The sequence below is a fragment of the Acomys russatus genome, chromosome 8 (assembly GCF_903995435.1).
Source record: "Acomys russatus chromosome 8, mAcoRus1.1, whole genome shotgun sequence".
NCBI lineage: Eukaryota > Metazoa > Chordata > Mammalia > Rodentia > Muridae > Acomys > Acomys russatus.
This window is the reverse complement of record NC_067144.1, coordinates 34,343,629-34,415,717: the sequence shown is the minus strand read 5'-3', so window position 1 is coordinate 34,415,717 and position 72,089 is coordinate 34,343,629.

Sequence of the window (72,089 nt, the reverse complement as noted above, 5' to 3'; positions counted from 1 at the left end):
GGGATTTCTTTTTTCTCTTTACAAATTGCAATTGGCCTATGAGCCAGGTCTGTCTCCTTTCTATCCAGAGGCAAATATCCCCTCCCCTTCTTCTTGTTCCTTTCTCCCTTTTCCCTAGTCCTCCATCTCCTGCCTTTGTCTCTTATTTCCTCCCCTGTGTCCCTCTGAGGCAAATAAAGCTCCTTTGTGCTGAGAGTTTGGTCTTGGGATGTCTTGTACCAACTTCGAGGTTCTTTCTCATCTATCACTAAGTTTGGTGCAGCCCTAAATAAGAATATTCAGCTAGATTAAATAGCTACTCATCAAACTAAGGCACCAGCCAAGGACAATACAGGCAGTAAACTTTAAACCCCTACCCAGATCTAGCCAATGGTCAGAACATTCTCCACAGTTGAGTGGAGAGTGGGATATGACTTTCTCACGTACTCTGGTGCCTCACATTTGACCATGTCCCCTAGAGGGGGAGACCTGGTGGCACTCAGAGGAAAGACAGCAGGTTGCCAAGAAGAGACTTGATACCCTATGAGCATATACAGGGGGAGGTAATCCCCCTCAGGAGCAGTCATAGGGGAGGGGAATAATGGGAAAATGGGAGGGAGGGAAGAATGGGAGGATACAAGGGATGGGATAAACATTGAGATGTAACAAGAATAAATTAATAAAAAAATTAAAAAAAATAGCTACTCATTCATTCGTGCTATTTAAGCAGTACTTGTGAGTGGCTTCTTGTCTTACTCCTCATTTTCTTTCTTTCTTTCTTTCTTTCTTTTTTTTTTTTTTTTTTTTTTGTTGGATGAAGCAAGATTTCAACAACTTTATTTTTCTTCTACAGCTCAGATCCCCCCAATCTTTCTTTTTTTAAAAAAGTAAACATTTTTTATTTTTACATATAGACTTATATAATTATAAACATATATAATAAACTATATATAGCAAAAAGAACCATGAAACAATCAGGAATTAAATAAATGTTATATTCTTAGTGTTTTGGCTATTCTTATTTGGCAGCCTTGAAGAAAATCTCTTTCCTATCTTGGTACATCTAAAATTCTGAATATAAATTAATATCTATCATATCTTATCATTATCAACTCAAAACATCTATCTAGACTTAAAAACATCTTAACTCCTAAACAACTAAGCTTAATTGTAAAACTAAACTATCTGGTCTTCAAGGCCATCAGAGACTTGAGAAGGAATAAAATTAATTACCTGAGTATACAGGGAGTACAGGTAAACAGCTTTCCAAATGAGAAGATGACAGAGATAGTTTGCTACCTGAGCAGTCATCCAAAACTCTCTATATGGGAGTATCATCTTCAGGTTTCTGGCCCAATATATCTGAGAGATTATATGTTAGGCAGGAAACATTGAGCACTTGTTTACCCTGTCTAGGCAGAGCTTGGCCATCAACTCTGCCTACGTTCAAGCTTGTCCATTTTTAGGCAGAATTCTGTCTGTGGTAGAAATGAGGACATTTGCCCAGTGGCTAGTTTGTCACATTTGAAGCCATCTCCATAAGGAGGTCCTCTGATGCTCATCATTCCCTATGTTTTTACTCTCTGTAGTGTTCCTACACAGCGCTAAGATCCTTATGCAAAACACAGATTGTGAGGGAAGGCAAGTGCCAAGTAAGTAGTAAGAAAGTGGAACAGATAATGTAGATATTTACATTCTTACTAAGAGTTTTACTGAGTACAATTAGGTATTAAAGATAGGCACACACTGGATATCCATTTATATAACTCATTCTAAAGGAAAATATAATATTTCCTCTCACCTTCAGTGAAATTCTTATGAACACGAACATTTTAAATACAAATTGCTTGAAATGCCTACATGTATTTCCTTTTCTTTTTATATGAAAATTTTTCTTTAAAAATTAATTTATAATGTTTTATTTAGATTACATCCAGACTATTATCCCCTCACGTGTATCTTCCCATTCCCACTCTCCTTTCCTCTTTTGCCCTATTCCTCTGCCCCACACCTCTGACAGAAGGGGACCTCCTCCACAACCATATGACCATAGCCTATCAGATCTCATCTGGATAGCCTGCTTCTGCTTCCTCTGTGTGCGGCCAGGCCTCCCCACCAAGGGAAAGTGATCAGACCATGGGCATCAGAGTTCATGTCAGAGGCAGTCTCTGCTCTCCCCACAACCATATAAAATGAGCGGTCCATTGACTAGAACTGAACAGGGGGATCTAGGTTCACTTTGTGCATTGTTCTTTGTTGGTGCAGCAGTTTGTGCACACCCCCTTGATGGTTTCCTTGTGGGGCTCCTGAACCCTCTGAGTCCTTCCATTCCCCACATTCTTCCATACCACTCTCAGTGCTTCACCCGGAGTCCAGCAGAAAATCGTAGCATCTGACTCAATCCTTCACTGGGTGGAGTCTCTCAGAGGACATCTATGTTGGGCTAATATCCACTTATAAGTGAGTATATATCGTACATGTCTTTCTGGATCTGGGTTACGTCACTCAGGGTTATCATTTCTAGTTCCATCCATTTGTCTGCAAATATTAAGATTTCCTTGTTTTTAAAAATATATTTTATTAATTTATTCATATTACATCTCAATTCTTATCCCATCTCTTGTATCCTCCCATTCCTCCCTCCCTTCCATTTTTTCCTTACTCCCTTCTCTTATGACTGTGACTGAGGGGGACCTCTTCCCCCTGTATATGCTCATAAGGTATCAAGTCTATTCTTGGTAGCCTGCTATCCTTCCTCTGATCATAATGAGTGAGTTAACCCAGACGCAGAAAGAGTCAAATGGTATATACTCACTTATATCTGGAGATTAGCCCAAGGGGCATGTCCCATGAATGTCTTCACTTATCAGGAAAGTGGGACAGAAGGGAAGACATCCTATTGGGACTCTAGGTGAGAGAAGCATGGGAGAAATGGGGAAATAGAAGGATCCAGAGGGCCCTAGAATCCTACAAGAAGAACATTATGATGTGCAGATCTGGGCCCAGAGGTCCGGCTCAAACTATGGCACCAGTGAAGGACAATACATGCAGTAAGCTTCAAACTCCTACCCATATCTACCCAATGGACAGGACATTCTTCACAGTTGAGTGGAGAGTGGGGTCTGACTTTCACCCGAACTCTGGTGCCCCATATTTGACCACATCCCCTGGATGGGGAGACCTGGTGGCACTCAGGGGAAGGATATCAGGCTACCAAGAAGAGATTTTCTTGTTTTTAATAGCTTCACAAAACCAGACACACTAAATCTATTAGAAGAAAAAGTGGGGAGAGCCTTGAACTCATTGTTATAGATGACAACTTCCTGAACAGAAGACCAAGCTCAGGTAAGATCAATAATTACTAAATGGGACCTCATGAAACTGAAAAGCTTCTGAAAATCAAAAGACACTGTCAACAGAACAAAATGATAGCTACAGACTGGGAAAAGAGCTTTATCAACCCTACAAAGGACTAATATCCAAAGTATATAAAGAACTCAGGAAATTGAACACCACCAAACCAAATAATCGAATTAAAAATTGGGATACAGAGCTAAACAGAGAAATCTCAACAGAGGGACAACCAATGGCCAAGAAACACCTAAAGAAATGCTCAAAGTCCTTAGTTATCAGGGAAATACAAATCAAAACAACTCTGAAATTCCCTCTTACATCTACCAGAATGACTAAGATAAAAAATTCAAGTGAGAGCATATGCTGGCAAGGATATGGAGAAAGGGGAACACTCCTTTATTGATGGTGGGAGTGCAAACTTGAACAACCACTTTGGAAATCAATTTGACACTTTCTCAGAAAATTGGGAACAATGCTACCTCAAGATCCAGCCATACCACTCATAGGCATGTACCTGAAAGGTGATCCACCATACAACAAGAACATTTGCTTAACTATGTTCATAGCAGCTTTATTCATAATAGCAAGAATCTGGAATCAACCTAGATATTCCTCAATTGAAGAATGGATAAAGAAACTGTTGTACATTTACACAATGTAATACTACTCAGCTCACATGTATTTTCATGGCTCATATTTACTGTGTTTCCTCTTCCTTTCCATTTGAGAAAGCAATATACATGAGTTAGGAAGTTTTAGCTCTAAATTTACAGCTTACACGTGAATCTTTCTATGTACATACATATATATGTATAATGACATATGGTACAATTTTTAGAATTTCAGAACTATGTATTTTAATATTTTTGCAAGACTATTTTACATGTGAAGAACAGGTATTTTGAAAGCAATTTATTGCTTGTAATGTATGCAAAAATAAAAATATAATACCAAACAAAATAAAACTAAAGACATTTATTTGTAAGCCACTTAAATATTACTAATATGTATTTAATCTGGGTTTTGTAGGTGTGTGTGTGTGTGTGTGTGTGTGTGTGTGTGTGTGTGTGTGTGTATGTGTGTGTGCTGACAACTGAATCCAGGAATTTTTGGATGCAAATGAGTTATTCTGATCTAAAGCTATACTATAGAGGAACAGTAATTAAAACATCATGGTACTGACATATCAATAGGCTGGTTGATCAATGGAATCAAATTGAAGACACAGAAATAAATCCACATACCTATGGACACTTGATTTTTGATAAAGAAGTCAAGTGTATACAATGGAAAAATGATAGCACCTTCAACAAATGGTGCTGGTCTAACTAGATGCCTACATGTAGAAAAATGCAAATAGATCCATATTCATCATCATGCACAAAACTCAAGTCCAAACGGATTAAAGAACTCAACATAAAACTAGAGGCACTACATTGGTTAGAAGAAAAAGTGGAGAAGAGCCTTGAGCTCATTGGCACAGGAGACAACTTCCTGAACAGAACACCAACAGCCCAGGCTTTAAGGTCAACAATTAATAAATGGGACCTCATGATGCTGAGAAGCTTCTGTAAGACAGGAAACACTGTGAACAGAACAAAGCAACAGCATATAGACTGGGAAAAGATCTTCACCAACCATACATCTGACAAAGGGCTAATATCCAAAATATATAAAGAATTCAAGAAATAATTTGTTTTTCTATTTGGCTCCTCCTTTCTTCCCTTCAATTGCCTTCCCTTGCCTGTTTCTCCATCTCCCTCTCCTCTTTTTCTCTCTTTCTTGCCTCACTTGGTGACTCCTGAGAATTAACAACAGGAGGGACTCACATGCTGGGCAAACAACACTACTATTGAGCTCCACTCCCAGATCCCTAATTATTTCTTAAATAGAATCTTGTATATTTCCCCAGGCAGTTTTTAACACAGGAGTCTTTAAAGTAATGCTTTAACCATAAAGAAACTCTGTGACACCTCTGTCCACAACCAATAAATAAACTGGTCCTATACGATGCCATTATAAATTGGCTAAAACCTGTCTGTCTGGGCACTATTAAGGATTTTCATCTTAGGTCTCTGATCTGTATTCAGCTGAGGAATGAAACCCCCAAGTTGTTCACAAGTTGTTTCTCTCTCTCTCTCTCTCTCTCTCTCTCTCTCTCTCTCTCTCTCTCTCTCTCTCTCTCTCTCTTATTTTCTATTTCTACAAAAAATACAGATCAAATCTTGTCCCAGATGGCCAATGCTGTTACTCCATATAAGGGTGGACTTTTTGGCCCTTGTGCATGTGGATTAAGTCTTGAATGAGCACGGTTGTTCTGAACTAGTGTGAAATGTATTCACTCTTTGAAATAGTCCCTTGGAGCCATTTTTTGGCCAAAGGGGACTGATATTAAGTGGGCCTCATTATTTTATATTATTAATTGCATTTTAATATGGAGTCAACCTAACTCATAGGTCTCAGGTGACCCTTCAAAAGAGCCCGCTAAGACCAAAAGTGTAAATGGATTGGTAGAATGAGGTATGAGTGCTCACTTTCCCCCTCATAGTAGCCTCTATTTTCATTCTTCTTTTCTTTATCTAAAGGTATCTGAGAAATTCATAGCTATAGCATTCTCAGCAAATCTACTTGCAATGTCCCACACATACAGCATTAAGCAGAAGACCCAGAAACCTCTCTATGAACAGAGCTGTTAATGGCTAGACACAGTGAGCAGACAAAAGCCAAATAAGATACAATAAAGACAAGGCAAAGCTCTTTTATAGAGGCTGGACAAGGCAACCCAATAGGAGAGAAAGAGTGCTAAGGGGAGGCAAGAATAAGACACACCTGCTCCCACTGTTAGGAATCCCACAAAGACACCAAGGTAACAGCCATAACATATATACAAAGGACTTGCTGTAGATCCATGTAGGCCTGGTGCTGACTGCTTCTGTCTCCATGAACCCATAAGGGCCCTGATTAGTTGATTCAGTGGGCCATGTTCTCACTGTGTGGTCTACCCTCTTTGACTCCTACAATCTCTCTTCCTTGTCTTCTGCAAGATTTTCCAATTTCAAAGGGGAGGGACCTTATGGATACCTCTAATATTCTCTCTCTCTCTCTCTCTCTCTCTCTCTCTCTCTCTCTCTCTCTCTCTCTCTCTCTCTCTCTCCATAATGATGTCTGGCTGTGGTTCTTTGATAAAACAAATTCTTATGCACTTTCTGTCAAGATGATTTATATCTTACCATCACTAATTAAAACAGAATTCATAAGTGGAGGCTGTGACACTGCAAAGATACAGTCCGTAAGTTAAAGAGAGAAATTAGCACCACTGCCCAGTGGAGACATGAGAAGCTGAATTAAAATGAGCTTTACAGTTTTCAGTGTGTCCTTATCTAATTCAATGGGCTCTTTTTATCCACTGATGACTGTCATGCTTCTGTATATAATGTGGTTATAAAAGAGGGGTTTCTTTATTTCCTATGACCAATTAATTTCTGACTTTTGACATTTCGTAGGCTAGCAGAAATTTTTAACTTCGGCTTCTCTTCAGCCTCATTGAGTCTGGACCATAGGTGTTGGTGGCTGTATTTAACCTATAGTCCCTGGATTTGGGTGCACACTGGGACCTATGTGGTGTCAGAGGTTCTGTCTGCACACATGGTTCTCTTCTGTGAGACTCCTCATTACAAGATAGTCCTGACTTCTAAAGGAGACACTCACTTCTAAAGGAGAGAGGAAGCAAGGGCTGTGGGGAACCAAGCCCAGATTAACATCTGCATATATTCCTGAGGTAGAAAGAATTCTTGTTAAGAAAAAGAAATTAGGCTATAGTGGACAGAGGAAGGAGAAAGGGATAGAGTCACCAAAAAGTTCTCCTGAATTGGTTTGCTCATCTGCCTCTTGAGAGTTACTGAAATTTTTTTCTGCCTGCTGGTGACAACAGTAATGGATAGAAATCTCATGCTGAATCTTAGAGAATAGTTCAGAATTTGTTTCTACAAATAATAGCACAAGTTTGACTTTGACTTTCTCCCTCTTTCTCTGAGACACAGTTTTTCTTTTGATGAACACTGTATTTTCTTTTAAGTTACTTCTCAATCTTCGAGGTATTTGTCCTAATGGTTTTACTCTACTGCATACCTTCTCAGGGTCTATATGATGGAAATACAATCTACTTGAATGTCAGGAAGAAAAAGGACAATGAATCTGAGGAACTTTTCAGAGTATTTTAAGTCCTGATTTATCAGTGACATTAAACACCAACAATAAGGCGTACAAGGTTTGCCATGGCTTATAACTGCTCATAGACAAACAGGATAAAACAAAACAGGAAAGAGACTAAAGAGACTGGTACCATGGAATAAACTTGTACCTAGGAGACGTTTTAAGAAGTGATTTACAAATTTAGCACTAAATGGAATCAAATTATTAGAAAGACCTCAGGCTCTACTTGTATAGAGTTATAGATTCTAATAGAACAAGATCTCAGAGGCACTTGGTTCACTGCTCATGTGATGTTTAAATGCCCTTATATCATCCAAAATAATCATAAACTCAAAGCTTTAAATTTTTCATTTGGGGCTAAGTCCACCGAATTTCTAACAGTTCTATTTCTTAGAAATAGCTTTCAAATAATTAAAAGAAAAATGTATTCTTTATAACTGAACTCATTGGCCTTTACTCTGCCCTCTAGAGCCCATACAAAGTTAAGTTAATTTCTTTGACACTGGAAGTCTTATAATTAATTATGGAGTCCTGCTTGACACTAACATATCTCTCAAAAATTGGATGCTAAGCTAGATGGCCTCCAAATGAAGAGATTTATCATAATGACTTGCTGAGTAATGCCTCATAATTAATGCTTAGGAAACTGGATGTGGTTTATTATTCTTTTTGTATATTAGTACATCAGTGTAAAATGCATTATGATGGATGTCCTGAATTATCCTTAACTTACTCCCAGGAGACAGAACAGATGCATCTGTAGCCAGAGATGTACCAGCATATTTCTACGCTGAACTTTTGAAAGCATGAACATATTTTTGTCATCTAATTAGAAGGCATATCAGTTACAGTGTGCAAAATACTGTAAGAAGAGAGAAAGTATCAGATTGTTGCATTAAAAAATATGAAAGGAAGTAGTTGGAGAGCTTCTAATGAAGGACTTTTACAGTTATGACAAACAGGGAGCAGATTCCTCATGGCACATGATGTGATCCTTACTGCTGTAATCGCACAAACACACGTTGGTCAGCTAAACAAACCCAAATAAGTTCTTGGAATGGATTCACAAGATCAATTTTGCAAGTGATCAATGGTTGTAAATGTTTGTGAAATGTTATGTGGTTCACAGATTACACCAGAGAAACTTGTGTTTAGCAACAATGAGGAATAAAGACCTCTTTACTCCTTGTGTTTTTAAACCAGATTTTAAATACATCTGTTTTGAAAATTCTGTTCCTTTGTACTTCTTCCATGATGCTTAAAGCATTTGAATGCATTAGTCATTACAATATACTTCTATTGCGACCATACACTGGAAATCTAGCATGTTGTAGAATGGAAGGAGGGGAGAAGGAGAATTGTATTTATAGTTTTTTAATTTTAGGTATTTTCAGAAAATGTGTGTAATTCAGGGTAAAATATTTTCTCTCTAAGCACACATAGGAGATCAACGAAATAACAGAATACAACTCTATTTAAGAAAGGCATTTTTCAGCATCTTACTACCTATTTGTTACAAGTTACTCCATGAATTGTTTATTATTATTATTATTATTATTATTATTATTATTATTATTATTATTAGTCTCTAATGCCTTATGTGCATTATATAAGATACTTATCTAGCCAGTGTTAGGTTCAAATCAATAAATTCTTACAATGGCATTAGTTTTTGTGTATGTGTATGAAAACTGACTCACTACTTTAATTCATCATAATATTACTCAGGTAAAAATACAATTTCTTGTCCCATAGTTAAGCAGTAGCCTGGAAAATACATTCTTATCACTATAATTAGATTGAAGCACCACTTTATCATTATTATTGTACTTAAGAAATAACTTGATCATTTTCCAGAAAGATTACTAGTCTCAATAATATCCTTTCCAAATGCCACCCTTTAGATGGTCCAGCTTATCTGTTTCTATTGATTTTATTAGGCTGTACTTCAAATGATGATATCTTGTCACTAAGCCAAATACATGATTGCATAGGCTTTCTGGAAAATCTAGTAAGAATCAACAAACTGCACCTAAAACTTAGATATTTGGTGGGAAATGCATGAAGTAAATGACATTGACAGTTAGACAAATTAGATATATCATACAACTTCCTTGAAACATCATCAAAGATTAATGCAATTATTCACCCTGAGTCCTGCAAATGAAATAGTGATAGGCAGCCTTGTACAGTTGCACATTAAACATGATCAAGCCCTTTGTGATATAGCATTTCCATCAAGTCTCACAGTACCAGTGGATGACGATGCATAGTGACTTTTTACCTTCAGATTAGAGGAGTGGCTCTTTAAGTGTGGTTTACATAGTAGCAGCATCTGCACCTCCTGGGAATGTCATGGAAATGAGATACCATGATATTATTTGCCAGGAATGCTGAGTCGATGCTGCTCAGTTTCTGTTTTTATTTTGTGTATATCAAGATGCTTTTCCTCGTCATGTGGTTTACAAATTACTTGGGGATTGGAATGGATGGACATTGCCCACTAAGTTGCAATCTCATTTATGCAAGACATTTGCTCCTCAGGACACAATGCGGCACCTTCTGACTCAGAGGTATTTCTTAGATTTAGCTAATTCATCCATTATTTAGTCCTAATGCAGTGATTGGCACATGTAAAATGCGTATGGACAAATAAACCCCAAACTGCAATAATTAATTTAAATTTAATAGTTTTGCTCCATTTTATGCTTAAGTGCACACATACCATACACAGACTATTTCTTCACATCTCTTCCTATTTTACATTAAATCTTACAGACTCTACTTTCTTTTAAGTCTAACATTTGTTTTATTTTTTGAGAATTTCATACACGACATATGGCCCTTTGCTCTCCTACTCACTATGTTCTTACTTGGCTCCTTTGCAACTGGACACCTGTCAGAATACATTAGATAGTCTCCTGCATCAAACCCATAGAATATATTTTTCTCTTTCTATAATTCTCAAATATTTTCCATTGCTCGTTCTTTTATTTCATTGAGATCTCTGCTGAAATGTTACCATAAGTATTATTTATATTGAGACATTCTTTGATAGAAGCAAATATAATGAAATTTTATTTTTTCTTTAATATTACTCTTCTCTCACCTAACTTTCACAAAGCTGGACATTACCACATAGCATACTATAGGAAGAACTTCCCAATACTATATAATTTTTTTTGTTCATTGAATGCTTCTAAATGAAAGTTTTCACTGTATTTATTTGTACTGCTATGATACATTTTATGATGTAAACATAAGCAGTAGATGTTTCTTAAGTTAATGAACAACAAATGAATGAAGTAATGCAATCTCTATAAACAATGAAGAACTCAGATGAGGAGAGGAGGAAGACAAGAGGAGGAAGAGAATGAGGAGAAAAAAGGAGGGGGAGGAGAAGAAAGATGTCTTTTTAACTTGGGCTATGATTGAAACAAAGTTGAAGTTTTACGTTTAGCAGAAACAGCACTCAGCCTTGAGCCCTCTTTGGCACTGCCCTCAGGAAAAGGTAGAGACACTCTGGCAAGTGAGAGTTTATGCTCAGAACTTGGTGTGGGCCTCCCTCCCTTTCAATATTTTATTCATCGATAATCCACTACTAAGAAGTCACTTCTGATTGAGGAAACAAGAAGGAATTTGTCTTAGTTCATTTGTGCTGATGTAGCAAAATTCTTTAAAGTAAAGCGATTATGAACAAGAGAACTATCTTTCTCATAGTTCTGCAGCTTCGAAAGTACAGGAACAAAGAAGGTCGCAGCAAATTCTCTATCTTCTGACATGCCTCCTTTTAGATTTTAGAAAGGGCTCTGGTTGAAACTTGCTACTACCCTCCTGCTTTTGTCTCTTAAGTGGCAAGATCGCAGGTGTTAGGCACCATGCAGCCCTTGGATTGCTTTGGTACTAAACCATACCTACTGAGGACCCTGTCTTCAATAATGTCTTCAAAGCTATACTTTACAATACTATCACCATTCAAGTTTTGCTTCAAAATATGAATTTTAGGGTTAATAAAAATATTTAATATATAGCAGAATTCTTTTGTTTACCTACAAAGTGAAAATTGACTCATACAATAATTATTTTTACCAATTGATTGAAAGTAATCAAATCCCAAAGAAAAATACATCTTTTGTTGTTTATGTGTATAGGGCTTAGTTATTATTGGATGATAGAATGTTTCTATGACAACCAGTGGTAAAAAGGTATTGAAAGTGTCTCTTGTGGTAATCCTAGAATGAAATCCTTTGGGGAAAAAAGCTTTCCTGAGCCAATGACTATTCGAATAGTCTAATAGTCCATTAATGGTGGTTCAAGTATGAGAAGATTCTGAGTGAAATTGATGCCTCTGAGGGTTCTGTGGAGCTCTAAATGCCTCAAAACATCTTTGACGGTCTCAAAAAATATCTGTCTTTAGATGATGCCTATTATACCAGTACAATGGAAAATGTAAAAATTCAGAAACCCTGTGATTTTCAAGTGTTACATGAAAGTTAGACTCCTTCTGTGCCCTAGCACTATGAGATTTTCTTCTTTATATCCTACTGAGGAAAACCTACCAATACCAAATTCAAATTATATACCTCCACTGGTTTTAAATATAGCTCAAAGAAACACATTCTTAGCCATTTAAAAGTCTAATGATTTTTTCACACTTCATTAAACTCTTCTCAAATTTTGCTAATCATAAATAAGATAAACCTTTTTCTATTAAAAAAACATTGAAAATTTCAAGATGCTGGACATAGACACTTTTAAGTTGCTGATTAATATTACCTAAGGAAGCAAATCTCTTGGCTGTCTATCTCCCTGAAAGTTCTCTCACCCTCCTATCATTGTCAGCAAGACTCCTCAAGTCACAGAATATGCAAACTCTTCTCTGAGACTATCTGCATATCTGTCAAATCACTTCTCAGATAACGCTTATCCAAAACTCACTATGTTCCTGTCTTCATTTTCTTGCCACTTTCTTTTTTATTAAAAAAAATCAGGTAAGATCCCATGGGTGAAGACACCACATATATTTCAGACAGGATTCAGATAAATCAAGCTGGAACCAAGCTGGAAGCCTCCACCCTGAACATTAAGTCTCACGGTATTCAAGGCTCTACACAAGATGCTTCGGAGGAAGCACAACAAACAGTCCTACTTAGCTGTAAAGCCTATCCTCCACAAACATGACCAGCCTACAAGATATCCTAAAGGGTGCAATAATGACACTTGTATATTGAGGTACCAACAGCAATCTAATTGGACTTAATGCTTATTCAATAGAAGGAAATCCATTTCTGATACTACAAACCTAGCCAATTACCCATGGTTGATTAGACCACGGAATTTAGAAAAGAACTTTCTATTGACATCTTCCTCAAGCAGTATAATTTCTAAATACTTATCCTTATGCCCACACACAACTAGTCTATTTCTTATTCCTCCTCAAATCTTATCACAGCACATTGAGGTAGCCCCAATGAATTAAAATTCAGAAAATAACTGATCTTGAAGTGTTCAACCTCAATTCATACATTTATAATGCAACCCTTATGCTTAAGTTCAGACAATATTGTGGAAGAAGGGGTGGAAAGATTGTAGGACCAAGAGCAACAGGACAGCTGCTGTGATATACCTATATATGACAGAGAAATCCCAACAATATGGTAAAATAGTCAAGATCTTCCTAATGACAACATAGACTGATGTGTCAACACCACTATGGGAAATTGCACTAGACCCTGCTACTAGCTGAAGAGTTACAGGCAATTAACCACTGCTGAAAGAAAGGGGATCAATATTCTAAAGAGGAAAGCTTCCAGACAGATATCAAGTCACAAGTAGTCATTCCTAAAATAGCATAAATACTGATTGTACTCAGCACACACACACACACACACACACATACACACACACACACACACACACACGCATGTATACACATATATTGCATATTCATATACAAAAGGAAGTCAGTAATTTGAATAGGAGTTGAGGAAACATGAAAGCAGTTGGAGACAAAGAAATAGGGGTGGAAATAATGTAAATATATTGTTCATGTCTGAAATTCTATAAAAAACCTAAATTTAGGAAGATTAAATATGTAAATAAAAATAGAATTGAGTGTATGAGAAAACACAATGAAACAAAACTTCTGCCTTGAGATCAAAGAAGTGTTAATGCCAATATTCCTCAAATTGTTTTAAAAATAGAAACAGAAGGAACATTGCCCAATTTATTTTATGAAACCATAGTTACTCTGATACCCAAACTTCATAAAGACCCAACAGAGAAAGAGAATTATAGATCAATTTCCCACATGAAAATAGATACCAAATTTCTCAATAAAATACTTACAAATTGAATCAAAAGACACATCATTATGGGTGAGATGTGTTTCTTGAATGCAGAAGAATGTTGGATTTTGTTTATGCACCCATTCAGTTAGTCTGTGTCTTTTTATTGGAGAATTGAGATCATTGACATTCTCCACAGTTGAATGGAGAGTGGGATATGACTTTCTCCCATACGCTGGTGCCTCACATTTGACCATGTCCCCTGGAGGGGGAGACCTGGTGGCACTCAGAGGAAGGACAGCAGGTTGCCAAGAAGAGACTTGATACCCTATGAGCATATACAGGGAGAGGTAATCCCCCTCAGGAACAGTCATAGGGGAGGGGAATAATGGGAAAATGGGGGAGGGGAGGGAAAAATGGGAGGATACAAGGAATGGGATAAACATTGAGATAACAAGAATAAATTAATAAAAAAAAAAGACACATCAAAAATATCGTTCACCATGGTCAAGTAGACGACTTTATACTGTAGAAGTAGGGATGGTTCAACAAACATACATCAATAATATAATCTACCATATAACAAACTGAAAAACCAAAACTACGTGATTTTCTATCTAATTAGATGCAGAAAAAGCCTTTGGTAAAATCCAACACCCTTGAAAGATTAGGGATACAAGGAGCATACCTAAACATGATAAAGGCAATTTACAGTAAGCCTGAAGGGAACATCAATTTAAATGGAGAGAGACTCACAGCAATTTCACTAAAGTCAGGAACAATACAAGTATGCCCACTCTTTCGGTACCTAGTCAACATACTACTTGAAGTCTTCACTAGAGACATAGACAACTGAAGGAGATCAAGGCAATGCAAATAAAAAGGAAAGAAGTCGGCAAAAAATGGAACAGAGATTGAGAGGATGGCAAACCTATGACTGGCTCAGCTTGAGACTCACCCAACTGGAGAGGACAGTCCATTGTCACTATTAATGATACTCTGGTATGCTTGCAGCCAGGAGTCTAGCACAACTGGTTTCTGAGAGGCTTTATCCATCAGCTGATGGAGACAGATGCAGAGAGCAAAGCCAGGAAATGGTCTGAGATTGAGGGGTGCTATGGAAGCAAATGTGCAGCTTTGTCATCATGTGGGTGCCCTAAATATAAGAGTAGGGGCTGTCTCTGAATCTGCTAGCTACTGCTGTATCACTTTCTCCCAGGCAGAAGAGGATATTCTTAGTCCTGCAGTGGTTTGAGATACCAGGGTAGATTGGTACTAATTGGGGGCCTCTCCTTCTCTGGGAGGAAGGAGAAGGAGAATGGGAAGAGGGAGGCGGGAGGGTGCGACTAGAAAGAGAGGAGGGAGTGGGCTAGGATCAGGATGTAAAGTGATTAAATAGATAAATGGAAAAAAGGGAAGAAGTCAAAGTATCTTTATTTGAAGATGATAATATACATCAGTCACTCTTAAAATGCCACAAAACTTCCACAGCTGATAAACACTTTCAGCAAATTAGCAGAATACAAAATTAATCCACAAAAATCAGTAGCCTTCTTATATACAAATGACCAAAGAACTGAGAAGGAAGTCAGGGAAACAACACCTTTAGCAATAGCCTCAAGTCATATGGAGTATCTTGGGGGTAACTCTAATGAAGCATGGGACTTTGTTTCTTGAAGTCATGTAAGGTCCTTTTTATTTTTTATTTTTTATTTATTTTTTTAAATTAATTTATTTATTTTTTATTTTTTTATTAATTTATTCTTGTTACATCTCAATGTTTATCCCATCCCTTGTATCCTCCCATTCCTCCCTCCCTCCCATTTTCCCATTATTCCCCTCCCCTATGACTGTTCCTGAGGGGGTCCTTTTTAAAAAAACTTTTCAACTTCGCTTCTCTCTCTCTCTCTCTCTCTCTCTCTCTCTCTCTCTCTCTCTCTCTCTCTCTCTCAGACCTTGCATAAATATTATAGCTTCCAGCTTTGTGATTTTTTAATAGAATTCCTGAGTTATCAAACAAGTGGATCTCTGGGTCCATACCTGTTTCTTGTGCTTTTTTTTTTTTTTTTTTTTTGGGCTCCTTCTCCCTATTTGTGGGTTTTGTCCTATTCTGAAAAGTTTATTTTTCTTATTTTATTTCATTATTATTTTTGAAGCCTGTTTGTTTTCTAGTGAGAAACAGAAAGGGAATGGGAGATGAAGTAAGGAGGAACTTGGAGGAGTAGAGAAAAACAGTAATCAGGATATGTTTTATAAAAAACAACATATTTTCAATGAAAAAAATCAGTTCCCAAATTCTTCAAACTCAGGAAATCATGGTAGTTTAATTATAGTGTAGGTTAAATTCGTAGCTGCATTAGTTCTTTTGAGTGTACGTTAAGACACTGCCTGCAAATAAGAAAGATTTGGACACTTAGACAACGCCATACAGTGAATGGAGTAGTAAGAATCTTTGAAGACCCAACTTCAATCTTCCTTCCTGTGACATGGACTGCAGTCTTTCTTCTAGTTCATGTCTGGTTGTTTGTGCCTGTGTGTGTATGTGTGTGTGTGTGTGTGTGTGTGTGTGTGTGTGTAAAGGAAACAAGGTTTCAGTTTTTATTAATTTATTCATATTACATCTAAATGGTTATCCTATCCCTTGTATCCTCCCATTCCTCCCTCCCTCCCATTTTCCCCTTACTCCTCTCTCCTATGACTGTGACTGAGGGGGACTTCCTCCCCCTGTATATGCTCATAGGGTATCAAGTCTCATTCTTTACAGCTGAGTGGAGAGTGAGGACTGACTTCCACACGTAGTCTGGTACCTCATATTTGACCCCTGGATGGGGAGTCCTAGTGGCCCCCCGAGGAAGGATAGCAGGCTACTCCTTGCAATTAATTACCAAATAAACAAGGAGAGATTAATCTTCTTTACAAAAGTAATTGCAAGGCTCTGAATGCTGTAAGGAAAAGTCAAGAAATACTTATGAAAATAAAGTAGACATTCTAGGCAAAGGAACAAGGATGCAATTTTGGCATAGGCTTGCTGCTAATAATGGTTTATGTGACTGCCAATCTATAGATTCTAATTTCAATCACTATGTCTGGCAGAAGGTGTGAGTGAGCCTACTTTATTGGGTGGGTTGATTAAAACTTGGATATGAAATTAGTATATGATGAATAAAGTTAAGATGTAAGAACCTTGTTAATATAGTATAGTGAACAAAACTCTAAAACTAGAGAAATAAGATGAGTGAAATGAATTTTTCAATAAGCAGGTGACTCAGCCATGTCTTCATTCTTAGTTCTCTCAAAAAGGGTAGCTGAAACTTTTCCTTACTGAAGAGAGATACTGACGAGTGCCCTTCCATAGATATAAATGCACTAATCGAAGCTCTATAATGTCTGTTCTCTGTAGAACAATGGGGAAATTGGAAATGGTGATATTTAACCAGACTAGCTGATATTAACAGGGATACAGAATCTCTGGGTGACATAGGCAAAGTAGACACACTTAATGAAAAGTTATGTCTGTAATAGTTACTTTAGTAGACAACAGAGCATGGTGGCTATAGACCTGATTGGTCTGAAATTAGTTTTTGGCGATGATTAATTGATTCTGAATTCTTTTTGAAGTGGGAAAGATGAGAACTTTATGAATTTCCTAGTTGGTCTGTTTTATCATAGGGAGACAGATTCATCTACTTTAGGAATGTCAGGATAGACTCCTTTGCAAGTAGAGATATTGTACAAAAGTATAGTCTATAGGTTTTGTAATAAGGATGAAATTATTAAATTAAATCAATAGAGTCTCAGAGAGAAGGTTACAAGATGGATGACTAGACTTTTGGAAGAGATTCTTAGTATCTTGTAATGGTCCCCAAGAGTATTTTTTTAATGTCCCTGTAAATGATCACTCTAAGGGAGTTTTTTTTCTCACAGAAATGATTAATCAATGCTTTCTTCTTTTGAGCAGAGACACATGATATGAACTGTGGATATCAGTCTCCTTCAACTATTCTACCATAAGGTAACTGGACTCAGCTGAAAAACAAATGGCCGCAAGAACAGGAATGAAATCTTTCTTCTCACTGAAGGTTGTATGTGGCTGTTAGCATACTAGTGTGTTGCAAAAGAATGGTGAATCCTGGCGTAACATGGAATCATATAGATCTAACTGGGCCATACAAGGGCAGTTGAATTAATCATTATGTAAGTAGAAAAAAATTTATCTTGGATTTTAGTTCTCTTGTATATGAATGCAGCTATGAATGGATCTATTGACTATCATGCATTTCAGCAAATGGTTGTGTATGAATAACTCACATTTACCCAAATCTAACAAGCCGTCTCCTCATTTAACATGTAATCACGATCTCATAGCTAGAGTGGATGTCAGCTGAGAGAAGCATAAGCATTGGAAAGTGCCTGCTAAGAACTGTAACTTTGCTTAACAGAGCTTGGCGTGTGCAACATTAAAAATGCTATAGTGGTACTAACAGAAGATGTCAATTTTTATCTCAGAGATGAAACAGCAAAGTTTGGGCTAGTGACATGGCTCATCAAGTAAAGGCAGTTTGTCACTAAATGTAATGATTTGAGTTTAATGCCTGGGAAGGACCCACCTGATGAGAGGAAAGAACTAACTTTTGCAAGCTATCTTCTCTCTCTCTCTCTCTCTCTCTCTCTCTCTCTCTCTCTCTCTCTCTCCCTCTCTCTCTCTCTCTCTCTCTCTCTGTCTCTCTCTCTCTCTCTCTCACACACACACACCATGAGATAAAATGGGAAATGCTTAATTTTTTACTCATGATATTTGACATTTCATATTGTCTTGTATACATCATGGATATTTGAATATTCTGGCATATTGAAAAATCAGCACACTAGACATTGCCTTTAAGATCTCACTGGAGAATCTCTGTAGCTGCAAGTGACACCCTTTAGTTTTTCTAACAGTGCATTTATTGTACTAGTTCCACAGTCCGTAGGTAAGCCTAAAATCATGAAGGGCAGTCCTGTAAGGAGCAAGCAGCTCAGGACAAACTTTTTCTCAAGTGACTGGAAAACTCATTTTCCTTGCTTTTCTAAGGATTTTCTTGGGGGAAAGGCTTGTTCCATTATTCCTCCTTTCTTCCATTTAGTTCTAGCCCCATTGCCTTGGGCAGGCATGCCAAGGATAATAACTCCAATGTGGATCTGTGGTCTTACTCAGTAAAGACAAAGGAAAACTTTCTATTGGGAAAAGTTCAAGGGATTTTGGAAGCTGATTCCATAATGTACTTTGTTGAATGATGAAGAACATTACATACAATTTAATTCTATTTTATCTTTTCTGAAGTTTTCCAAGAATGATGAATTAGAAGATGTGGCAATAGAGCGACTTGGAGGAAAATGTGGCCTCCATCATCTCCTTAGTTAGAAAAGGGGATATTAGAGCCTGGCTTTGTAAATTGCGTTGTGAAATGCTACCCAGGCCACCCCAGTTATTTCAAAGGGCTGGGATCTCTTTTCTTCCATCTGACAGCCAGATGGACAGGATGTGTTGTGCCGACGACATGGTAAATGTGAGCTGGTTTATGGTCTGTTTCCTGGGGTGCAGGGGCAATGATGAAATCCTAAAGGATATGATGTTTTTGCGGGCTGACAGCATTTTTCAGAAACATGACAACCTTTATTTACTAACAGTGTGGGTGTTTAAAAAATCCTTCAGTGTCATACTTTAGTTGGTGAGTTCACTCGCATTTTTTGAGGTGTTATGTGTAAAGCACAGTGATTACATGTGTTGCTGCAGATTGATGCAGAAGTTCTGATGAACTTCACCAAATCTAAGAACTTAAAAAAGCCTCCAAAGATGATTGGTTATAATAAGAGAGCAATCTTTACTGAATAAGTGGAACAAAACCAGATGTCTGCTTCCATGACTAAGAAAAAATGCATAGGAAGACAAAGCTAAATAAATGGCTATTTCCAGTGAATCATATGATTTCTCAACAAATCCTGAGAACAATGGCTTACCAATGCTAAAGTAGTTATTATTATTATTATTATTTTTATGAATATGTTCACCAAATGGAATAATGATGCTCCAAGGCCACTCATGACTGTCACATGCTTTTTGGACTGATATTATCTCATCTGAAAAACTTAGATTGCTTCTGTTTTATTAACGCTTGCTTACAACAATCTTGCAAAACTGGAGAACATATTCTAATCTTCTAGTTTAAGACACAGAATTCAAACCAGAAGAAATGGTGTAACATGCTCGAGGTCACGAAAGCAACATCTAAACTCTAAAAGAATTGAGACCTATCTTTCCTCCCAGGAATCTTGCCTACATCATGTTGTCTATGCAATTCTCTGTTACTTAGGTTACAAATAAGATGAACTAATGCTAGATCATATATAATTATGCTAACTAGGTAAAACTTCACAATAGTGTGATATCTGTCCCTCTGGGGATGAGGAGGAGGTGCTATTATCTCTTTAGCAAATTAGTAAGCAGCAACTCCAAATGAATCTAATGCTGAGTGGCATATTTTGAAGTGAATACTTTCAATTCCGTAGAACACTTTTCATTTCTCACTCCCAAATGATAACTGACAAGCGAGTAAAAATAGTTGCCAAAAACGCAGCTTGTGAGTGAATGAAAACTATTGTTCTACTGAAAACAAAGCTTCAAGTGAAAATCGCAGAAACCGAGCCTAATACTCCAACCGATAAGTAAAAAGGACTTTTAATTAGCGCTTTTATCAGTATAGCCAGAATAAATACCATAGTCTACATGACGTTATAAAATTAATTCTTTCCTAGATTTTGAATTGCTTTTGCATAAGTTGCTTATTGCATAAGGAAGGCAAAATGTATTTGATTCTTCACTTATGTTAAGCCCACATGAATAAGCACAGTGAGGAGCCTCCCATGCCTTGGAGATTCCTAATCATCCACACACATCCTATAATGTCTGTGAACACATTTGGATAAATCATAACTTTTCAGTAATTTGTAATTACACAGCCAGATGAATTACAATGAGGAGACATGGAGTCACACCATTTTGTGATAACTTGAGTTCAAAGACAAAAGCCATTAAATTTGTAGTAATGGATAATGACCTACTCAGAAAAGAAATACTTGCCATCACAAATGTAAAGTTCAGCCTACAGTTCATGTCAGATATATAATGGTTTGTAAATAACTATTTTACAATCATAAAATGAATTAAATACTAAGAGTGTATAAGTGCTTTTAGAGTGTCAAAGCCATCTCCAGGCCTATATAACTGTATCTACATTAATAAAACTTAAGCTTATCTCAAGGAAGCTTAAATGAATTTGATTTATACACACATGAAAAAATTTACATTATAAACATTGTCTTTCTCATTAATTAATTAGTTTACTTTACATATCCTCCCTTCTTTCCTGCCAGTCTCACCCTCCCACTCCTCCCCCCCCCCCCCGACTACCCGCTCCTCTTCTCTGAAGAGGCCTCTGATAGGCCCAACCTGCCGTGGCATATGAAGTCTCAGCAGGACTAAGGACATCGTCTCCCATTGAGGCCAGACAAGACAGCCCAGATAGGGGAAAGGGATCCAAAAGAAGGCAACAAAGTCAGAGACAGCTCCTCCTCTAATTTTAGGAGGCTCACATGAAGTCCAAGGTGCACATCTGGTACATATGTGTAGGGAACCCAGGTCCAGCCCATGCATGTTCATTAGTTGGTGGTTCAATCTCTGTGAGCCCCCATGGGCTCTTCCAAAAGACTCTCCGGACCACATTTAATGTTTGGCTGTGAGTATATGCATCTATTTCCATCAGCTGCTGTATGAAGCCTCTCAGAAGACAGTTATTCTGGGATCCTGTCTGTAAACGTAACAGAGTATCATTAGTAGTGACAAGGAGTGTCTTTCTCCAATGGAGTGGGTCTCAAGTTGGTACAGTTATTGGTTGGTGATTCCCTAAATTTCTGCTCCATCTTTATGCCTGCGTATCTTGTAGGCAAGATAAATTCTGGGTGGAAGGTTTTTGGGATGGTTGGTGTCCAATTCAGACTTCATATTTCCAGCAGCTAGGAGTCTAAGATAGGGTCACCCTCATACACTCCCCAGAGTCTCCTCTATCCCAGGTATCTAGTTTGTCCCAGAGATGCCACTCACCAATGTCCATTCTTTCTCCAAGCCCACCACTCTCCTCTGCACACCTGATACCATCTGCCACTTAAACCCAGTTCCATCTCCTCATCCATCTCCAACGTATATTTTATTTCCCTTTCTGAGTGAGATTCAAGCATCCTCCCTTAGGCCTTCCTTGATACTCTGCTTGCTTGGGTAGGTGGAATGTACCATGGTGATCCTGTACTTTATGACTAATATCCACTGATAAGTGAGTACATATAATGTGTGGGTTTTTTTTTATCTGCATTGCCATGGTCAGAATATTTTCCAGTTCCATACATTTGCCTTAAAAATCTCACAATGTCTTGTTTTTAAAAGCTGAGTAGTATTCCATTGTGTGAATGTACCAGTTTCTTTATACGTTCTTTAGTTGAGGAACGTCTAGGTTGTTTCTATTTTTTGGCTATTACAAATAAGGCTGCTATGAACATAGTTGAACCAGTATCCTTGTGGTATGGTGAAGCATCTTTTGGGTATACACCCAAGAGTAGCATAGCAGAATTGAGGTAGAACTGTTCCCCCTTATCTGAGAAACTACCACATTGATTTCAAAAGCAGTTGTACAAGTTTGGACTCCCACCCACGATGGAGGGATGTTTCTCTTGCTCCACATCCTCACCAGCATGTGCTGTCACTTGGCTTTTTTTTTTTTAATCTCAGCCATTCTGATAGGTGTAAGATCTAATCTCAGAGTTGTTTTGATTAACATTCCTTATTAACTATGGACTTCTAACATTTCTTCAAGTGCTTTTTCAATCATTAGAGAGTCCTCTTTTGGGAATTCTGCTTAGCTCTGTATCCCATCTGACATATTCTTCACATTATTTCTTCAGAGACCTGAAGTTCTCCTCATACAAGTTTTTCACTTGCTGGTTAGAGTTACACCAAGATACTTTATATATTATTTGTGGCTATTATGGAGGGTGTTGTTTCTCTCATTTCTTTCTCAGCCTATTTATTGTTTCTATAAAGGAACAATTGTTTTTTGTTTTGAGTTAATTTTGTATCCAGCCACTCTGCTGAAGGTGTTTATCAGCTCTAGGAGTTCTCTATAAGAATTTGTGGGGTCACTAATATGTAACTTCATATAATCTGTGAATAGTGATACTTTGACTTCTTCCTTTCCAATTTGTATTCCCTGATCTTCTTTGGTTGTCTTATTGTTCCAGCTACAGCTTCAAATACTACATTAAATAGGGATGATGAGTATGAAGTGTCCTTCCCTGTCTCTTTTGATTAATTTTGGTTGAAAGTCTATTTTATTAGATATTAGAATGGCTACTCCAGTTTGTTTCTTAAGCCCGTTTGTTTGGAAAGCCTTTTCCCTTAACTCTGAGGTAGTGTCTATCTTTGTTGCTCAGGTGTGCTCTTGTATGCAGCAGAAGAATACATTCTGTTTTTGCATTCATTCTGTTAGCCTGTGTCATTGGAGGGTGGGGAATTGAGTCTATTGATGTTAAGATATATTAATGACAAATGGTTAATTACTGTTACTTTAATGTTTGTGGTAGTAGTGTGTGTGTGTATGTGTGTGCATGTATGTGCATGTGCACACTTGTATGTGTATATGTGTATTTACCCTCTTTTGTTTTTGCTGATGTGCTGTTATTTATGTCCTGTGTTTTCTTGGGTATGGTTAACATCCTTGGGTTGGAGTTTTCCTTTTAGTATTTTTTGGTATGTGTGGACTTATGGATAGATATTGTTTAAATGTTGTCTTCAAATATCTTGTTTTTAATCTTTTTATTGAGAATTTTTCTGGGTATAGTAGTCTGAGCTGACATGTGTGGTTGTCAAGACATCTGCCCAGGTCCTTCTGGCTTTTAGAGTCTCTGTTGAGAAGTTGGATGTAATTCTGCCTTTATATGTTAATTGGCCTTCCCCCCCCATAGCTTTTAATATTCTTTTGTGTTTTATACGTTTAGTGTTTTGATTATTATGTGTTGGAAGGATTTTCTTTTCTCATCCAATCTATTTCGTGTTCTGTAAGCTTCTTGAATATTAATAGACATGTTTTTCTATGGATTGGGCTAATTTTCTTATATGATTTTGTTGAAAATATTTTCTAGGACTTGTAACTGATAATTTTCTTCTTCTATTTCTATTATTCTTAGGTTTAGTATTTTCATAATATTCAGATTTCTTCAACTTTTTTGTCATAAAACTTTTAGATTTAACAATATCTTTTACTAATGTGTTGATTTTTTTTTAAATTTTTTTTTATTAATTTATTCTTGTTACATCTCAATGTTTATCCCATTCCTTGCATCCTCTCATTCCTCCCCCCCCCCCATTTTCCCATTATTCCCCTCCCCTATGACTGTTCCTGAGGGGGATTACGTCCCCCTCTATATTCTCATAGGGTATCAAGTCTCTTCTTGGCTACCTACTGTCCTTCCTCTGAGTGCCACCAGGTCTCCCCCTCCAGGGAACATGGTCAAATGTGAGGCACCATAGTACATGAGAAAGTCATATCACACTCTCCACTCAACTGTGGAGAATATTCTGACCATTGGCTGGATCAGGGAAGGGGTTTAAAGTTTACCTCCTGTATTGTCCTTGGCTGGTGCCTTAGTTTGAGCGGGACCCCTGGGCCCAAATCTGAGATTCTCTATTTCATCTCTTGTATTCTGTTAGTTATTCATGCATTTGTAGTTCTTGTTCTCTTCCTTAGATTTTACATCTCTAGGATTTCCTTAGTTTGTGTTTTTTTTTTATTGCTTAGTTTCCATTTTCAGGTATTGAACACATTTATTCATTTCCTTCACTTGTTTGATTGTATTTTCATATATTTCTTTAAGGGATTTTAAAATTTCCTCTTTAAAGGCTTCCATTCTGTTAGCCTTATCATCTTTATAAGATTGGATTTAAGGTCGTTGTCTTGTGCTTCGGTTGTTTTAGGATATCCAGGGCCTGTTGTAGTAGGATAGCTGGGCTCTGGTGGTGCCGTAGTGCCCTGGCTCTTGTTGACTGTGAATATATGCTGGCCTTTAGCCATCTTGTTGTCCCTGGTGTTGGTTTGATGCTGCTCACTTCTAATGGCTGTGCCCCAGGTGGAACCAAATGTTCTTGTGGCGCTACATGCCTCCTTGGGAAGGTAGGTAGAACCCTGGGTTTGATGATGTAGCTCAGGCGACAGAGTGCAGGTCACCTCTGCTGGCTGTGCTTCAGGTGGGCCCAGGAGGTGGGGGATTGGACTGGGGGGTTGAATTTGGATGGTGCTGGGGCCTGGCAGCCTCTTTGGGAAGGAAGACAAAGCAGCGGTCCAAACAATGGATCTCTGGTTGCTGTCTTTTTAATGGTAGCAGGATTTATGCCAGGTATCATAAAGAGGTTGAGAAAATAGAGAAACAGTAAATGCAAAGTACTGTTTAGTTGAGATTTTAATTATTCTCATGTTTTTCTCATCTATAAAATGGTGATAAGCACTATGTCAGAACTGCAAAATTAATAAATACATAAAACTATGCAAATGCAAAATATAATTATAGTAATAAAACTCACTGGTACCAATTCATATATTAACATGTAGTAAGCATAATTATATGTTAATGTTTGCTCATTCTTTCTTTGTGTTACAATTTCTTTGAATGAACTATTTTCATATAAATGCTCCAGATGAGGGAAATATTTGTAGTAATTGATACATTTATATCTATATATTGCAAAACACATTGTGTAAAATATAGATAGTACATTAGTTATGTGCCCTCATTTATAGTTTCGATATGTTAATGTTATTGTGGAACTGCAATGTAGTAAGAGATTAACAAACACAGGTCCGAGTGTTTGCCTGGCATGAATGAGACCATGGCTCCTTTTGTAACATTGTGCATGACAGTGTGCATCTGTAATCCCAGCACCAGGGAGGTGGAATCAGCTGGATCAAGTAGCAAGGATTGGGATTAGAGATATGGCTCACCATAAAGAGCACAAGTGCTCTTCCAGAGAACATAGGCAATTTTTCCAATGACTTACAACTGTTTTATAACTACAGCTCCAGGGGATCTGATGCTCTCTTCTGGCTTTCATAGGCATCAGGAACATAAGTATCCACAGATATACACAAAAAATAATTTTTTTTAAAATTTAAACTAAAACTAAAATTATTCTTGGCTACATAGAGAGTTTTAACCCAGACTCAGATGAATAAGGGCATTTATCAAAAAATAAAAGAGTAAAACGCAGAATCCTTGCTTTCACAGACCAGAACATTTGAAGGGGTTCATGTCATTTAACATTGTGTAGTGCAAGCATGTAGCATGCCCACAACGTTCTGCATAGCAAATGTCATTTTGAGATCATATGTAATACTTATCATGATGTAACTAAATAAGGACTAGCAGTTATTCTATTTGATATGGGGATAATGATAGTTATATATGCCCATTTACCTTCATAACAGACAGCCCTTTCCTTGTACTGAAAATTTGCAGTCCATCATCTGGCACGTAGTTCCTAATATCATGGAATACACAAAATGTCAATACATGCTAATGATATGACAAATGTTTGGATGCTTCTTGATAGACTCAGACTAGAGGCTATCCTTATGTCAAGGGGGCACCTAACATGATTAGAGAATTAAAGCTTTCAACCTACCCTCTACCTCTGTGAAGGGAAGAACAGATACAAGTTACATTAGTCCCCGATGTACAATGATTTAGCCAGCCATGTCTGTGTAACGGAAGCACCATGCAGTCACCAAATAGCAGCAGGAGTAGCATGTCTCAAAAAGATGCGCTGGCTTTCCCTCTGTTCTCTTTACAGTGCCCTGTGTATCTGTGATCAGGCTGCTCCTGAAGTATCCTTTATGACAAATGGGTACAGAAAGCAAAGTGTTTGTCTAAGGTCTATAGTCCACTCCAGTAAGACAGTGTAGTAGAGGAGGGGATTGTGGGAACTTCACAGATTTAGTCAGTGTGGATGCAAGTGGAGAGTAACTCAGGAGCCTAGTTCATGCAACAGGCGTGTGGTGTAGGACAGGCCTCTGATGTGGAGCTTTTCACCCATGGGCTCAGAAATAATTCAGCGCTTTAGTATCAGGCTGAATTAAATTGCGGACACAGGTAAAACACAAGAATTTTTTCTTTTCTTTTTGCCTTTCTTTTTCTCCCGAAACAGAATTTCTCCAGGTAGCCTTGCTTGTCCTGGACTCACACTGTTGACCAGGTTGGTCTCGAGCTCACAGAGATCTGCCTGTCTTGGCCTCTCTGAATCTTGGGATTACAGGTGTGCTCCATTGTGCCTGGACCAAGAGTTTCCTGATGTGGAAAGTTCTACACATAATGGTGACTAAAAAAAAAAAAAAATAAGATCATTACAGTTTTTTTTTCTTGTCTGTGTAGGGATAGGGGGATGTTGCTATAGCCACAGTTTGCTAGCAAACTACTGCTTCTCTATGCAGTTAAAATCACCAAGATGCAGGAAGACTTGCATTCCCTTACCTGCCATAGTCTAGTGCTGTGGGAATCTGGCTCTGATGTTTAGTAAATTGCTCACAATAAGTGTTTTTAAATTTTCAAATTAGAAATAAGAGTTTCTGATTGATGAAGCAAGGGTATGCAGTCATATGATTTATGGATCATGTCACATATTTATATATCTGAGAGTGACTGATTTATTCATCTACAGAGTTGCTTCCAAGTCATACAACTGCTTTGTGAACATGACTGATTTAGCCTCTCGGGAGAGGAAGAATGGCTCATGCACTTGATTTATAAGATGCATTACCGACTTATAATTCCTCCAGTGGAGCCAAGAGCCAGTGCTTTATACCTGGGGGCATAAATATCCATTTTATTAATAAAATAAGATTGATTTATTCTGCTTGTTTGTGTACCTAGAGTTTAGGTTTAAGCTGTAGCCATCTCCCTGGTTCCCAAATGGATTCCCTCTCAGAGGTGTAGATTATGTGATTACAGATTAGTTTAGGAAGACTTCTATTGAATACTGTAATGTGCTCTCTGATTGAGATAAATTATTTTCTTACTTCATTTTCCTTTTAGGGTGGAATACTTAAGGTTTTGCTTGTCATACCTATCACTTCGTATTTAATATTTTCATCTTTTTTTTTGTCCTGATTATTTCTTTCTCATGATCACAGCTACTGAGTTAGGCCTTTAGTTGCTGCTTTGTGGCCAAATATTTAGCCTCAGTGTGGCTTTGTGAATGTTGTTGATAGATGCAGAGACGTCTTGGGGAATCTGGCACCACTCATCAAAGGCAGTGGGTTGCTTGAAACTGCTCTCTTACAGTGTTTTAGAATAATGTCTAATCTTGGAAACAGGGCAAAATATCATTTCCTTTCAAGCCTTTGACTGCCTTAAAACATCTCCGTCCTCGTGTGTTGTTGATTTCTGCATTTTATTGGTGACTCCTATTGTGCGGTTCATGTTGGAAGGAATCTGTGTGGCTTTTCAGGGGCACTCGTGATCCACAGAGCTGTCCTCTAGACCTCTGAGCTCATCTCATTCTGACAGTAGAGATGATTATGTTGTCTTCTAGTGCATTTTCCCACTATGTTCTCTTTTCTCTGGGCCCAGAACTGTGGCAAGGAGAGCTTCACAAGTCATGGGTCAAGAAAACCCTGTGAAGGCTGCAGACAATGTAGAAGGTTTCAATTCTTCCACGTGTAAGGAAGACCTCTTCTGCTCAGATCTTCCACAAGCCCCAGGTTTCAAGTTTGGTGAACTCTTGCTAACAAAGAAATAAATATGAGAGGAGAATTTATAGGATTTCTCTAGGTCTGAGTTCTGTTCTGAGAATTTCATCAAAGCTATTTAATGAACACAAAATGAATAGAACTGATATTTCTGAAATGCTTTCTAAAATTTTTATGTATTCCAACCATATGTAAACATTCATTTTATCAGATCCCATTTTATTATATGAGGTAGTAATGCAAAATGGAGCACAAAGTTGAAAATGAATACTTACTTAAAACATGAAATACAATCCTTAGTAGAAATATTTAATGTAAATATTAAAAACTTTATATTAAAACTGAAAAGTGTATTACCAGAAAGAAAGAAATCTCCTCACAATACTTAGTATGAGAGTTTATATATCATTATTCTTTCTGGCCCCAAGTTAAAAGTAATCAAATGACCATGAATAAATTATGGAGGGTCTCCACAATGCAACTGCATCAGGAGTAAAAGAAATCAAAGTATGATTCACCTAACATGGATAAATTGCACTTTTATGCTTAGTCAAAAAGGCAGAAAGGAAATATATGTAATGCTGCAGTACTCGTGTGAACTTCCAGAAGGGCCAGAGATCCTGTAGGGTGACACAGTTGTTCATTCACTGTCTGGGATTTTAAGCTAGAACTCTTAAAAGGAGCAGAGAGATTTCTCTGAGTGGTGAAACTACATATAATGAACCCATTTGTCACAACTCACAAAACATTGTACTTACAAAAAGAGACAATTATATATTCACTACAGTGAAATTCTAAATGGAAGAAACAACAGGATGACAGAAAGAATGGTGCCAGCCCTCTGTTTAAAATTTCAATACTTGGAGTCATAAGAGAATTACAGAGGAGCAAATGCTAAGTTGGTGCTAGACAGGATTGTGGTAAAAACAGCAAGCAAGTTTAACAGGGACTGTGTTTCAATGGCTTGTGACCCATGCTCTAGGACACAGGCTGTTTATTTAGTAACACAAAGAATGATTTTTTTTTACAGTGTGATTATTTCCCTGTAGTATTGTCTATTTCTATCTAAAACGTGTTGTATTAAAAGCATGAATGCAAGTGCTCCCCATACACTTCACATTTTCCAAGAACTTTTGTCTCCACAACCTAAGGGTCACCTTTCCTGGGAATGATATGATTTTACCACTATCTTCACTTTATTAAAGGCCATTTCAAGCACCCTGAAGTTCAAGACCACCACTCATACTTTCTTACTGTAGGGCATTTTGAAGTGTAATGCTTTTGAAGATTTGCTTTAACTGTGACTCTCATTTCCCTGTGAAAAATCTGCCCATTCACAATATATCCCAGAAACGCTCCATTAGCCCTTGCAGATGCTTGCTTTGTTCTTTTTGTCATTCCTAGACCAGAAGAGAGGGAGGCCTCACAGGAAGTTGTGTGGCTGATTTATTTCATGCTTGTTCAGTGCAACTTTTACAACATGAGGAAGATGGGTTTCTTTGCTGCATATTATGAGTTTGCTTCACAGTCCCTCACTTTTTTCTGATCAATAATTTCATTCTACAAATCATGCTGCAGCTCAATAAATCCTGGGTCACTAGAGCTTCCCGGTATTTGGACACCTTTCTTCCAAAAGTGCAAGCCAAAGAATACATTTCTCACACAGTACATACTCCTCTGGTCCCATTTTTATATACAGCATTAGAAGTCAATTTCTCCGCATGTGGTCTCCTGTTGCACATATTTCTGAAATTTTAAGATTTCTTAAGATGATATTTATTCCCTTGGTAGTGTAATAGAAAATTTTAAGTGTTTTGTAACTTTTTAAATGCATGAGATATATGAAACACTTATTAAAAGACCAAAGAGTAAGTATTTTAAGCCTTTTGGCCAAATGATCTCTTCTGCAACTCCCTCACCATACCAAAAATATCAACCATCAATAAGCTTAAATGAGTGATTATAACTAGGTTCTAGCAAGCTTTTTTCATAGAAAGAAGTGTTTGCATCTCAGATTATATTTGCTTGCCACCTAGTTAGATAATATATTAAATTTCCCTAATGTTTAATGTTTTGATTATACTATAATAAAACAAAATATTCTACAAAATTGACTGTGATTTGAATAACAAATAAGTTCTATAGCCGGAATCTGGAGTCAGCCTCCTTTTAAACAACAGATATTTACACTTTAGATTATTTTACACACACACATATACGCACACATATACACATGCACATATGCGCGCGCGCGCGCGCACACACACACACACACACACACACATATCCTCCCTAGGCCTGCACATTTTCAGGAAATATATTTTATATATTTCTTTAGAATTAAGAATTGATATATCAGATTAAATAAGTCTGAAGTGCAAAGCATATTTGAAGACTCTTATCAAAAGCCGTGTATTATTCTGAAGGTAAGATGCCATCATGAGTAATTTATGAAACATGAATTTAATCCTCCAGAATGCCAAATTTAGGCCAGAACTTACTTGACATTGTCACACACAGAAGTGACCTGTCTGGGGTGGTATTTCCTTGATAAAGTATTATGAAAATATATTCTATTCTTTGTAAAATGCAAATTCATTTCAAAGCACATTAAACATGAATAAATAAATCTTTAATGAAACAGAGGGTTGTTTTTGAAATCCACCCTGTTCACTGACAGACTTTCAATGGTGTCATTTCTCTGTGCTTATCTCTTTTTCATAAGGTCTCTGCTACCATTGTGTGATTATTAAATTCTGGATAGCCTATTGTATCTCTTATATACTTCGAAGAGGGAGTTAATGAGCAACCAGCTCACAAGTTACTTGCTCAACTTCTCCCATGAACAGAGCTCATTAGAGACCACTCACAAACAGCTGTGCCCACAGGCCATCCATTACAGTCACAAGTGGTGACTAAGGTGTGACTCCCAGCTAGTGTTCAAATAGTGTGCCTTGTCAACAATGATGTTTTCAGATGTGAAGAGTTACTTTGAAGAATTCTATCATCAGTAAAGGCCACATTATCTCCAAGGACATGACTTATGTGCCTCTCAAAAATCTCCTTTCTATCTTCCTAAAAGCATCAGTGACAAACAGTAGGCACCTTCTCTGTTCTTTGTTCTCCACCCAAGTCTGCATTAATCTTTGATTTAAAGTGAGAAGCCATATCCTAACCAGGCTGCAATGTCATGAGACTGGTGGATGCCAATAATATTGGCAAATAGATACTGTGCAATCAGCTGAAGAGGTAGCCAGCCATTTTTAAAAATTTCACTACTTCTGGTTCTAGTCAAAGCAAGAACTACACACATGCATGAGTGCTTTTCCAAATTGTGTTTTGACACATGCTTCTTCCATTCTATCTGGATGAAGGGGATGCATCTTAATGTGAAATTACAATGTGACAATAATAACAATGTTATGCCATTTAAACTCTCTGGGGAAAGGTAGATGGATCCTCCAAATAATTAGTTTATTGGTCTTCATAGTGTCTGTGAAATATAGATAGCCAGTTACTTAATTACCCAACAAATGTTCTCCTGATAGCCTCACCATAGCGAATAGTGACCTATATACAGGAGACACTTTCTTTCTGTTTGTTTTCTTTCAAGCACTAAATCGTGCCATAGAGGCATGATTGCTTTTTCTTGGCACACATTAAAATGATTGAATTATACCCTCAGGCCCTTAGAGAGAACTTGGTATCCGGATTGGATACAATGGTAGGATGGGTGTAGAGTGTGAAGCCTTAAATACAGAGCAAGGAAAGAGGAAACTGCACACTGACAGTCAGTTGTGCGACATTGATTTCATCCCCACAATGATGGCAAAGTCCAGCCATGAAAGGCAGATGGGACCCCATATCCCACCTGCACCTCCATGTCTCTCATCTGCTTTCTTTCTCTCTCATCAGATCTGGAAATGCTACATTTCCTTTATAACTCGCATGAAGCGTCTGTATGTCCTACTCCTTGCCAGTGGTTACCTATAAAAGCAGCTGTGAGAAATTGAAGAAAATAAAAATGTCAGTATGTTAGAAAACAGACCAGTTGACTTGTAAAATCAAATATATATGGTGGTATGACCTAGCATTACAACTCTCAGTATTTACCTAGATAAATGAAGACAGGCCTCCAGTAAAATCTCAGGCACAGATATGAACAGCAACATTTATCATGACATTCCCAACTGAAAACAACCTACACGACCCACTCGGTCATATAAAATAAACTCGATACAACTTCAAAATGAAGTCCTTCACACAAACAAACCGAAGCATCAACTTTTGGTACTCCCCCATAAGATGGAAGGATGTTGGACAACAATGATAAATGAAAGAGTCTCGAAAGTTTCTAGGTTACTTGAGCCCATTTGTATGACATTCCAGAAAAGTCGGGGTAACAACGAGCGAGGGTAGATCCTGGGCGACGGGTGAAGGAGACTGACAGGGAGAATGGGTGGAATTTTGGAGATAAGTGTGCTTTGTTTTGGTCATTATTCTTGGGGTTCACAAGAACTACCTCACTCTGTAAAGGGCACATGTTTGAAATATGTAAACTGCTTCTGATGAACCAGCTTTTAAGTACATGGTGTCCATTTCCGCTGCATTGGTAAGAAGGTGAACCGATGTTTGTGTGCCTCTTCTGGAGTACTTTGCTGACACAAACAAATTAACACCCAACTCTCCTCCTCCTTCTCCACAGTATCTGCACATCTACCCCCACACTTGCTATGAAGGGCTAAGGAGGGCAATGCTTGTTCTTAACTAGTAATTTACTGCCTTCTGAAATCCTTTTAATATCTACGTATCTTCAATTATCCTGTTATCTTCCTTCAGCAACACGGCTGAGATCTCTTGCATGACTAACACAACATATACTTTTTATTTTGTTATGCCATTTAAACTCTCTGAGGAAAGGTAGATGAATCCTCCAAATACTTAGTTTATCGGTTTTTTTTTAGTGTCTGTGAAATATAGATAGCCAGTTAGCTAATTATCCAACAAATGTTCTTCTGATAGCCTCACCATAGCGAATAGTAGCCTATATACAGGAGACACAATGTCTGCTTTGATTTTGTATCCCTTCCTACCACTGAACATCTATAACAACAATTGTGACACATTAAAGGGAGAACACACACACACACACACACATACACACACACACACACACACACACACACACACACAACCAAAACAGAAAAATCTATGTGAAAAGTTAGAAGAGGGTTTGCAGTGTTTTTCTTGTGGGGACAATTGATTTGATGTGACATTGTGGAGTGCTATCTAATTAGTGAAGGACGTAAATGTCATTAACACACATTGTTTCAGCAGCATGTATTATTGAGAGGGAAAGCTCCATTTTGTGGACTTTTCTGAAATGCTAGTTAAAGTTGAGAACAAGAAGATGAGACTTCACAGTTGCAGTAGGGATAGTATATTGGTGATGGTTAGGTTAGTGACAACCGCAACGTCATGGCTTTTCATGCATGGTGTTCTCTTTGAGTAAACCTAGAGATTCCAGGAAGAGGAAACTTCAAGTGAAATCAAGAGAAAGTTTTGGTTAAATGGTTAATATAATTTGCTTGTATATTCAAAGTAAATGTTTACTAATGTACACTTTGTTCCCTTTAGCAACTATGGAGGTGCCTCTTGCCATTAGTTTTTGCTCCTCTGGGGAAAAGTTACCATTTTCCAATTGTATGTCCCTGTTGTCATCAGAAAACACACACACACACACACAAAAACACTAGATGCTTTGATGAAATTAACAAGATCAACATTTGGGACAACAAAGGATACAGAAGCACTTTTAGTATCACTTTTGTGTTTTCAGATTCTCTTGGATAAACAAAGTCCTTCTGGGAGAACAGAATTGAGTAGGTGCTTGTTCTGTTTTGTTCTATCTTTTATTCTGCTAATTAATAGTAGAAAGCCCTGTGCTCTCAATCATCACATCCCTCCAAATTCATAGTTTGTTATTCTAGTCCACTGGTTCTCAGCCTCAATAATAGTATGTGGCCCTTTATTAGAGTTCCTCATAATCATAAGGTATCATACAGAATAATAATGTAAATATATGGTATTCAAGATATCTGATATGTGACCATCAAAGGGATCATGACCCACAGGCTGAGAACCACTGCTCAAGTTTCTAATACAATAGAGTGAAGACCTAGGGCCTCAAGAGGCCATTAATTCATGAGAATAGAACTTAATGTGTGGGATCAGTTCCATAATGAAAGAGGCCTCCCCATCATAGGAGACCATCAGTGAAGAACAGGCCCTCAGTGGATAATGAATATGTTGGTATCAAGATTTTTGGGTACCTAACCCTCTAGTATTATGAGGAGTAAACCTTTGCTGTTTCTAAATCAACAAATTTAATATTTTTTCTTGCAGTAGCAAGGAAAGGCCCCACAAAAGTCTTTCAAAGTACCCTCTGCTGCACTAGAGAGATGAACTTATTATTTTTAAAAATATTTTATTAATTTATTCATATTACATCTCAATGGTTATCCCATCCCTTGTATCTTCCCATTCCTCCCTCCCTCCCTCCCTCCCATTTTCCCCTTACTCCCTTCCCCTATGACTGTGACTGAGGGGGGACTTCCTTCCCCTGTATATGCTCATAGAGTATCAAGTCTCTTCTTGGTAGCTTGATACCCTTCCTCTTGAGGGCCACCAGGTATCCCTATCCAGAAGACATGGTCAAATATGGGGCACCAGAGTTCATATGAAAGTCAGACTCCCAGAAGCAGAAAGAGTCAAATGGTATATACTCACTTATATCTGCACACTAGCCCAGGGGGATATCCCATGAAAGTGGGACAGAGAGGAGAACATCCTATTGGGACTCTAGATGAGAGAAGCATGGGAGAATGGCAAAGTAGAAGGATCCAGAGGGTCCTAGAAACCTATAAGTAGACCATTATGACAGGCGGATCTGGGCCCAGGGGTCCTCCTCAAACTGTGGCCCCAGCCAAGGACAATATCTGTAGTAAACTTTGAAACGCTACCCAGATCTAGCCAATGGACAGGACATTCTCCACAGTTGAGCAGAGAGTGGGACTGACTTTCACATGTACTCTGGTGCCTCATATTTGACCAAGTCCCCTGGATGGGGAGGCCTGGTGGCACTCAGAGGAAGGATAGCAGGTTATCAAGAAGAGACTTGATACCCTATGAGCATATACAGGGGGAGGAAATCCCCCTCAGGAACAGTCATAGGGGAGGGGAGTAAGGGGAAAATGGGAGGGAGGAAGAAATGGGAGGATACAAGAGATGGGATAATCATTGAGATGTAATATGAATAAATTAATAAACTATATAAAAACAAAACAGAAAAAACAAGTCATCGAGGTAAGGATAAGGCATTTACTGTTATCACAAATCATTTTGAAAACTGACAAGCTTAACATTAGAAACCAAGGTACTAACAGTACAAACAAAAACAACCCCCCCACCCCACCCCAACCCCAAATGCTAAAGCTTCCAGACTGAATGATCTTCTGGTGAGTTCATTACAGTTTTCTTGAAGGAAACTTGCAAGTGACATGTAGACATAGAAGTGAGAAGGTGAGTTTCAAACTAAATAGCATGGGATTTCTGAACAGCCCTTGAAATAGAATACACAAAGGAAGTTAGGGGCAAAAGTCTAAGGACTATGGTGGTTCTCCTGGAATAAGAACTGAATTTTTGTTTGTTTTTCTCTTTTGATTTAAACAATTAGAATTACATGTATTGCATATATTTACATATGCTATGCCTGAGGACATGCCCATGGCGGTGAGAAAAAGGTGTCAGATGCCAAGGAGCTGGAGATGTAGGCAACTGTGCTTGATGTTGGTGTTGGAAACCAGCTTTGGTTCCTCTGAAAGAGCAGCAAGTACTACCTAACCACAGAGCTTCTCTGCAGCTGTTCTTTTGTTTGTTTGTCTTATTCTGATTTGTAATCAATAGTTTGTCTACTGAATTCAATTTTCACTTTGCTCCTCCTCCCTCCCTCTGTCCCTCTGTCCTTTTCCCTCCCTCCCTCCCTCCCTCCTTTTCACCTGTCTTCCTTTCCTCTCTCTATCTATGTCTCTGTCTGTCTGTCTGTCTCTCTCTCTCGTGTGTGTGTGTGTGTGTGTGTGTGGTGTACACAGCATAACAGTGAACTTTATCCTGTCAATATCCAGGAAAAGGCAGATAAAATAGCCTACGCCCCCGACGAAGAATACATGATGGCTGAAAACCGGATGACACAGTATATGTTTGAAATACAAATAACTGCATTGGTCTTTGTAAACATCTGTATACTTAATATTTTATTTACCTTTCCCTCACTCGTATTTTATGAATTATAAAAGATCAACTTTATAACTAGATAGAAAATAAATCCAAACAAGCAAAATGATTTAGTGCAATTTTTTTAAATGCTAAACAAGTTTGTTAAGTATTAAGCCTGTATTTGAAGGGACAAAGTATTCCTTGGTGCTCCCTTTTTCATAAGATGCCAGTCAGTATCTCATCTATCAGCTGAAGACACTGGTCTGTAATTCTGCCTCCACACTGTACTCACATCCTTCTGCATGCAGAGATGAACAGGCTGGAGCAATACGCAGTACCACCATTCTCTAGTGTTCCCAGGCCATTCCAAATGTAAGTTTTCTTCTAATTTATACTTGAAATGGTCCATCTTAAAATAAGCCAGGATGCATTTCTGCTTATAAATCAGAAAGAATATATTTTGAGAACCAAGACACTATCAAGATCTTTCTTGCATCTGATCATTTCTTTCCTCCTGTGTAATTTTTTTTTTAAACATAGGATATCCCGTTCCTAGACCAGAGGAGTTTGTTCCAACACTGCTCTACTCTGTGGAGGCAGGATGACTCTTCCTTCTCAGGCACAGAGAGGAAGCGGAAGTGAGTACAATTGGGATTGTGTTGTGTTTTGGACACCTAACTCACCCGATGAAAATAACGTCAACAGAATACCAGTGTTTGCTCACGAACAACTTCCTTGAGGTAAAACGCAGTGTCACAAAGAGATCCAAACATTCTAAAGAGCTGATCTTCACCTTTAGCACAGATTTATGACGCACCATAAGCATAATCGGAACTTACAAACAAGCCGTTTAAATACATTTAAAGAGGCACATTAGCGGCATATAATAAATGGCCAACATATGCATTTATTTATACTTCTCAAGCCTAACCAATGTTGGTAAAAACACATTTATATTATCCTAGTGTCACTTAAATCAAAACAGTGCAATGGAGTTCAACAGCACAATACCTGTAGATAAAAACAGGTTTGCAGGCACTAGAGATTGAGCAAAAGGTATGAAAGCAGCAGCCATATTTGTCTGTAATGATGCAGTAAAATCTTAGCATCACTTAGTCCATTTAGTACAAGGTCTTTTCCCCAAAACTCACCAATCTCTGCTATCTGTTTTGCCTTCTCTTTTTATTTTAGCAAGTATAATGCAATTCTTACATGCACACACATTTATATAAAGAGAAGTTTTCCAAGATAAGCTATAGATACCAGCAAATATGGGACTAAATAAATCCCCCTTCTCAAAATAATGTAAGAAACATGACTGCCTTTTCCCTACATGTCTTTATCATATTTACGTTTTGTATGCCTAATATGTAGCCTAGAAATTGAACGAAAGCCATTTGTTGAGTTCAAAGAAATATTTTGTAAAGATATGTAACAATCATGGGTATTCAAGGAAGGACAGGCAAGACTTCGTATGTATGTGCAAATGTTTACCAGCATATATGGTATATGTTTGTATGTGTAGCTATGGGAATGGATTTAAACCAGGCTCCAATAAGTGCTTCTTGCCATATTTAATGCAATAAAACTGGAAGCATTTTCCCCTTCTATGTTTACAATGAAATACGTTTAAAAGGAGAACTTGTATATTACATGGTAAAAGTTCTGCTAGTACATTGTAATTTGCTAGAAATATATTAATTACCTACTGAGTTAAACACCATGGTGAAGGATCAAATAAACACCCATGTTGATTGTATTGCTTCCAACTACACCTTGTGAATCACAGAACAGATTGTTTTATTTTCCTGAACTTTAGATTTTGTATTATACAAATTGCTTTAAAAAAAAATCACCCTTTGAGGGCTGGCTGACTGGTACAGTGGTTAAGAATGTTTGCTGTTCTTGAGAAGCAGCACAGCTTGATTCTCAGCACCCATGTCAGATGGCACATTGATCTGTAACTAGGGGATTTGGTACCCCTTTCTGGCCTTGTCAGTCACATTTCCTCACATGAATGATCCCACACACTGACACAACCAAATAAGTACACACCACTAAAGAGAAAACAACCCTCCCGTCCTATGTGGAGCAGTTAAGTGACTGAATGAAATGCCGCATGTAAAGTGGTCATGCTGGCTTTATGCCATGGGCACTCACCAGGGTAGGAGTAACTTCTATAAATCATGCAGATTCACTACCTGTGGCCCTCACCTCATTCACAGGAGGAAACATGCTTCTTGCATGGGGGAAAAGCTTCACACACTTATAAACATCAAAGAATAGATCATTTCAGAAAACTTTTGTCAAAATTTACTTTCTTGAGAATTATTTAGCCATAGACCCAGACCGCACTTTTCTACTATATATGGGGTGTGTAGTGCACATAGCGTCAAGAGACCTTCCAAGACACCATGAAAATTTTAATTCCTTTAAAAATCAGAAGGAAAAATTGACTTTCATGTGAAAATTAATATAAAACACTCATGTATCCATATTTGTATCAATAGAGTATTAAATATTATTTAAAATAGTATTTTCTAGTTATATGGTGCAAAGAAGGGCAAAAAAACTGCCAAAGACCTATGGTGCTTAGGTTAAAACATGATTTTATGCTGCAGATGGTAGAAAGTTTTGAATGTACTTTATGAAGCACTGATGTAGTTTTAGCTGACATACAGCATAGTAATATTTGGCTCTTTACTAAGTAGGGGAATCGTGGCATGGCTAGATAGAGTGGAGGGCTTTGACTCTTAAGAATGCACTGAGGAACATATGTCTCAGGATTTGAGACGCAATGTGAAATTGGGTGCACATTATTATGATTAAATAAATATCCACCTATGGATAGAATCACTGGAAGCAAAAAGATTAATAAGTCCTGTAATCAAAGTACAGAAAAGGTATATGGAACGCAGAGTGATTTTTCTATTCTTCATGTTACAGGAACAGACTTACATTTTAAGGTATAGAAGCATTTTAGAATCCCAGTGGAGAGCTGATAAACTCATGTAAATGTGTGCTGCTACAAATACCGCACAGACTTTCCACCCAAGAAGCTGTATGTTATTTTCAAGCATGTCAACATGCATGCACAAAGCTTCCCCAAACTAAACCTGACCCTGGTGTTAATGTACACCCTGGACGTAAGCCTTTGGTTGTAGTTACTTGACCTCAGTATCCAATGTCTTATAATATAATTTAGGATATCCATAATATGTTACACTTTGATTAGTTTTCTGCCATTTTGCAAAATTATACATATAAATCACTTTGAATATTTACAAATAAACTGTAAAATAACTGACATGAAAAACTGTAAGAGGTGTTTTTTTCAGTATTATCTTTGAAATCACAACTTTCCATTATGAATAGAAAATACACATTTTGGTGGTAGCGTACAGCAATAACGGTCTCAGCTGCTTTGGCAATACAATGTGGAATTGTAATGTACTTAGTTCTTTGGGTCTTCAACCCTATTGTGAAAAATCATCTACTAATGTCTACTGTTAAATCATATAAGTATTATAGTGCTTATTTATTCCATCTGCTATTTTATCAATAAAAGACACAGACACCAGACAGATTTTTAATAAGCCTTATTTCACCTGGGGCTGGGCCGATATTAATACCCTAGCTACCTTGTTATCTCCCAGTCCCACATCCCATGCCATTTGCTCTAATCAGTCCTATCTGGGCTACTTCCTAGCCAAAATAATATAAAAACAATTTCCCATGCTTTCCATCTGGGCTGATCCTCAGAGTAAATTCCTCCCCGTCACATGGTCCTTCTTTGCTAACCCTACGAACTTTGGCTCCACCTATCTCACTTCTGTCCTGGCCAGGTGTGTAGGCATTGATTCAGCAAATCAGGGATAATGTGGAGGCAAGATTACAGAAGTCATTTTGGGTATATGAGTATCTGCATGTAAAAGACAGCAAGCAGACCTCAGGGAGCAAAATAATTAACATTAGAACACATGGCACCAGGCCCACCCTCAACACACCCCACAGTGAAAATGCAAGAAGTGTTGACTATGCTGGGCTAGGAATCTTGGGTAGCCTTGCCAAGTGAAGATTATTTGATAGGGAACTGAATTACAGTAGTCTCCGTTTTCTTAACTGTGTGCTGGAGGTAGTATTTTATACTCCCTATATACGTTGTAAAGCTTGTCAGATAATGCCTATAAAATTGCTTTGGAAACTGCAAGACATGATGGAAATATAAGATTCAGTTATTATTATCCTCTTGGCTTGATATTGATACCACAGCAATTACTTGTAATTATTTAAAAATAATATAGCAAGGGATTAGGGCTAATTTGTGAGTTTGAATATATCAGTGTTATGTAATTTCAGACTTTGTTTAATGGTAGTGTCCAAGGCCATACTTTCTCTCCGAGGAATAATAGAAACCAATAGCTGTACATAGCAAAAACTCAGTTGCTCTTTCTTGCCTACTTAGCTGTTCTGCAAAGCGATTTGTTTTGCTCTTTGCAGAGCTGTTGGTTCACAGAGTCCTCACTTAGAACTAATTGTCAATTAAAGTAGTGGATGTGCAATGACAATGAATTTATTCAGGGTCTTTGACTTTAGCAACTACTCAGTTAAACCCAGCCTATGCAAATTTCAGTGTTTACACCTGAAGTCTTAATCATAAAATCTTTGCACTTAAGTACTTCTTAAAATTAACAAGCACATGTCTAGTTTGGTGCTTAGTATGACAAGTTGTTTATCCAGGCTAATTTTCTGGAATTTGTAAGCAGGAAAGTGAGTTTGTCACCTTTTTAGTACTTAAAGTTTCCACATTTTCTACTTTCTTTTAACTAATATTATGTAATATTCATGAAGATTCTCTTTTTGAAACTAACAACACATATTAAAATCTAAAATGTTCTAGCTGTAGGAAGCACCCATTTTTCTTAATCTTCACAACAGTATTATTTTTTAATAATAATGTAAATTTTCTTCCAAATTTTCATGCTAGACAAAATATGACCTCATTTATTTTGGGCCACCGTTCTGGACGGTTATACTCAAAGGGCACGATGTAGTGATGGCTATCACCCTCAGAGTCTCAAGACTGCACAGGGCACAAGCAGCTGGCAAGACACAGTGCCTGCATACAGTGTTTATCTTCTGGTCTCTCTCATTTTTCTCACAAAGCTGTTAGAATTCAATGATGGAGACTCTACTCTAATAACATTATCTAATTCTAAGCACCTCTCAAAGACTCTGCCTCTAAGCACCAAAGAGAGTTCAAGTTTCCAGCCCCTTCATTCCTTACACTGGGAATCAAATTTCAATGTGTGAAGTCTTTGTAGATACACACAGAGCATCTTCAAATGATAGCACTTTTGTCCCCTTGCTCTCATAATTATAGTCTCTTCCACCCTTATTACTGGCAGTCATACCTAGATCTACCATTAATCTAAGTTCTGTAGTACAAAATCACATTTCAAACTTAATATGAAAACAAAGGATAGGAATCTGTAAAGCAAGTTATCTGCTATCAATATATAATTGTAAGGCAGTCACAGGGTCTACCATTCAATTCCACATTTGATAAATACCAAGAAAGAAGCAATGCTGACTATGTATGATGGTGGCAGAAGGAAGACATACGAAGAAAGAGAAGAACAGAAGAAGGAAGAGAAATAGTGCAAATTGGTGTACTCAAATATGAAATTCTTAAACAATTAATTAAGGATAATACTCAGAATGATAAATTTTTATGCATATACATTATCTGCATAATTCTCCAACTGTTTCATTATTGTAATTTACAAAAGCCAAAAGAAGCATCTTGTATAATAATCACACCAGTGGTCTGTGAAATGTTTTTAAATTTAAATACTTTTAAATCTTGTATGCCTTGTAGAATCTGAACATATGTATCATGTTCTAAGTAGTTCCAATTTTAAGTTAATGTTTTGATAGCTTTGAAAATTTTAGATAAAGTATTAATTAATTCAAGCTGTTATACTTTAAAATATTTTTACATTTATTTATTTACCTAGAGGGTGTGTATGCATTTGCACTCATGGAAAAGCATACTTGTAGAGGTCAGAGGACAAATTACAGAAGTTTATTCCTTCCCTCCACCATGTGAATTCTTGTGACTGAACTCAAGTAATCAAACTTGCTCAGAAAGTGCATATATTAGTTGAGACACCTCATTAGCCATACTCTGGCCATATTTTTGCAAATATATTATTGAAAGTATTTTAATAAACTAGATTCTACTACTTGATAATGAGTTCATGTGCTTGAATCATAGTTTACATTTTGCCTGTTAAGTAAATTAAACAGCTTTTTCTGAGTTAAGTATAATCAATTAAATCATTTTTCTGGAGGAGCACTCACAATACTCCTTCTTTTGACAATCTATAGGCAGTTAATGATTGCTCTGGGAGAACAGACGTTGTTATATAGTGGTTCACTGGTAAAGTGTTCATAATTCTGGAACTATCCGCAATTAACACCTCATCCATTCTCATGCAAGCATCCATTATTAAACTCATTGGGATACCAAAAATGCTTTGAAATAAAGGGAACAGGTGAAGAGAAGAAATAGTGAAGGGGAGCAAGACAGAATAATGGAGACTGAATATTATCAAAACGTAACATATACATCAATAAAAATGTCACAATAAAACACATTATTATGTATAATTAAAAGCTTGATCAAAGCTCAAAAAACTAGAAACTTAATCTCAATGCTCCATGTTTGGCCTTAGGAATGTTGATGTGAGGGGTGACTAACAGAATGTGTAGCCCTAGCTCCATAATTTTGCTTATCCTAGGCCACTTGGTTATTTGTAGGGATATGTACTTATGTTGGTGGTATTTCCATAAAGCCATGAAACATTTTTGAGTACCACCCTATCAAGAACTCTTCTGTTGCGCTTTGACCCTGAGAAAACATTTGCCTAATCTCCAATGCCCTCATTTGAAATATAGAAGAGAACTTCCATGATCTATAACTTTTACATTCTGTGTACCTACAAAATCAGCCCCATGTGGTCCACAGCATCTGCTGGCAGCATGAGCTATATTTAACAGATACAGTTTCCTTGACAATCAGAGTCTAGGTACGCTTTCTAGCAGGAGCACATGTAGGACCAAACAGTGATGTCTGCAACCATAAACAGAAGGAACTAGGTGGAACCAAACTCAAGCTTTTGTGGTAGCCTTCTCGTGAGAACCACCAAGGAACCCCATGGAAGCTATTTTCCAAAGCCATGTTCAAAGTGACCCAAGGCTCTTTTACTAGGCACTGCTTGCCAAGTAAAATAAACTCATAAAGGAAACTTTCCATCAGTGGATACTGAAAGAGCACTCAAAACATATCAACCCACATTACACAGCAAAATACCACAATCACGTGTGTGTATATATGTGTCTGCCTTCTCCTCTCTTCACTTCTTGTAAAGCTACTCAAATATGCCTGCAATTATTTTATGTGATCTTAAATATATGAGTTGATAGTGGCCATTCTCATGAAAAGCAACATCCTTCTGTGTTCCTTCCCATTAATATCAATTTAGCTTAATTCTACATCCTCTTATTGAATCACAGTAACAATCAAGTTATAATACCTTAAGACTCATAACCGAAGCCATATTTCAACCACAGCACTTTCTAATTAAACCTTATTCTCAGGAAACAATTTATTGAACATTAACAATTGGTTTTAATCCTGAATGTGTGAACCTAAAATCCTGTCAAACATAGAAAATACATTATGTCAAGAGAATTTAAGATAATTAATATCAGAAACTCTACCGAAATTTCAGACGTCATATTATAAATTAATTAAAGGAAGTAATCAGTCATGTGAAACCATATGACATGGGCTCAGCTCACCAGCCACTTGTGTGTATATGCCACCCAGAACTGCAGCAACAAGCAACGGGCTAGTGCTTTAGTTCTTTGTAAAGCTAGTATTTAAATCTGTAACTGTTACTGTTGGATTTTGCTTATATAAGCCAATTCCATAAAATTGCTATTCAAGGTGGCACTGGCATCTGACATCAACAATACCTGTGGTAATTTTGCAAGCCACGGCTGTGTCTTTAAAGAACAGAAGTAGAATAAAAGCACATGACAGTAAATGTGGGTTGATATCACATGGGTCAGCTGATTTCCAGAACAGGAAATGAGTGGGAATATCTGCATTATTCGAATCGTTACCATTAAAATAGGTGAGAGAATAGACTCAGAATCTGTGCGCATGGCGTGCTCCAGAGCCAGGGCACCCATGGTTAGAGGTTAAGCTGAATCTAACAGCAGACAGTTGCCTGATGAGGGGAGAGGAAGCACAAACAAGTGGCTCCCTTTTGTTGGGCCAACGTCCAGCCAGCTTGGTAACATGTGTGAAATGTGCTTGCAGTTTAAAATTGCTTGTTTCCAATAAAAGAACGAAGCAGGTATCAACACCCATGAAACTGTCCCACATGGAAAGATGAGAAAGAGCAATTAGATAAAACTGAAAGAAAGGAATGCTAAATTTGAGAGCCCAGACACACCTTTTCTCCCTTAAATGGTCTCCTTAGGGTATGCTTTGCAATTATGCAGCCAGCAACAATTAGCAACCCACACAATTAACAATCCACTTAGCAATGCAAAGACAGAGTTTGTCACAGTATGTGTTATTTCCTCATTATTTATACTTTTTGGCATAGACTATTACAATATAGCCAGGCTCGGTTTGAGCTTCTACTCCTCTGTGCCTCCCATATGCAGGGATTATAGGTGTGCACCAACATACCTGGCTAAACATGGAGATTATAAAATTCATTTTAAATCTTGTTTCTAAGATGTACAAATGATGCAAGAGAGTAACTAAATTTGAAAAAAAGAGACACAAAACAAATATTAAATGTTATTTATTTTAACCATGCAAACAAGGCATTGGCTATACTAATAGTTAAAAACACTATTGCCATAGTTAAGCTTGGTGTTAAGCTTGGTGTGACAAAATGTATATAATTCCAGTTCTTGTGAGTCTGAGACATGAAATTTAGCTCTGCTGGATGTCATATAAAGACTGTGACATACATATGAAAGAAAGAAAACTGAAAAAGGAGTATTTTTAAAATTAATCTGGAATTATTAAGTCAGATTTAAAGCAAACACCCAAAGCACAGTGACCACTATAATAATAAAAGTATCTAACATCTAATGAAAGTATTCAGTATCTAAAAGCTGTAGTGCTCTATTGTGACTAAAATATCTAAGATAATTGACCAGATATCATGTCAAGTGTGAGACTTTGAAGTATTTTCTGTGACTCTTAATTGCCAAAACATTATCCAAATCATAGAAAATGAAAGCAATGCACTTTACAGCAATACCAGGCAGTATGCAATTAGATTTTGAGTCATAAAATTGGGGCTCACATGATGACATTGAATGGTTTTCTAAGAAAATAAAATAGAGAGAGGCCTGACTTGATATCCTCTGCCGTACTGTGAAGCATCGGGAAGGCTCTTACTGGGTGCCAATACCACTTTTCATAAGTTACCTTTAAGTAATGATTGTTTAGCAACAGAAAACAGACTAAGACATACTTATATTGTTTTTCAAGAACAGTGTAATTGTAGTAGAAAAATCAGATAAACACACTGTGAGAAAAGAACATTTTTAAGATGTGAATACAATGTGAATAAAATAGCTTTTACTAACTTGAAAACCCAAATTGCAAATTATAAACTAAAATACTAATAAATGACTCATGGCTTGGGTATAAAATTTAATATATATTGACAAATTAAGACTATTTGAAATAATATAGCAATATATTTTTTGAAGAAGGAATAAATGTTGAGTTAATTTGACACATATATGTTGATAAAGCTTAATACCGGTTTAAAATTTCAAATATTAACATATTTTAGAAGATTCTTATTTAAAGCATTGCTTTAATACCATTGCTTCATTTCAAGCATAATGTTTTTAATTAATATAAGTTTGTTTTAATTGCAGGCAATACAATCTTATTCATAATAAATCACAGAAATCTCATAAAATTAGTAATACAATTTTTATAGTAGTTAGACACTTTGATATAATCTAATAAGATTACTATAAAGGAGATAATCAAATAAAACACAAGATTTTTACTAATACTAGAAAGTATATGACATATAATAATAAATATAATGAAAAATATTTTATAAAAATAAGTAATAGACAAACACTTGAAGCAAGTGGATAGCATATGGATCATTTTAACCAATAGTATCATAACTATCTTCTTCACCAAATTAATGCATATACTTATTGTAATTTCTTAAGTTTTGGATCCTGGTCATGTCTAAAAATGGAAAGATAGAGAGGAAGGACATGATTGATAATCTAATATTTCTTAATGTCACAGTATTTATGTCTAGAGTCAGTAAAAAGAGTCTCAATAGAAAGTTAAATTCCCATAGGAACACCAAGGCAACAAGTAGTTTAAATATGCAAAGATGTAACTTCAAGCTGGGTCATCTGGCTCCATGTAAGGAAAGAGCAGAATACCATTCTTTATTACAAACCATAGGCACCAAAATGGTCCTACTGGATCCAAGTCCTAAACATGAAAGCAAAGTCAAACAGCCTTTAGAAACACAGCTTACATGCTGCGTTTCTACGGCATGATTTCTGCCAGATGCCAACACCATGCTGTTCTGCTTTTCAGCCTTCAAAACCATGAGCTTATTTTCCAACTTGACATGCCAGCACGAACTGGGGAAATCTCACAGGGTCCCATGCCTAGATGAAGAGCCTCAGACAATTAGTGACTGCCGAGAGAAAGTATCCATCCTCTCCTTGGAAGACCTCCTGATAGTTTATTCAATTCCAAACAGTCAGACCTACACATGTGTACACAAGGTAAACACTAAGTAGACAGAAAACTTTATGTGTAAGTATAAAAATGTATGTGACAATAATAAATAAAGAATAAGAGACCATGAATGTGAGATGGGAGGGGACATGGGAAGAGTTAGACACAGAAAGAGGAGGAAAATTCTCCAAAAAATTTTGAGAGGTATTTTATATAAGACAAAGATTCATGAAGGAAGTATTGGTAAATTTGTCATCCAAAGTGACAGAAACAGAATAGTTTTTTCCACTATGTAAACAAGAATAGGTAGTTATAATGTTAAAAAAGAAACTAAAATGAATAAGAAAAAACTGATCTAGTTTTAAAAAGTAGATACTGTATATGCAAAATATTTCAGAGAAGAATGATTTTATAATATTGGCTTGAATATAAAAGAATGTTTAAAGGTAGACCAGAGAAAATTATTATTATTTTCCACAATATCTCACTGTGTATCCTAGGTTGATTTTAAACTCTTGATGAGCTTTCTGTCTCAGCATTCCAAATGCTGATATTATAGTCATGGGCCCCCACACCTGGTTTAAAAATATTTTCTTTATTTTTAAAAAACTTTTTATGGATTCTCTTTTAATTTCACATTATGTACTCTAAACCTACTCATCTGCCTGTCTCTCCATATCTGGCCTCTGCCCTTGCAACCTACACTGCCCTCCCCATCTCACCATGGAAGCTACAGTGTGTCACACAGTATACCCTTTTGCCCAAACAGAATTATTTGCAAATATTCATTGTCATGTGTCATTGGTCAGGTGTGAGGCCTCTGGCTTCTGCTATACCATCAATACTGGATCCTCACCAGGACTCCTCTCTGATATCCTGTTGTTACCCTGTGTCATGGAGATCCTGCAGCTTTGGATCTGCAGGACCAGCCCTTTCACATGATCCAGTAGTTCACAGATTGGAAAGATGTTGGGGTAGGACAAACTCAAAGACCATGATTCTACCCTGGGTGGTAGCTGAGTTGGTCAGCCCACGAATCTAGAGGAAGTTTAATTCAGAACACGGCTGCTCTGGCAAGAGATCACATCCAAAAACCTAGGTCTGAGTGATCCAGCTGGAATACAAACATGCCTTTAATCCAGGAAACAGAGGCAATAGATCTGAGTTCAAGGTCAGCCTGGAATAGAGCAAGTTTTAGGTAAAGAAAAGCTTAGTTCCAGGTATGGTGGTCTATGCTTTTAATCCCAAACAATGAAGGTGAAGTTGGTTTGTAGAAGGAAGCATCCATGTTTGAAGGTGGTGTCTAATTGAGTGGCAGAAAAAGCAAGTGATGAATCAGAGAAATATTTGACAGAATAGGATATATGAAACTCTCACAATAACAGAGAGGAAAGGGGAGCTACTTAAGGGAGCAACAAAGAGAATGAGGGAAGAGAGGAGAAAGTTTTTTTTAAATATATTTTTAAAATTTATTCATATTACATCTTATTTGTTATCCCATCCCTTGCATACTCCCATTCCTCCCTCCCTTCCATTTTCCCCTTACTCCCCTCCTCTATGACTGTGACTGAGGGGGATCTCCTCCCCCTGTATATGCTCAAAGGGTATCAACAGGACACTCTCCACAGTTGAGTGGAGAGTGGGGACTGACTTTCACACGAACTCTGATGCCCCATATTTGACCACGTCCTCTGGATGGGGAGACCTGGTGCCACTCAGAGGAAGGATAGCAGGCTACCAAGAAGAGAGGAGGAGGTCTTACTGGGAAAGTTTATGTAGAGATGTTGAAGGTAGAACAAGCCAGAGAATGAAATGGAGCTAGAAGATTAGAGTTAGTTTGCTTGAGTTAGTTTGAGGCCAAGCAGAGCAATTCAAGGGCTAAGAGAAAAGCCAGATTGTATAAAGTAGTAGGGAAAGTAGTTTGAGTCAGAACAGCTGAGTAGAACTAGCCAGTAAGAACAAGAAAGGGTGAGTTTATTAAAGCAGTAAGTCTCAGAGGCTGAAAACATTCTAGGCCTACGTTAGATTGGATAGAGGCTAGAAGCTTCTAGGACTAGGCCTAGGTGAGCAGATAGGGTCAGTAATCCCCTAAGACAACAACTGAAACAGGCTAATAAAAATTCCTTTTACACATGAGCCCTCCCACTAGGGGTGGGCCAGCCATCCTGCTTGCAGCAGCCTGCAAGAGGGTAGACAAGCCCTCCCACACACATGGCACCAGGGACAGGGTTCCAGCACTACCCTGGGAATGAGTAGGGCCAACTCACTCAAGTGTCTACCATTAAAATTTTAATAAAAACATTGATCATTCCAAATATGACTAGGAACCGAAGTAAAAAATTGAGTGTCACCACATCTGAGCCAGTATAATTCCTAATTGCTTTCTAAATACTTATCCTTATGCACAGAGAAGTGTTGCCCTCACCCTATCAGAGAAGTTTGCTCAAGGACCAGATAAAGACTATCTCAAAAGCCTGTAACAAATCAAAATGCAGACAACAAATGAACTTGAGGTGCCCAATTCCAGATGATAACTCTACAATACAGCCTCTAAATCCAAGGCTTAGGGAATATCACAGAAGAGGGGGTGAAATGATTATAAGCGCCAAAAGACCAGAATATCTGCAGTAAAATAATGTCTTCTATAAATGACAGTGCTGTTCACCTATGGGATCTCAGTAGAAATGATTGCCTAAATAATATCTGCCTAATTACACCACTGGCTGATATGCCAACAGAAATGAGGAGCTCTTACATGGCTCCACCCCTTGATGAAGAGCTACAAGCAATCAATGACTGTTGAGAGAAGAAAAGTAGGTCTTCTCTCAAAATATAGGTTGTTGTGGTGGTTTGAACAGGAATGGCCATCACAGACTCCTGTGTTTGAATGTTTGGCCTACAGGGAGTGGTACTATTTGGAGGTGTTGCCTTTTTGGAGTAGGTGTGGCCTTGTTGGAAGAAGTGTGTCACTAAGGAAGTGGGCTTTTAGGTTTCCTATGCTTAAGCTATGCCCAATGTGACACAATCTCCTTTTTCTGCCTTCAGATCAAGATGTAGAACTCTCAGCTTCTTCTTCAGCACCGTGTCTGCCTGCATGCTGCCATGTTTTCTGCCATGACAATAAAGGACTAAACCTGAACTAAGCCAGACCCAATTAAATGTCTTCTTTATAAGAGTTGCCATGTTCATAGTGTCTTTTCACAGCAATGAAACCCAAACTAAGACATTAAATTGATCCCCAGTGTCCAGCCCTGAACATACGTATACACAAAAAATACTAAATGAACGCAGCATTTTGTATTTATATACACTTAGATATGTAACAATAAAAATTTAAAAAGAGGTCCATAATTTGTCAAGGAGTTAGAGGACATAGGAGGAGTCAGAGATGGATGAGGGAGGGGAGGATATGACGTAAGTACATTATTCCTGTGTAAATTCTTAAAAAATTTACAAAATTTAAATTAAAAAAATTTAAAGGTTATAAGGGTATTTGGGATAAGCACATGTTCCATTCAGTTTTGAAAAAGTATCTTAATGCAAATAAAGGGATACAAGGTCACTAGGACTAAACATAATTTATTCCAGGTTTATAAAGAATATTAATATCTATCCACATTTGTATGCTTTTAGCAATTTTCTAAAGACTGTAATTAGTTGTGTGTATTTTGAATAGCACAAATGGAAATGTGAAAGATTTGTGTAGTGGTAATAATAGTATACTATGTAATAGCTTTCTGTAAAATATTTGCTTTATTTTGTAAGCAATTTTTCCTAATGTTAAAAAATATGAAATATTAGAAAGAATATTTTATGGTAATTATATTTGATATAAATATTGTATTTCAGCATAACACATTCAGAAATAGAGGTAAGAAAAGCCCAAGGCAATGATACTATTTTAAAAGTGACAGTCTTGGCAGAAAATTGAAGATAGCTTATCTAAATTCTCTTCTTTCTATATAAAGTCATTTGAGAATTTTCATATAAGTTCTTCAACCCCACCTTGATAAAGATAAAGCCTACAATGTCTATATGATCATCTATGAGTGATTAAATGTATGAGGCAAATTATCAAATTTCTTTATGAAGGTATTTGATCAGTGTGAAAATGGTATTCTAGACAATTCAGTGGCTTGTTTTTCTTAACTAACGCTATTTTTTTGTAATAGAGTAACATACATATATACCAGAGGTAAATATTTTGCAACTGTGATACATACAAATGTTAGCTCCAGAAACATGAACATGTGCTCTGCTCACTTCTTTTAGCTAGCCTCTCATCCAGAGTATCCTGGCAAAGGTATCTATGGTGCTGTGTGCCTGATGCTTCCAGAAGAGATTTCTTTCTTTTATTTTTTAATTTTTATTTAATTTTTATTTTTTAATATTTTTTAAATTTATTCATATTATATCTCAATTGCTAGCCCATCTCTTGTATCCTCCTATTCCTTCCTCGCTCCCACTTTCTCCCTATTCCCCTCCCCTATGACTGTGACTGAGGGGTACCTCCACCCCCTCTATATGCTCTTAGGGTATCAAGTCTCTTCTTGGTAGGCTGCTATCCTTCCTCTGAATGCCACCAGGCCTCCTCATCAAGGGGACGTGGTCAAAAATGGCGCACCAGAGCAGAAGGAGTCAAATCTTATATCTAGACACTAGCCCAAGGGGCATGTCCCATGAAAGTCTTCACTTACCAGGAAAGTGGGTCAGAGGTGAGGATATCCTATTGGGACTTTAGGTGAGAGAAGCATGGGAGAATGGGGAAATAGAAGGATCCAGAGGGTCCTAGAAACATACAAGAGGATCATTATGAAAGGTGATGTGGGCCCAGGGGTCCTGCTCAAACTATGACACCAGCCAAGGACAATACAGAAAGTAAACTTTGAACCCCTACCCAGATCTAGCCGATGGACAGGACATTCTCCACCGTTGAGTGGAGAGTGGGGACTGACTTTCACAGAAGAGCTTTCTGATCCTTCTGAATCTCTTGGGCTATATCCCTCTGTCTACCCACACATCCCAGGTTTTAAATATGCAGGAGAGGTAGGCAGAGACTATACATGCTATTTGAAAACAGGACCCTTTCCTATTTTATTTTCCCTGGTACAGATTGCTTTGCCCAGACGGTGTGCCATCAATAACGCTAATTCTTTCAAGATATAGTTCTCTTGTTAACATAAAGTTCCTCTTAAACTAAATCATTCATAAGAGTTACAGGAACACTCAATGCCCATGGAGCTGTGTACAACCCTGTGAAGATTTCGTTTAAATGTCAACTTGCCGTGATTTCAACTCACTTAAGAAGGTGGAGTCAGTTGAGGAATTGAATCTTGACTGCCATAGCTTATGTGGGAAGGGTCACCCCAGATGTGGGCAGCATCACCTGGTAGCGGCCCAGATAAAAAGGACATCAAAAAAAGATTTTGCTGCCTTGACCTTCCTTCTCAGTGCTTAGTAAATTTACCTTATAGCCAAGGCTCTTGATTCCTCCAACACTTCCAGGCTTCCAGTGCAGACTGAAGATCTTTGGCTCTCCATGAATCCTCTCAATTTTCCATCCTAGATTGTGGACACTGAAGCCCCCAGCCTCTGGGACTGAGCAACTATGTCTCTGCTGAGACAGCCACTGCCAGACAACTTTTACTGCCGAGGCATCCAGCCTGAAAGACCCAGTCTCTGCTGGGTCCTCAGTCTCTCAGGTGTGAAATAGTGTTGCTGCTCCAACTTCAACAATTTATCATATGTAGGTATTATGTATAATATATTATATATGTTTTGTTTCTCTAGAACATCCTAACCCACAAGAAACCCCAACACTCACTCTTGCTTCTGCCTTTTCCAGTCAGAAAGACTCCAGAACACTGTGGCTTGAGCTTCACCTCTTAGCCTTGTATTTAACTTTATTTAAATGCCAATTCCCCTATTCCTCTTCTAAAACTGTTTTTGAAAGTTTTTATACTATCTGCCTTTAATTAAAAAAGATGTGTGTGTATGTTTGTGTGTGTGTGTCTGTTCGTGCGCATATATGTCCAACATGTGTGTCTGCTCTAGCAGAGGCACAAAAAGAGTGTCAAATCCCTTGGAGTTGGAATTACAGGTGGTTGTGAGGCACCCAAAAAGGTGCTAGGAATAAAACTTGGATCCTTAGGAAGAACAGGGTTCTGTTCTTGAGGCAGAACTATCTATCCAGTCTCTTTGCCTAGTTCTCTAAAAGAAGAATGGCCCTTTCACCTGACAGTTTTTTTTTTTTCTGTCATTTTTTTCCCCAACAGATTACTGTTGCTCTTTCTCTCTTTTCCTCCTCAGTTGTCCATTTACAAGATATCAGCCCTTTCTTCTTCATAAAAACTTCACATAGTGCAGCGTTTACACCACAACCACCCTGTGCTGAAGAGTCCAGAACTTATGGGTGAAGACTCCATGAAGGCACCAGCTTGACTTCCCTATGTTCAATGAACTGTGTGGGTGTTGTCTGTCCTCAGCAATGGGGCTGTGGTGTCAGTTTTCATAGAGCAACAACAGCCTGGGTTGTTTAGGGATCCCCGTGAGATCTCAACAACTCAACGCAACCCAGTCCCACTATTAGACTACTACTAGAAGCCTTGTCTGGCCACAAAAGGTACTCTGTATTCTCCATTACTAGGAATCCTCATGGATTACAGGAAGTTTCCACTGCACTAGGTTTCCACACTGCCCGCCAGTGCTCCCCAATACCAACTGTCTCTCCACACACTCTCCATCTTTTCTTCCCATCTGATCCCTCCCTCTCTGGGCTCTACCCACCACCAGTCCACCCACAAAAATCTATACTATTTTCCTTCCCAGGGAGATCCACGAGTCTCTGCTAGAGCCCTCCTTTACCTAACATCTCTGGGTCTGTGGATTGTAGTTCTAACGTCATTCAATAAAAAACACAGTCAATATAATCACCCTCCCTCTGATGATACAAAAACTCATTCCAACACTGATTCACACACCTCCTTTGGGCTTTGCCAAGCTCCAGAGTGTCTCTGGAACGCCAGTTCAATTGTGGCTCACTGCCATGTGTGGTGGATGGTCTTATTTACCCTGCTGACTCCACTACATGCTTGGTGGATAGCTACATCTCTATATTCAAAGCGGAGGGTCTCCTCTCCATGGTATACTCTGCAATAATAAAGGAATGGAGGGTGATGATTACAGGAAATGCAACTTCAATCTATACTTTCTTTCTGAAAACTGCACAAAGAAGCCCTTGTACCACATGCAAACAATCTCGGTAGGAAGTGCACTTCTCTGCGTCTTTGCTTGCCTTTTCTCTCAATCTTCATCACCCTGAATTTTTTCAGACTAAATAAAAAAAAAATAAGCGTTTTAATCCTGCCTCAAGTTAGATTTTTCTGAAAGCTGGGAGCAAAAAAAAAATTAGTTGATATATGTGGAGGTGGTATTTTTTGTTTGTTTGTTTTTCGTGGTCAAAAACAGTAAGAGTTTCACATGAAATGAATCAGTGTGAAATCAGTATCTGGTTACTGGAGCACATCCTCGATTTACACCTCCTAAACTGGCGGCTATGTTACTGAACTGGAAAGTTTTAAACCAGCAAGAACCATGCTTTCATAGTATAGACACCACCTACAGGTACCAGGTAAATGGCCCAGAGATTAGGAGCTTTGTCTGCTCTTGTGGAGGACCTGGGTTCAGTTCTCAGCACTCACATGGTTGTTTACATGTGAAGCCCAGAACCAGAGAATCTGACAGCAGGAGCTCATGTAACACCCATGCGCATATGCAGACAAGTACTCACACACATAATATAAAACAAATAATCCTAAAAAATTACAAAGAAACTACCTATAATTTTTTAGTCAAAATCAATGCTGAGGACAGCTGATGTCTTATTACCTTGAGCACACACCATGAATTAAACTTCAACCGAGTGATAAGAAAGTTCTTAACAGAAAGAGGAAAATGTGGTTTTTGACAACCTTGAGAAATCTAACTTTCTGGTTAAAAATAAAACAAATTGGTATACATTTTTCATCTGGCCTTATAGAAAAGTATTATTGAATACTTGCTTATCCTTTCTGTAAATACAGTTCCAAAGATATTTGCTCATAATACTTACTATTTTATTGATTAAGAATTATAAATATGACCTATGAGAGCTTCCTAAATAATACTGAGCTTTTTCTACTTCTGAGCCAAAACCTCATGTCCTTGGAGACACCGTGTAAGATCTGGGAAGGACTCAGGTGCCTTCTCTCCCTCTCTCTTTTTTTTTTTTTTTTTTTAAATTTTTAATTAATTTATTCTTGTTACATCTCAATGGTTATCCCATCCCTTGTATCCTCCCATTCTTCCCTCCCTCCCATTTTCCCCTTATTCCCCTCCCCTATGACTGTTCCTGAGGGGGATTTCTTCCCCCTGTATATATGCTCATAGGGTATCAAGTCTCTTCTTGGTAACCTGCTGTCCTTCCTCTAAGTGCCACCAGGTCTCCCCCTCCAGGGAACATGGTCAAATGTGAGAGGTGCCTTCTCTTTAGGCCACAGTCTTCTTTGTTGTTGTTTATGAACTCTGTTTACCTTTTAACTCATTTTTTGATTTTATTATTCAGTAATTACTATGATAAAATTTTATCTCTTTTATTAGATTCTCAGTTCTGTATAAATGGAAAGATGACTCCTTTACAAATGTTAAATATGTGGGCAAAGAGAATACACTTTAGAAGAAAGAGCTTCATGTAATTAACTCTATGTAACAAAATTATCAGAAGGCTTCCCAATGGCTATATTAAATAATATATGTCACTGTAACATATGCCAATAACACGTTTCATTTATAGCTCCTTTCCAAGTTGCCTGATATAATGAATGATGCAGCTGTCTTCAAACCCAATAATAATGAATGGGGAGCTTACCAAACAGACACTAGACCAATTGAGGGTTTAAAAAGAAATAATTACCTTTTGAAAACTGTATCTAGCCTTGGCTGTATATAAAAATTGGCAGCACAGTTAATTTCAGACCCCTGAAATTCAGCTTATTCTCTCAGTATTATGATTCTTGTCTGCTTATCCCACTCACCTATGTGAGGGATGGTGGACTACAGGCGAGACTGACACCATGTGACTCACCATTTTTAACCATTGGCATATCATTATTTAATTCTCTTGCATGCACTTTGTGACTGAAATATGTTAAACTATTGTATAAGCTCCTAAACCGGAAGTTTTAAATTGTGTTATAATTAATTACTTTTTTCCCTGACTTGGTAAAACAAGCAGAAAACTAAAATTCCAGCTGGCTTTTGGGGTTAACAGGTGGCCCATGGAAGAAGGCAGAATAAAAAGACTTAGCCCTGAGCATTACAATCAATGTATTAAGCCCTTACTATATCTTACACCTTTAATTTAAGTGAATTTTGTTTTAATCATTTGTCACAGTATTCAATACATTAAAAAGTCTTATATGTTAATACTTCTGTACTTTCTTTAACTGTATAAGCAAAATGTTCGATAAAGAGTCATGATGCTAAGGGTGGCAGCAACCAACGGGCCCTTGAGGCAAGAGTAAAGGCTGTGTAGGAGTCCACTGTCTAGAGAAACAAAGGGGATAGGACAGCACAAGTAGAAGAAAAAGGATGCACCAATGCATATAAATATATAAAAAAATATTGCTCAGCTTAAAATATATTAGTGGCTTAAAAGTGGCTGACTTAATGATGATTATTTTGTTTTTTTAATTGAAATTTTTAATACTATTTTATACATATGTTTATATAATTACACATATATTCAATAAATTACCTACAGCAAGAAGAACCATGAAACAATAAAGAATTATATTAATGTTACATTCATAGTGCTTTGGCTATTTGTATTTGGCATCCTTAAAGAAACCATTTTTCCTATCTTGGTGAGTCTAAAATTCTGAATGTAAATCAATATCCATCGTATCTCATCTCTATCAACGTAAAACATCTATGGAGACCTAAAAACATCTTAACTCCTAAATAACTTAGCTTAATTGTAAAACTAAACTATCTGGTCTTCAACCCCATCAGAGACTTGAGAAGGAATGAAATAAATTAACTGAGTAAACAGGAAGTATAGATTAGCAGCTTCCAAAGTTAAAAAAAAAAAAAAAAAAAAGACAGAGACAGTTTGCTGTCTGAACAGTCACCCAAAACTCTCTATAATGTGGGAGTATCATCTTCAGCCTTCTGGCCCAGTATATCTGACACACATATTTGTGAGGCACAAACTATTGAGGACTTGTTTACCCTGTCTTGGCAGGGTTTTGACCATCGACTCTACCTGCATTCAAGTTAGCCGTTTTTTTAGACAAAATTCTGTTTGTGGTAGAAATGAGGACATTTTGCCCAGTGGCTTGTTTGTCACATTTGAAGGCATCTCCATAAGGAGGTTCTTATGAGGCATTTTTATGTTTTAAAAATCAGTAGTCCATAAAGTGTGAAAAAGGAGGAAAGAATTTGAATATTTTTTTTCTAAAAAAATAGTTAACACAGGAAAAGAATTTTAATGTCATTGGTACCATGGATATATTGAAATATATCTCACTGTTATTGTCATTTCAGTTTCCATCACCTTCAGTAGGGTGCTATGACACTGAAGGAGGAAGTAGAGAATCCTAAGTCTTTCCAGCTAAGGAGTCTGAAGGCGGAAGCTTGGATATTCTGAATGCTGAGGAGTGGGGACTCTCAGGAGGAAGGAGGTGACTGTCGGTTTCTTATGCTCTGATTACTTCATCTCTTTGCTCTCTGAACACATTCACATCACAGGCTAAGGAGCTGCATTGAATTTAAAGAGATATAAACAGAAGGAGGCTATAGCCGAAGAATTAGAGATGCCCCTTTGGGATATGTCAAAAAGCGTTATCTCTAAAAAAGACAAAGGAAATAAAACATATCAATGAACATTAACACAACTCAGGATCTCTCAAGTCATTTGTAATATCCAACACATAGCTCAAAATTACTCTGCATAGACAAACCAAAGCATATCTTTCTAAAAATTTTTACTTGCTTGGTGCTGGAGAGAAAGCTTAGCAGGTTAAGGGCACTGGCTGCTCTTACAGAGAACCTGGGTATGATGCCCAGTACTCACATGGTTGCTCTCAACCATCTGTAACTTCAGTTCTAGGGGATACGTGTCCTCTTCTGACTTCCGCAGGCACTAAGCACATATGTGGTACACTGATATGCATGTAGGCAAACACTTATACCCTCAAAATTATAAATGAAAAATTTAATTACTTGATGGCCCAAAAATACACGTAAAAACCCCAGTTTTAAATAAAAAGAAGATAAGTCATATACAGCCTTGAAACGAAACCAGTGTTCAAGTACACAGACAAGGGCTTAAAAACAGTTCTGCTAGCCACAATTAAGTAAAGATCAAAGATGTTTATAAAAATAAAAGTTTCTCAAAGGAAGATTTTAGAACTAAAGAAATTCTTTCTCTAAAATTAAAAAGTTCTCTGAATAGACATGCTTGCCAAAACCACAAGCAAGACAAAAGAGTAGATTGGTTTGGGAAAATACAACAGAAATTCTCGAAGGTAAGAAACTTGGAGAATTTGAAAACAATAATTTGAAAATAAAAGGAAATGAGTGGGTTAAAAGATATGTTTTTAGAGATTGCAAAGCAAAACATATGTACAAGGGCTCAACAAGATAATAATTTATTTTTCTTCATTTTGTGTGTGTGTGTGTGTGTGTGTGTGTGTGTGTGTGTATAGCACGTGTAGGCTATTTCAGTTTATGAAGTGCTGCTTTTTAAAAGGGGAGAAGATGGAGACATACTTTTAAAGCAGCAATATGCACAACAGACTAAATCTATAAGCAACACAAATCTATCTACAGGCAAATAGATGTGAAACTTGTGGATTATTTATACAGTGTGATATTGTTCAGGCAAAATTTCTCTATGTTCATGCTGCACATGAATGAAACATGAAGACACCCTATAAATTCAAGAAGCCAAACTTCGTAAAACAAAAGCTGTAGGATTTTAATCATCTTAGGTAGCTAGAGTAGTGAAAATACAAAGACAAGAAGGAGAATGACAGTTACCAGTGGATGTGAGGGATGGGTATAGGGTGTGGGTATTGTGAGACAAAGAGTTTTCAAGATGGTGGTGATAGAAACATGACAATGTGGATTTACTTAGTACCACTAGAATGCACACTTGAGCATGCTCAATATGGTAATCTTAATGAATATTCTGGCATAATTAAAAAACTAAAAAGAACAACACATGGTAGAGATTATATATACATACTCTAAATAATCTGCATGATTTACTCTCTGAATATTCTTTCTCATCTGTTGCATTTTTGGTACTATAAGGAGAAGAAAATAAGAGAAAAACATGTTAAAAATTAAAACTAAAAATGATTCACAGGTGAGAAAACCGTGAGACTTAGAGGCACAAGACGCTAGAAGAAAATGAAAAGTGAAGTACAAGATTGTCCAGCCAAGACATATCGTAATTAGATTGTTGAACTAAAAAATAAGAACAAATATAAGCTGCAAGAGAACATGAAGTATAACATTAAGAAAAAAATACATAATTTTTAAGATAGGAAGAGTGGAACAGAATAGTTAAAATTGATTAAAGAAAGAATTGTCAATAAAAAATTCAGTACTCATATTGTCACTCAAGATTGGAGGTAAAATACATTTCCAGATAAAAGAAACTGAGTGGCAGCAATATGCACAACAGACTAAATCTTTTTAAAAAATATATTTTATTAATTTATTCATAATATATCTCAATTGTTATCCCATCCCTTGTATCCTTCCATTCCTCCCTCCCTCCCATTTTCCCCTTACTCTCTTTCCCTATGACTGTGACTGAGCGGGACCTCTTCTCCTTGTATATGCTCATAGGATATCAAGTCTCTTCTTGGTAGCCTGCTATCCTTCCTCGGAGTGCCACCAGGTCTCCCCATCCAGGGGACATGGTCAAATATGGGGCACCAGAGTTCATGTAAAAGTCAGACCCCACTCTCCACTCAACTGTTAAGAATGTCCTGTCCATTGGGTAGATCTGGGTAGGGTTCGAAGTTTACTGCATGTATTGTCCTTGGCTGGTGTCATAGTTTGACCAGGACCCTTGGGCCCCAATCTGCCCATCATAATGTTCTTCTTGTAGGTTTCTAGGACCCTCTGGATTCTTCTATTTCCCCATTCTCCCATGCTTCTCTCACCTAAAGTCCCAATAGGATATCCTCCCCTCTGTCGCACTTTCCTGATAAGTGAAGACATTCATGGGACATGCCCCTTGGGCTATTGTCCAGATATAAGTGTGTATATACTGTTTGACTAAATCTTTAAGCAACACATATCTATCTACAGGCAAACAGATGTGAAACTTGTGGATTACGTATACCCCTACCCAGATCTAGCCAATGGACAGGACATTCTCCACAGATGAGTGAAGAGTGAGGACTGACTGTCACATGAACTCTGGTGCCCCATATTTGACCACGTACCCTTGTTGGAGAGGCCTGGAAAGCAGGCTACCAAGAAGAGACTTGATACCCTATGAGCATATACAGAGGGAGAAGGTCCCCCTCAGTCACAGTCATAGGGGAGGGGAATAGGGTGAAAGTGGGAAGGAGGGAGGAATGGGAGGATAGAAGGGATGAGATAACAATTGAGATGTAATATGAATGAATAAATAAATACATGCATTTTAAAAAACTGAAAACATAAAGAAGATAATAAGTAGTTCTTCAAGCAGAGTTCCACATACTCCATATAATATATTTCTGAGGACTCCTTTAGCTACTAGTAATCTAGTACTTGGTCAATGGAAAGATTCTTTAGAAGCTCTGGCAGGTATGTCAGACAATTAAAATTACATTAACATAACCATAGCATATTACAATCCACAGACTCAGAGAATCCAAGGAAATCCCAAGAGAGGATGTTTGAATATCACTCAGAAGGGGAAATAAAATAGACAAATGAAGTAGATGAAGGAAGGAAAATGGGTGGGAGAGGGGGTGAGAAGGATAACATGGGTGAGGACCAGGTGTAGGAAGGGAGGGTGGAGAGATGGGGTAGGCAGAAAGACCAGAAGAGAGAATAAATTGGTCGGTGGTATCTATGGGACAGGGGAGGCTCCCAGGAGTCTATGGGAGTGATCCTAGCTGAGACCCTAGAAGCAAAGGATGTGGAGCCTGAACTCCCCATTCTCTCTTCTACCTTGAAGTAATGTGTGTGTGTGTGTGTGTGTGTGTGTGTGTGTGTGTGTGTGTGTGTATGCATGTGTGCACATATATAAAATATAGGCTCACTGGGGGTTATTTATATTTTTGAATATAGATTATTTCAATTACATAGTGTTGCTCATGGTGTTGTCCAATTTTATTCTTTGTGGCTGAAAAGATAACTTCAGTGTGTGTGTGTGTGTGTGTGTGTGTGTGTGTGTGTGTGTGTGTGTATGTATCCCACATTGTCTTTATTTATCCATTTATCAAATAATATCAAGGCTGACTTGATAGCATGACTATTGTGAATAGTACTACAATAAACTGGGATAACTAAATGTCTTTGTAGTATGATGACTTAGAGTTATTTCTCTATATTCTGAGTTTGGTAGTTGTAGATCACATGGCAATTTTACATTTTCTTAACAAGACACAAAGATGAAATGGTTATTCTTCTATAAAGATGTATAATTATAGACACAATTTCAAATTGCATGTAGCAAAATTTTATATAATTTACAAATAAATATCTGATTTCACATTGGCTATTTCATCTCTCTGTTTAGTGAATAGAACTGCACAACAATTTGATGTAGTTTGAGAAGGTGTGACCAGAACTACCAGCCAGCTTGACTTGATGCTTATAGATGACACCCTTAACCAACTGTAGAAAACGCACACACTCTTTTTTATACTTAGTGGTATTTTTAGCAGAACATACTGAAGTGTGGACCACTGAATGCCCTCAACAAATGTTTAAAATGCCCATGTAGTTTATTTTAATGAAGGCAATGAAAAGTGAGGCTAGCTGTCCCTTGAGCTGCCTAAGAAAACAATTACCCTGTCTTCCTTTCAATCGTCAGAAAATGTATTGAGCCTCCATAAGAAGCAGTGCACTTCTATTCATTTTTGCCAAGGGTGCCAACAGTGTAGGCACCTGAATGTGGAAGACATTGAGTAAACACAAGCAATGTTCTACTTTATCAGAAGTTTGAGCATATATTCATGTTCTCTTACATATATTCGTATACTCCCCTAGATAAAACTAAAACAATTATGTCCTTTTTTTAAATCTCAATCATTACTCAAAGGTGATAATCTAACATCTCTGTCTCTGTCTCTGTCTCTGTCTCTCTCTCTCTCCACACAGAGTTACCAAATAATTTTAAAAATATCCTATTTTCCCCTCTCTTCTAGTCCCACTGCATTACCTCTCCTCTCAGACTCTACTGCCACATCCTGCTTTAAACTTTCCTGATTTCTGCAGTTTCTCCAGATTCTAATTAATTGAACATCTTACAGAAACCCTGTAGTCTGCAATAAGATAATGCAGGTGAGAATATTTGATATACTGTATAGTCCTTTGGAGATATAACCATATATTATATTGCTACTGTAAATAAGGATTTGATTTTACAAATTCAATTCCAAAACTGAATTTTCCAGGAATCACTTGGCATAATGACAATTTAATCAGTGCGCTAAAAACTGAAGAAAATATGTGTTTTTGAAGGTACAAAAATGTACTTTATGATATTATTTTCCTGTATGAAATAATGGTTTACTGCTCTATTTACAGGATGCTATCCTCAGTGTTCAAGCTCTACGAATGGTTCTTGGCGTAACCCATTATAGTGTTCATGTGCCTTTCTAAGTGGAATGTCCACAGCATGCCCTGATTCTTAGGACAGCACTCTGGATGTGTCAGTTAGTGTTTAGAGTCTGATGAGACAGACAGTTGAATCAGGAAACTCTCTGCAAGCTGCGGATTTCATCCAATCCATTAAAGACCTGGATATGCTCAGACACTAAAAACAGGGATCGTCTGAGGCCTGACAGTTGCAGCAAGGCACTTGTTCTTTTCCTGTCAGAATTATACCATCGGTTTCCTGATTTTTCAGACTTTGAGGTTTGAATAGAAACTATGCCAATGTCCTTTCTTGAGCTTGAGTTTACCAACTGAAGACCTGAATATGGATGTCTCAGACTCCATAACCATGCAAATCCATCCTTGTATTGACAATTCTATTCTATTCTGTCTATTCTCCTCCTCCTCCTCATCATCATCTTTCTCTCTATATTATCTATCATCCATCCATCTACCTATTTTACATCTATCTGTCTGTCTATCTGTATCTATCTATTATCTATCTTTATTAGCTATCATCTATATTATAACTCTCTTATTTTACATCTTAAAAAGGCAGATATTATGCTTTCATTCTTGTACTTTTCTTTTTTCTTTTTTTTTAACGTTTTCTTTTTTTTTTATTAATTTATTCTTGTTACATCTCAATGGTTATCCCATCCCTTGTATCCTCCCATTCTTCCCTCCCTCCCATTTTCCCCTTATTCCCCTCCCCTATGACTGTGCCTGAGGGGGATTACCTCCCCCTGTGTATGCTCATAGGGTATCAAGTCTTTATATAGTGCCTAAAGCATAACATACCCTGAGTAGTGTGTTAAGAATGAATGAGTAGGTTGTGTAGTAATTTTAATCTGAAAATTCTCAACATCTCTGAATACAGAATTTTCATAATTGTATGTATACTAGCTTAAATGCCCCATGGATTAATAAAATTTAGGTATACATTGCTGTTAATTTTGCACCATTAAACCTTCTAGTCGGCATAAGTGAGAATCAACTTATTTTTCTTTGTCATTTCAGTTTAAAAGTGTTTGAGGAAAATGGAATTTTTGATGCACGATATTCACGATTTAACATGACATTCTGATGGAACTGTGTTTTTCTATTATTGGTTTGATGCAAAAGTAACTAGGGAACCAGTGTCGAGGGAATAAAAGACTATCAATATTGAAGGGATTTTCTCCTTCCATTCGATGTAGCTGCTTGTTCAGAGTGAGACAATCAAAAGCACAAGAGATTATTGGTAAGCAATTATAAGGGCTGAGGAGTCTCTGATCATAACACAAACACAGTTAGATACCATTCACAGTTGCATAAACTGCCCTAGAAATAATTAAATGAAAGTTAGTAAATGTTTTGGCATGTAGATAGTCTTCAATACTTCTCCTTTGTTGGAACATGTATACTAGGTGAAGAATTTTTAAGTAGGTCAAGAATGACAAATTTTCTGCCTTTTTTCTTATTTTTTTCTTAAAAAATCCAAACAACACTTAAGCTCAAATGTCTAGGTTTTGTACACATCAATAGAAATACAAACAAGAAATAGAAAGAACACAGAGACCATTATTGATCCTCTTTACACAAAAGGAGTTGTTTTCTTTGGTATTGGCTTTTAGAAGTGGTCTCCCCCCACACCCAGACACACTTTCAATAAAGAAACTAACAATTCATTGTGTGTGAGCTGGAGCTGCAAGGAACTATTGAAAAAGAACTTAAAAGAAAAAACATTTTACCAGAGAGTAACACATTTCAAGTCAGACTTATCTACTCTTTTGGATTTAGGCACATGCATCTTTCACTTTGTGTTCAATGAATGCAATTGAATGCAAGCTTGCACTGACAGTGCCTTGCACCCACTATGCTACTAAAATCCTTTTCTTCTATAGAAATCTTATGCTGTTCCAATCCTTTTATTCTCTGTATTGTTGCACCACAAACACCTAGTTTATATTGACACACAATGCCATTTTTGAAAGCCTCTGGAGGGCTATTCATTTGACTACATGTTATAGCAAGGGGAACAACCTGGTGGCCTCTATACAAGCATACTCTACCACATAAACAATGCCATTTATAGTCATCTCAAAACCTATATTTGTAATTCAAAAATTTAAAGTAAATTTGTAGAAATAGAATTCTTTTGTTCCTAAAACTAGCACAGTGTGAACTTCATATATATATATATATATATATATATATATATATATATATATATATATGTATGTATGTATATCATGGTCATATTTTCAAAAAATACATGTAATATATAATATTCAAAGTATAAATTTCTAGAGAGCTTAACATATACAGCTAGTATCTTCTTTTATTATACACTTCAATAGAAAAGTTTGTCTATCTTTCCTTACTTAATACAGAGAAAAGAGAGGAAAGACAGGCAGGTAGAAAATCACAATCATTTCACTTACCTTTTGTTCAGTTTTGACATGTTTTTCTTTATATCCTATTGTAAGAATGGGCATAATTTTCTTAACTATTATAGCTATCACATTTTGTTGAGTATAATTCATACTGTAATGAACTCCTATACATACAACTTTCTTTTTTTTATTTAAATAATACAAATTCTTTACAATACAGTGTTCTTTTCTGAATTTTTCCTGATTGAGTTGACTCACGATCCTGATTTAGTTACTTAATTTTGGAAATGGTAAGGCTAAGGATATGGCTTAGTAGTTAAGAGCACTTGGAACACTCTCAGAAGACCGTGGCTCAGTTCCCAGTCACACATGGTAACTCATAAACTATGTGTAACTTTTTCTCCAGGGGATCCAATGACCTCTTCTGAACTCCATGGGTACCAGGCATGTACATGATGCACACACATACATGCAGGAAAAACACTCATAAACATACAATAAAACAAATAAACATAAAATTATTTAAATATATGGGGCAGAATTGGACATAATTGTAAGGAAAAACAGATGACTATGCTATTAGAATCTTAGTACCACTCTATCAGGTACAGATGCATCCACCTAGTGTAAAATCAGTCAGGACAGAGTTGACCTGAACATCCTTTAACTGACATTTACTGATCCCTTTAGTAACCACAGAAAGCTAGACACAATCTAGGCCACAAAGAAAGCATTGTAGCAATTAAAAAGACTAGAAATTCTGCACAGTCTGTTCTTAGGGAACAGTAGGAATCAATTAACGAAATAATTAAGCTAGAAAACTGTATCAGAAAGATACAGAAAGAAAATCCTTAATACAGGGACAGTAAACATTTCTGCAAAGAAGATGAACCAATGAAAACTAAAGAGAAAGAGCCAAAGGGAAATGAAAATACACTTACTGACATGTGTGGGATGTAGTGAAAGGAATCTTGAATGAGCAGTTTGCAGAATTCAGTGCAGACATTAGAAAGAGGAAATATCTAAAATGTCTAATCCAAGATGCTATTTTAGAAAGGTGAAATTTAAAACAAGAAATCAATAGAGAATGTCAACAAAATTAAAAAGATCAATAAGCATTTAACTAACATAATTAAGAAAAAGAGAAAGGATATAAATATTAATATATAGAATGAAAAAACATGGCAACTTGCACAGATGGTAAAAGAATTATAATAAAACTATAATATTTACAACTCCCAGTGTGCTGGTTTGATAACCCAGACAAAAAGGATAATTTTTGGAAAGGCACCATCTGCCAGTGTTCAGACAAGAATTTCTTCTATAGCCAGTCTATATTTATTAAAGAAATTAAGCCAGTAGTTGATAACCATACAGAAAAAAAATAAACCAGGTTTAGAGGAATTTGATGATGAAATCTTCCAAACATTTAAGGAAGAAACTGTTCATATATCTGCCAATAATAACATAAGAAAGAAGCAGAAGAAATTCCTTGAAATCGAGTCTATTCCCTTACACTGGAACTAAGACATGCAAGAAAATCATGACTAATATCTGCCATGAGCAAAGATATAGAAAACCTCAAAAGTATTATCAAATGACATATAAAAATATAAATATTTGGTACACAAGCTCATTGGTCTTAAGCATATGAGACTGTTTTGACATCTGAAACTTAATCAATGTAACTTATAGTAACAACACATTAATGATTAAAAATTCTCATAATCATATACCATGTGGAAAAGTATTTAAGAAAATGCACCATCAACTCATGATAAAAATCTCAAAATACTTGGAAAAGATGAAAACTTATTTGACCTGAAAAAGGAACTTGTCAACAAGTTGTGTGTCTATATATATAGTGATATGCAAAAGTTATATATTGCATTTATTGGTGCAAACCTCAAATTTTCCCTCTGAATAACACCAGGGTAGTATGATATTTAAGTCTTTTCAGTGTTGTGCTTGAAGTCCCAGGCAATACTTCATGAAAAGAAAGAAAATGTAGTCTTAGTCCATTCAGAGAAACTGAAACAAACAACACTGAAAAGCTGACAAAATTATTGGAATTAAAAAGAACACAGGATGGAACTGGAGTGATTGATTACTTAGTGCTTATGATCAATAGTTGCTCTAGCAAAGGACCTAGGTTCTTTTCCCAGCTCCCACATGGCCCCTCAGAACCATCTGTGAGTACAGATGCAGTACACTAGGGCATCTGATGCCCTCTTATGGCCATGATGGGCACCAAGCATGCATGTAGTGTACTCACATACATTATAGCAAAAACACTTATACACATAAATTGTTTTTAAATTAAAAATTATAGAAATATCACAAAAATAAGGCTAATATGAAAAGGTGAGTCGCTTCCATATAACATAGTCATGGGCAATTGGATTTTATTTATTTATTTATATTTAATTTTTTTATTTTTTACATATACATTTATATTATTACACATATATCCAATAAACTACCTACAGAAAGAAGAACCATGACAAAATCAGGAATTATATAAAGGTTATATTCTTAGTGTTTTGGCTATTTGTATTTGGCAGCCTTGAATAAACATCTTTCCTATCTTGGTGAGTCCAAAATTCTGAATGTAAATCAATATCTATCAAATACCATCTTTATCAACTTAAAACATCTATGGAGACCTAAAAGCATTTGAACCTCAAAACAACTAAGCTTAATTGTAACATTAAACTATCTGGTCTTCAACCCAATCAGAGACTTGAGAAGGAGTAAAATTTAATTACCTGAGTATACAGGGACAACAGGTTAGCAGCTTCCCAAATGAGAAAATGACAGAGACAGTTTGCTGCCTGAACAGTCACTCAAAACTCTCTATAACGTTGGAGCATCATCTTCAGCCTTCTGTTGAGTATATCTGACATACATATTTGTGAGGCAGGAGTTATTGAGGACTTGTTTACCCTGTCTTGGTAGAGTTTGACCATCAATTGTGCCTCCATCCAAGCTTGCCCATTTTTAAGCAGAATTCTGCCTGTAGTAGAAACAAGGAAATTTTGCCCAGTGGCTTGTTTGCCACACTTGAAGCTATCTCCATAAGGAGATTCTTTGATGCTCATCATCTTCTTTGATTTAGGCTGCTGTTGCCAAGAGTTAACCTGTCTCATTGTCAATGAATGTTTAAAATAATAAAAAAGATCTTTAAATGCCATATTTTGTATGTCTCTGAGGTTTTTGAAGACCTTACCTAACAGTTTTACCTTATGTTTCTATAGAATAATATCTATCTGTTACATCTAGGAAGTATATTCTTGTGGGAAAGTGGAATTTAAAATTGTAATCACATTACCATTTATATCAGCCCTTCAAATCTAAAATGTGTACATATAATTCCATGAATATTTTAATAAAAATTATATGAGAAAAAAAGTATTTAAGAGCCATGTAAGTTTAAATACTCAATGTTGTCAAACCAGAAATTTTTCCCAAGCTGTTGTGTAGATCAAGTGCAATTTCAGTCACAATGCCAGCAAATTATTTTGTGGGCAATGGGTCACTGACCAAACATGCTTGCATGAGGAATCAGAAGATCACAAATAGTCAACTTTATGTTGAAAGAGAGCAGAGATGGATTATTGATACTAACTTACTTAAACAGCTATAGGAATTGAGGTGATGTGGCATCTGCTGAAAGACAGACATGTCAACAAAGCTAAATAGAGACTTGAGAGGCACACTTCATAAACATAGTCAGATAGTCTTTGACACAGAAGCAAAAGCAACATAAAAAAAGCAAAGCAAGTCATTTCAACAAATGATGCCAGTCATCAGTTTGTGGGAAAAGAAATGCAGGAATAAACCATACATCATAAAATAAATCAAACGAAAATGCAAAATTATAAGTTTTCTAGGAGATAACACAGGAGGAAACATTCATGTCTTCTACTGTGGCCATTGTTTGAAGACCTAAAATCAAAAGCATGGAGCTCATCAACAATGAATGTTCTTTCTGAGTGAAGGGCAACAGCAGGTGCTGGGGATGTGGCTCAGGGGGCACAGTGCTTGCTGCACGAGCACAAGTACATAAGTTTGATGCCAAGCTTTCCTGTAAGAACCCAGGCATGGAAATACTTAACTATGATCTATTCATGAAAGGTAAAGTTGAGAGGATCTCAGGAGTTCCCTGGCTAGTTGGTTTAACTAATCCCTGAGGTCCACACTCAGTTGGAGACTGTTTCTCAAAAAATAAGGCAGGGAACAATAGAAGAAGATAACTGATATTGTCTTTTGATGTCCTGATGCATATGCACAGGTGTGCACACACACACACATACACATACACACACAGACACACACGAATCTGCCAACCAAACACCCATACAAAAATGCACAGTGAGATGGGGAGGAGGGAGGAAGGGAGGGAGGGAGAGGAGAGAGAGAGAGAGAGAGAGAGAGAGAGAGAGAGAGAGAGAGAGAGAGAGAGAGAGAGAGAGAGAGAGAGAGAGAGAGAGAGAGAGAGAGAGAGAGAGAGAGATCAGTGAGCAAGAGAAAGAGTGGGGAAGGCATTAAAAGAATAAAATAAAAATGCAGAGAAAGTATCTAAAAAACTTATTTGATAAATGACTATTGTCTAAAATGCATACAAAAATACGGGCAAAACTATATGATAGTCAAGAAAAGCCTAAACAATGGGGGCAATAAAATGTACTAAGTTCTTTGCGGGGGTTAGTATGAAAGATGAAGAGAGAGAACAGAGGGGTGGTAAGATAGTGAAACAGTGTTGGGCATGCCATCATTCACTTGTCAAAATCTATAGAATATACAGCACCCGTTACAATAAACAGAGATGAAGTCAGAGGTGGAGGTATCAAAGCAGGCTCACTGGTCTTAGCAAATGTGTCTCTCTGGTAAGAGATGCTGGCTGGCAGTGGGCAAGTTGTGTGCACGTTGAAGAGAAATTAATAGATGAGAACTTTGTATTTTCTGCTTAGTTTTGTTGTGAAGCTAAACTCATTGTAAGAAATTAAATTTGCTCACTAGAAAACAAATGGGAATTATAATACTTACCTAGCTATGCAGGTGATTGAGAACAGTAGAATTTGTGAAAGTAAGGTTAAATTATTATAGCGCTTAATAAAAAATTATTACAGTGTAGATTATAATTTAGAAATTAAGAAAATACTAATATAACTTAAGAATTACCTAAAACAGTTTGTTTGTTTGTTTGTTTTGAGTCAAGGTCTCCTTGTGCAGCCCTGGCTATCTGAGAACTTGTCCAAACTCAGAGATCTGTCTGCCTCTGCCTCTTTAAAGCTGGTGTATTTGAAAGAGACGAGGCGAGTATATGGGAGGATTTGGAGGCGGGAAGCGAAGTAGAAAATGATGTAATAGTATAATCTCTAAAAACTCAAAAAAATCACCTAAAACAGGCGAACAAGAGGTCTTCTGGGTAAAGAAAGGCATGACTGACTGTTCTGTAACAGTGTACTCTGAGGTTGAAACATTCCATCCTGAAATAAAATTCCTTAAAGTCGGGAGTAAACAACTAGGGATAGCTTCAGGAAGTTCCCAAAACTGAGCAGATTCACTCAGTGCTCCCTCTTACCCAAGAGATTTTAAACAATGGAGACTGATGAGAATCACTCGCAGACAAGCCAAGCTACAAAGAAGATTCTCAGACAAGCCCAACTGACTATAAGAAGGAGAGACTACCAGAACTGCCTCTAAGAAACAAAGACCAGGTGAGCCGCCTATAAGACACTCAGACTCAATCAGTCACCACACCTGAAAAAAGGATGCTCTCCAGCCCATTAAACTGTCTGTACAGTTTTGTACAGCAGGCTGTACAGAATGCTTGATGTTTTAAGCTTTGATGAGCTATAATCCATGTTGGCGTGGGAGTTGGTAGTACATCTGTCTTAGAGTTATTTCCACTCCTGCAAGCAAACTCTCACCAGTGTCCCCATAAGTAGCCCCAATAAAACTCACTGGTGCCCCAAGTCTGATGCTGGGCTTATCCATACTTTGGTTTGTCCTAAGTTCCCTAGCTGGGGTTAGTAAGTGCAGGTGTCTTGTGTCTCCTCAGAGTAAATCT